Source organism: Mauremys mutica, chromosome 1, assembly GCF_020497125.1.
Source record: "Mauremys mutica isolate MM-2020 ecotype Southern chromosome 1, ASM2049712v1, whole genome shotgun sequence".
Lineage (NCBI taxonomy): Eukaryota > Metazoa > Chordata > Testudines > Geoemydidae > Mauremys > Mauremys mutica.
Genome location: NC_059072.1, coordinates 119,354,740 through 119,426,701, shown reverse-complemented (window position 1 = coordinate 119,426,701; position 71,962 = coordinate 119,354,740). Strand labels below are relative to the sequence as shown.

The window sequence follows — 71,962 nt, the reverse complement described above, 5'->3', positions numbered from 1 at the left end:
GTGCTTAGATAGGGGGTGGGGGTCCTGAGGGGCAATTGGGGCAGGGGTCTGGGGAGGGGGCAATCAGCGGCCCGGGGCTGGGATTCAACGGGCTCTGGGCTGCTGGCAGCCACGGGGAGCCCTGAGTCCTTTAAATCCCAGCCGCGGCCGGGAGTCAGAGGGCTCTGCGCTGCCCGCAGGCTTTGCGGCGGCGGCTGGGATTTAAAGGGCTCAGGGCTCCCCGCGGCGGCCAGCCGCCCAGAGCCCTTTGAATCCCAGCCCCTGGCAGCTGATTTCCCCCTCCCCAGACCCCTGCCCCAATTGCCCCTCAGGACCCCCATCCCCTATCTAAGCACCACTGGTCCTTGTCCCCCGATTACCCCCTCCCGAGACAACTGCCCCTTGGAACCCCAGCCCCTATCTAAGCCTCCCTTCCCCTTATCCCCAACTGCCCCCTCCTGAGACCCCACCCAACTTCCCCCCAGGACCCCACCCCCTACCTGTCCCCTGATAAGCCCCCTGGACTCCCATGCCTATCCAATTGCTGCCTGTCCCCTGACTGCCCCTCTGAACCTCTGCCCTATCCAACCCCCCCTGCTCCTTGTCCCTTGACTGCCCCCCGGAACCTCCTACCCCTTCTCCAACCCCCAAACCACTTACTGTGCCACTCAGACCAGCGTGTCTGGCTCCGTGCAGCTCCAGACAGTTGCTGCCATGCTCCCCCATGGAGCCCACAGCCCTCTCCCACCCCCAGCACCTGCCTTCCAGATTTGAACACCTCAAAATTCAGGAGTGCTCAAGCTCCGTTTGGGCAGCTTTTACTTCATTTCTCCCAAATCAAATATACTGATCCACTGTAACTTGCTGTAGAAAAAGTAGGATAAAATTGAGCAAGAAATGCTTATTAGCACTGGAATTGCTACTTTCAACAACCATTGCCTTTTTGTTTGTTTGAAAGGAAGACAGTGAGATTGCATTGGCAAATTCCCCATAGAAAGAAAGAGTGGAACAAAAGAATAATAAAGGCTCCTCAACTTTTCCTCATTTATGGAGGACAGTCTTATAATATGCATCCAGATAGCCTCCAATCACACAAGCTGAAAATTGTTCCACTTTACTGCAGCTCTGTAAGCATATGGGAACCAATCCTGTCTGTGTTTTGTGCATATCCAAAATTCCGGCTGAACGACCCACCCTGGGAGCGAATTACCAGTGACCCAGGGCTGGGGCGGAAGGAGGTGTGGGGGGGGGCACTGATGTGGGGAGCCCAGGGCTAGGGCAGCAGCAGGGTGGAGGGAGGGCACTGGTGGGGAGGAAAGGGGGAAGCCCAGCGCTGGGGTGACAGGGTGTGTGTGTGGGTGGGGGGAGAGCCCAGGACTGGGGCAGCAGGAGGGTACGGGGGGAGCCCAGGGCTGGGAAGGGGGACAGCAAAAAACCTAGAGCTGGCCCTGCCCACAACCCCCAGCTGTGTCCTTGTGTGTGTGTGTCTGTCTCCATCATCCCTGGCTGCAGGGCCGGCTTTAGGAAGTGTGGGGCCCAATTCGAACAGTTTTGACGGGGCCCCGGCAGGGATGACCAAAAAAAAAAAAACCCCATATGTAAAAAAAAAAAACCAACAAAAAAACCCAACAACACATGGGGCTTGTACTCACCGGGCGGTGCTCCGAGTCTTTGGCGGCACTTCGGCAGTGGGTCCTTCACTCGCTCTAGGTCTTCGGTGGCACTGAAGGACTCGCTGCTGAAGTGCCGCCGAAGAGCCAGAGCAAGTGAAGGACACACCACTGAAGTGCTGCTGAAGACCCAGAGCGTCGCTGGGTGAGTAAAAATTAAAAAGGCACCTCTAGCCCGGGAAGGGATTCTCACTGGGCGCGGGGCCCTCTTAGGCGCTGGGCCCAATTCGGGGGAATTGGTGGAATTGGCTTAAAGCCGGCCCTGCCTGGCTGTGTCTGTCTGTCCCACAACCCCCTGGCTGTGTCCGTGTGTGTGTCTGTCCCACAGCCCCGCCCCCCCCCCAAGCTGTGTCCGTGTGTCTGGCTGCCCCCACAGCTCACCGGCTGAGTCTGTCTGACAGGGACAGACCCGGCTGCTGCTCTGCCCAGGGCTGAGAGCCGCTGCCTGTGGCTCCCTCCCCCTCCCTGCTGTGGAGGCGTGGCCAGGCAGCTCCGGCACCGCCCCCGGCAGCTCCCATTGGCTGGGGTTCCCGGCCAATGGGCTGTGAGCCAAGTCAGCGCTGGGGCCTCTCCCGGGAGCTGCCGCTGAGGTGAGAGCGCCCGGCATTGCGACACGGGGACCCCCCAAAGCACAGGGCCTGGGGCCCAAACATTGGTGGAGCTGGGCCCACCTTTAGGATTATTGGTGAGGCCTGGGGCTCCACGGGCCCATAGAACTCGCCGCCTGCGCAGCTCCCTGAGTAGCTGAGGCACACCTTTCCCAGAGCTCCAACCTTGCAGGCAGTTTACAGTTTATCTCTTCAGGGACACAGTGCAAATAGACACAGGGATCACAGAAGGATTTCTAACACCATGACTTTTTTCTTTAGACAGCACAAAAGATGCATAGATTTAGGAAAATAAGACACACTTCCACATGAATCCCTGTCTTATTTCCTCACCACTCTTGAGATTTCTTTGGGATGTGAGTCAGTGTCCTTTCAGGATCCAAGGAGGTCTCTTCTGCTGGGCCATAATCCTCCAGTTCATGACTTCTCCTTCAAATCATAGAGTCCCTCTGACCTCTACAGTCCGTTTTCTTCAGCTTTGGCTGGGCCGACAGTCAACAGGTCCCCTCTCCCTCCTAAAGCCTATCTCTTTGTTCCTCTCTGTCTCTTTGAGTCTCTCTGTATTTTTAAAAGGCTGTACCAACACCTCAGTCTCTTTGTTCTCCCTCTAGGGAAATTCTACTGCTCCTCTCCCAACTCCCTGTAGACAAGTCATGTCCAACTGGATCTCCTAGACTTCAGCCATCACATTGTTTTAAGGTGCTCTCATTTGAATGTGAAGTATTCATGTTATTGACTCTCCATTGTCCCTGGTCTGGAAGGGATGTGACACCAACCCTGATAGTATATGACTGACTTAACATCCACTGAAGTATTCAATGATATAGCTGCTGCTGCTTCATCCCCTTATCCCATCAACCGGGGTTGAGTTATCATGCACGTATCAGCCATCTACATCTGTCTGAAGTGGCACTAAGGTCCAGCTGTTTACCATCTTCTTTGATGAAATCCACTCCAAAACTTGCTCAGCTTTCCTTGGGGTCTCTGTCCTACCTCCCTTTCCTCCCCTGATATCTTCACTAGGTCCCCTCCATTCATCCTCTGCATGTGTCCAAACCAATGAAGTTGCTGTCTTTTATGACATTGGGCTTCATTGCCTGTGCAGGTCACTGCTTTTTGTCTGACTCTTTGCTCTGACTGCTACTCCCCCTGACCCTTTAGAGGTCAGTTCAGATGCTGGGTGCCAGAAATCCTATTGGGCAGTGACTGCCAGAGTTAAGGCAGGTAAACTTCTGGTATAGACATGAAACACATTCCCACCAATAGCAGTAGTCCCTCGTGGAGAAGCATCCTGGCCAGCCTCACTCCTCATTATAACCAGTAGCTATTACAGCCCTTTGATAACTTGCCACAAAAAGAAGAAAACTGCTTGCACCAACCTAGTCATCTTGTGCCAGAGACTGTAGTGAGTTGGCTGAGGGCCTTTCCCCATTTAGACTAAGGACTTGCTCACTCTCTTCCCACCTTGTTGCCTTAGACCTGGTGGACTGTCAACAGGAGGTACTAGTGTTGCCTTTACCCAATAGCAAGTTTCAAAACATGGATGGGGTTTGAAATCAGAGTTTTCCTTCTCCTAGGTAGTCTGCCCACCCAGCTAAAGGACCTCACCTACCCTGAGCTCTCTGGTTATGTTAAAGGCACCAGATACTTGCTTTTCACACCCTCACTTTTAGTAAAAACATATGACGGGAAATCCGTGGCTACTGTAGACACCAGCCTTTTTTAGGCATTTTATAGATGCTGGGAGGTCATTGCCAACCCCAATCTGGCCAGAACAGCCCTTTTGGGAGGCACATTCAGTAATACAGCAATTTCATAAAAATCAACCAAAATTCATAAATCAGAGATAGACACTGTGACAGGTTGGATCACAGAAACCCCCTTGGGATCTGCCACCCGATGTGCAAAGACTACCCCTGCTCCTGTTTTCCCTGCCAGCTCAGGACTCCAGCACCCTGTCTTGCTGAGCCAGACACTCCCGACTGCTCCAACCCAGGGTCTGAATTATTTGCCCCAAAGCTGCAGGTTTACCTGAAAACAGCTCACAGAAGTGTGCTTGTCCTTAGCACTCAGATGCCCAACTCCCAATGGGGTCTAAACCCAAATAAATCTGTTTTACCCTGTATAAAGCTTATGCAGAGTAAATTCATAAATTGTTCGCCCTCTATAACACTGATAGAGAGATATGCACAGTTGTTTGCTCCCCCAGGTATTAATACATACTCTGGGTTAATTAATAAGTAAAAAGTGATTTTATTAAATACAGAAAATAGGATTTAAGTGGTTCTAAGTAGTAACAGGCAGAACAAAGTAAGTAACCAAGCAAAATAAAATAAAATATGCAAATTTATGTCTAATCAAACTGAATACAGATAAGATCCTCACCAGTTCCAGAATGGTCCCTTCTCAGGGCTGGCTCCAGACCCCAGCGCGCCAAACAGGCGCGTGGGGCGGCATTTTACCGGCAGGGCGGCATTTGGCTCCGGCAGACCTCCCGCAGTCATGCCTGCGGGAGGTCCACCGGAGCCCCGGGATGAGTGGATCTGCCGCAGGCATGACTGCGGAGGGTCCCCTCTTCCCGCGGCTCCGCTCGAGCTCCCGCAGGCATGACTGCGGCGGGTGCGCTGGTCCCGCGGCTCGGACGGAGCTCCCGCAGGCATGCCTGCAGATGATCCACCGGAGCCGCGGGACCACTGGACGGTCCGCAGGCACTTCTGCCCCGGCCGCAGGACCGGGGAAGGGCGGCGCGAGCGGCGCGGCGCACCGCCCTGCTTGGGGCGGCGGATTTTCTAGAGCCGCCCCTGTCCCTTCTTACAGGCTAATCTCCTTTTAGCCCAGGTCCAGCAATCACTCACACCCCCTGTAGTTACTGTCCTTTGTTCTAGTTTCCTTCAAGTATCCTCAGGGGGTGGAGAGGCTCCTTCTTTAGCCAGCTGAAGACACAATGGAGGGGTATCCCATGGGTTTAAATAGACTTTCTCTTGTGGGTGAAGACCCCCCTCCTCATTCCTATGCAAAGTCCAGCTCCAAGATGGAGTTCTGGAGTCACCTGGACAAGTCACATGTCCATGCATGACTCAGTCTTTACAGGCAGAAGCCATTGTCCACATGGTATCTTGTATGTCTCCAGGAAGACTTCTTATGTGGATTGGAGTATTCCAAGATGCATTGTTCCCTAAATGCCTCCTGATCGGGTCCTTAACCTTGCGAATTCCTTCCTAAAGAAGCTGACCAAATGCCTCACAAAGCTTACTTAGAAATCAAGCAAGTATACATAACTTTGAACAGATGAATGGTGCCTGCATACAACTAGGATGAACATAACCAGTAGATCATAACCTTTACATAGATATGTTACATGGCATATGTAGCAAAACCCTATTCCAGTTATATCATACATACATTTATAAGCACACCCCCCATAAAGCCTCATGGGGTACACTGTCACAGACACATCACCCCAAATCATCACAGGAGGATTAGTTAAAGTTGTTTGTACAGAGCCTTGAAGATGAAAAGTTCTCAGCATTTGTGTGTGATGTGACCAATGGGTACACCTAAGGAGGAAATAAAAAACAACACTTGTAAGGCTTGGTCTACCCTATATTGGCATAGCTATGTCAGTCTGGGGGTGTGAAAAATCAGACCCCTGATCAACCCAGCTAATGCTAACAAAACCCCCAGCATTGATGCAGCCATGGTGACAGAAGTATGCTTTTGTTGGCATAGAGAACATCGTCGGGGAGGTGGTGTTCCTACACCTGCAGAAAAACTCCTTCTGTTAGCATAGGCTGAGTCTACACCAGGGGGCTATGCCTGCATAAATATGCCAACACAGGCACTGTAGTGTAGAGGTAGCCTGAATTATATGTAATAAAAGGGCAAAATAGCCTTCCTTTTCCAATTGTACTGATGGCTGTGAAATAGCAAATTTTCCCATGTTTTTCCAATTTGTATCTGCCATGGTAAATGATAGAAGTCACTAATATAGCATGGTTTGTGGTTTTGCAGATTTTTATTAATTATTTTATGTCTCTCATATGGAAGATGCTATAGTGAAGATCAGGGGTAGTTCCAGGCCCTAGCACGCCAAGCGTGTGCTTGGGGCGGCATGCCGCGGGGGGTCGCTCTGCCAGTTGCAGGGAGGGCAGCAGGCGGCTCCGGTGGACCTCCCGCAGAGCTGGACTGGAGCAGTGTAGGAAGCGGGAGGAGGGGTATATAATATATCCAGTAATAGCAAGCACAGTTTTGTGTATTTCCCCCGACCTCCTAGGCATTATGCTTGCCTGAAGAATGGTGCCTGCTTGAGTTTCTTCATTGTTCTTATTACCTCAGGTTATTTGCTTAAAGCCACCATCCTGCGCTGTGGTAATTATATTCTTCCAAAGCTAGAGTTAAAATCTCTCACAAACATTTCTCTCCAGTCAGTTTGGTGCCAAGGTAACCTGGGAAACTTGAATAGATACAGGGCACTGAAGTCCCACAGTTGTGTGCAACAACAAAGCTTAGTTTGTTACCAGTTTCAAGGGAACACTGCCAAGGATTTCTGGACTATTTAACGCACTGTATTTTGAAATTGTACTAATCAGGTAGGAAAATCCTCAAAGTTTTCAATATGTATTCTTTTAGTTCATATGTTCACTCTGTTTTTAATCTACAAAATATGCTTCTCAGTTCATCTGATTCAGAATGTGGATGTTAGCAAAGGGACACCATAAACAGACATTTTGAAATCAATACCTGTCTATTTAATCTATCTATCTATTGAGAGGCAGGCATGAGAGAGAGAGAGACTGGTGTACAGGTATACAGGTTTTATCAGCATTACTTTGAGACGGGCACATTACTTGCAAGTGGCAAAACCGTACATGCATTATACGGGTGATCACAAATGACGGCAAATAAAACCTTAATAACATGTCACCCCATCATATGTCTGTATGTCCCATGTCTGTTACAGAAAACTTTTGTTTTTAGTATTGTTTCTAGAGATTAAAACATTTATTGAAACTATTTCTTGTATTTCTCCAACTATAAAGCCAGGTGACTCAGATTTTCATTTGAGTTTATAGGTGTTCGTTGGCTAATGACCTTGGGATACATCCAGCCTTCCAATAATAAAGAGGTTCATTCTGCTGTTTATTCTAATGTATTTCTAGTCTCCATTAATAATACCACCTCATAAAGTGCACCCAAACACCTTGTCTGGGATTTTCATAAGAGGCTAAGGGAGTGAGGTAGTGAACTTCTATTGAAAAATCAGTGGATTTTGGGTTCCTAAGTCCCAGCCTTAAGGAACAATCCAAATGATTCTGCATCATGGTGGAAAAGCCAGGTTTAGACACAGGGTAATATTTTTAAAAGCAAGGTAGTCCCATTTTCAAAAAATGACCTAGGCATTTAGGAGCCTAAGTCCTGTCCACTTTCAATGTAACTTGGTTTCCTATGTGCCTGCGTCACTTTTGACCATGGAATCTGAGCTCCTACGTCACTTAGAAGTGTTTGAAATTTTTGCAATGAACTTGTTTCAATTTGCCAGGCTGATAGTAGGCTAAGCATGACAAAGTTATGTGCCAAATATGCTATAGTCCTTGATAATTTACAGCTCCCCATGCCAGATCACATGTGTAAAGGGCTTTTATTAGTGCCGAGGGGAGCCAAGGCCCAGATCCTCAAATGTATTTAGGTGTCTAAATAGGCAAAAGTGCCTATTATCCAAGCTGGAGGTCATGTATCACATAATTATTGCCTCCAAAGACGGGTGTTTGGGAAATACAAAGGGAAAATGCCAGTGATGCAGGGCAGAAAGGTATGTATTGTGGGTGGGGAGTTATTTAATTCTTCAAGGTTGGGCAGTGTGACAGGAAAATCCTCATCTGGAGAACAGTGGGCCAAAAGCCCATTATGGGTGTGGGGAAGGGGAAGAGATTGAACTCAAAGACTATGTTTTATGTAAAATGTCTTGATCCCACTTGTGTGTGTTTTTAACAACTGGCCTGTTAACAGCGTTACCATTTAACTGGCTGCAAACAGACTTTGAAGCTAGACATCTCACCAAGATGAATGGTGAAGCAAAGCAGTACAGTTCATACTGTACCTTTCTGTAACTATTGTTTTGGGGCAGTTTTCTGGAAGGCTGGATAAACAGGCAACAGTAACTGCTAGCTGCAACGTGAAGGTTCTTTTAGATGGAAAAACAACCTGTAGAAACTTGACTCAATAAATTAAATAAAAATCTTGGGCTTCCACAGAAAACTTCAGAAATTGCTAAGAGTGCCCAATAGAGCATGATCTGTACGTTATTATTTTATTTGACATAGTTTGCCATGTCACATTGTATCATTGTTCTCAAAACACCTCTTAAATAATCTGGCTAGCAGGAAATTCAGCATCTTGCTGCTGCTACCTTATATTATAAAACCAGTACCCCCACTGATAACAGGTGTATCCAGGCAAATAACTGCTTAAGAACTGTATTAAACCTTGGTATTTTATTTATTTATTATAGGGACTACTAAGCACCAGTTGCAGGCAGTGGCAAATCCCACACTGAGTTCAATAGGATCATTAGTCCCAAAATTCTTTCCTTTTTTTTGTAATTATTTTTATTGGTTGTCATGTAAAAGGTTGGCCTCATAAAACCTTTTTCCAGAAACTAAAAAAAATGGAAGGTTGTAACACTGGAGAAAAGTCTCAGGTGAATTAGACCAGTGGTTCTCAACCTTTTTTTCATTTGCGGCCCCCTAAAAACTTTTGAATGAATGTTCAGACCCTTTGGAAATCTATTGTCTGTATATATAGTTGAATTCTGTTCAGTCAGTTTTCAGTCTAAGTCCTTCACGACCCCTTAGACATAGTCTGCAGACCTCCAGGGGTCCCCGGACCACAGGTTGAGAACCACTACCTTTTCTTGACATGTTTGCTAGTCGGAAGTGGCTTGAGCAGTGAAGGTTGGACGTGAGTATGAGCTTTCCCTACATTCAGAGATATTTGGGTCCATCTCAGGCTTGGCCATACTAATCAGTGGAGATATTTGTATTTAGAGAAGGGTTTACTTTTTCCCAGCACATCTTTTCTTCTTATTTGGCGATATCCTACTACTGAATTTGTGGCATCAGACATTTCCATGGCAACAGACTGTGATACCATTACCAAAGGATTATACCTTTACTAAAGGATTAGAGAGATGGAGAGTCTGGTACATGAGAGAGAACTCTTAGGTTTAAACATGGTTGGCTGAAATAATACTAACAGGAGCTCTGAAAATGGCTAGCACATTGCATTTTGTACTCTGTGTGTGTATATGTGTTGTAAGTTTTCTGCAGTATTACAGTTTGAAGGCTCTAAGGGAATTAATTCATAACCACATAGAAAGCTACTCCCTCTCCCCAGCATATTTCAGTTGGAGCTGATGTCTTTGGACTATAACCAGTGTATTCATTCAGTCCTTTTTCATATATCTGTCTTTTACTCTGTCTCCTGTCTTCGCTGTCTTCTTAAATGTTGTAATACATAAAGTCTGAGAAACTCCTTCATCATTCATTTTTCTTTGAAAGCAGATTCAGACTAAATACTTCTGCAAAACACTGAAAAAATTGGCATTTGTTTTATTGTGCATGGCTTCGAAAGCAGATTCTCTCTCTCACTGGTTTTGCATTTAATAATTTTTGCCCCCTACTTCCTCACCTCCTGCACAAAAGCAGAAAACCACAAGAAAAGCTGTAGTTGAGGCTCTCTGACAAAGCAATGCTTTTCAAGAGCTACAGTACTTTGTACCCTTTGAGTGTATTTTCACAAAGCAGGGGAACGTAAGGACTTTGAGTTCCTCATTCTTTACTATTCTTCTCACCCAGAGTGAAATCATAAGTGTTTGATCATTGCTTAAGAAATGCGACCCGTTAATCTTGTCTTTTAAGGGCTAAATTCTCTGCTAGTTAAAACTAGGTTCAACTTCCCTGAGGCTCGCATCAGTAACCCCAGTATAACCAGGGCCCATTGTACATGAGCACAGGGGAGCTGCACCAGTTTACACTAGCAGACAGCTTGTTCCCATGGTTTTAGGATATAGTCCCCATCGAGGTGAGATTAGGAACCAGCAGCCACTCCCACTCTGGCATTCTACCTGAAGCCAGCACAGTGCCTCCAGAAGTGCTGGAGGGGGGGGGGAGTATGCCCAAGGGGCCCCACTTACACCCTTTTACCTGTGGCACATTCACTTCCCCTGTGCCAGTCCAGCAACTTCATTAGGCCAATGTCCTCGGGCTTGTGCTTGGCCCCTATACAGAGATGCAAGGGGCAGTGGGAAGGAAAGGTTTCCTTGCCCCCCACCCTTTGCTTCTGCCTCACTCACCATTGTATGCCCATGCAGGAGTAGATACAGTCTAAACCCTTCATTTTTTGTTTTAATTCTCAGTGTTTCTGGACCACAGGCTCTTTCCAAGAAATATAACTAAATAATGTATCATGAAGTAAATAAATATTCTATAGAACCAGAACTTTCACTTAAAGTGGTATCAACTAAGGCACAGTCAAGACATGAAGAATGGGTCACCTGGCTAATACACTCAATACCTTATCATCGTTCAGCTCAGCCACAGGCTCCTTTAATTGTGCAGAAATGCTCCTTCAGAAAGATAGCATCTTGGTGATTTTAAGTCAGTTAAAAACATATTTATTTGACAGGATGTTCTCAGGTTATTCACACACAGTCCAATTTCTAAGCAAGCTTCTGTGTATAGAGGTAACTACTGAAACGTGGAGGGTTTGTTTACCTCATTAATATTGTGAAATCTGGCTCAGCACCCAAGAATGAAGAGAGTTGTTCCTTCTTGCCCTGTACCTTAGGCAGTTGTTTTCAGCAGTGGGTACAAAGCTCTACTATTCAGATTTAGTGACTGTCAGAGTCTACCCTCACTTGAAACTGGGCGGTTTCAAAGTGAGGACCCGCATGTCTTCCCCCCACCCCAAAATCCTAGGGTAGGTCTCCCCTTCGGCTGCCACCACCCGGTCAATTCCGTGGGCCGGGACACCCCTGTTTCCCCCCTTGGGAACACAGATCAATTCACAGAGGAGGAACCTCCCCCCTCTTCCCTCTCTCCAGCCTGCTCTGGAGACAGAGGTGCCTGGATTCAAACGCCTTGAATCTCACACACACAGGGAAGCAGCCCACTTCCCCCTCCCCTTCCCCTGAATTTCCCCAAGGGAAGGAATTAACCAAGTCCACAGAAAAGAAAAGAATTTATTAAAGAATAAAAAGAAAAATACAGAATCTCTATGAGCCCAAGCTGGACACTCATAGGGTATAACCTTATTAATCTCTGGAGAGAATCCCCTCTCCCTCTTTTCTCAGTAAAAGCAATATCAGCAGACAGGAATAAAGCATTTCCTTTAGCAAACACACAATTGCAAATGTAGAAATCAAAGCATAAGACTAATTCGCCTTTCTAATTAATGCTCACTATTAATTAGTAGAAACTACTCCAGGAGAACTTGGAGACATGACTGTCCTCTGTTAGGTCCAAAAACAGTTCTCACACAGACAAAGGCTTCCCTCCACAGAGATTTGAAATTATCTCGTCTGTGATTGGTCCTTTGGTCAGGTGGTCACCAGGTACTGCATGTTAACCCTTTACAGGTAAAACAGACCTTAACCCTTAACTATCTGTTTATGACACGCCCCCCAAATCGCCAACAGTGGGAACTACTGGTGGTGATTTCCTCCTAGAACTGTAAAATAAACAGATAAACAAAACACATGCACTATTACATATACTACTAAGTATGTAAACAACAAGATATTTGACATTGAAGAACACTTTGTATGCATTTGAGCGGACATACTTGGCAATGTCCTTGCCCATCCTTCCAGTGGAAGGACTTTTCCAACCTGTCTTTGGTTTGTTGACCCCAGAATGCCCACTGGGATGTCAGGGCCCAAGCTTAAGAGCTTGTCCCAGTACTTAGTTGGAGCTACCAACTGTCTTTGAGGATGCTGGCCTTCCTGGTGTTCACCAGAAAGAATATCCTTATATAAAAGTCCTTGTTTTACAACAAACTGGAATTGGGTAGAAGAGCTGAGAGGCGGTGGGTTGCTGCGTGCCGCCGCCCAAACTTTCTTAAGGCTGTCATCAGCTTCCTGGAACTGTTCCCTTGAGGCGGGAGACACCAGTTCCTCTGGGAGCGATGTAGGTGATGAGGTTGTTTCCGTTGACTGTGAACCGCTCTCCGCTGGTGCACAAGGTGATATTTTAGGCTCTGGCTGAGCCTCTTGGGTAGAGTTGTCTGCTGCTTCTGCCAGTTCAGGCCCGTTGGCGCCCCCTGGCGGTGGAGTTGCAAGCGCTGGCGTCAGTGCTGGCGCTGGTTCTGCCGCTGGTTGCTTTTCCAGTTCCGGTCCTGGGACTGGATGTACTATGGCTGCTGTAGTTGTTGGCATGAGATTTGGTTCCACCACCTCTGTCTGGGTCTCTGGTAACACAGACAGGGTCCTGGTGGATGGCTCAGGAACAGGGATGGGAGTGCCTGCTTGTTTGGCCTGGCCGCGGGTGACCACTCCCCCCCTCTTGGCCAGCTGCACATGGTTGGCCAAGTCTTCCCCCAGTAGCATGGGGATGGAATAAATGTTATAGCCAGCAAAAGTCCACTTTCCTGACCAGTCCTTGTACTGGTCTTCAGGGATGCTGTACCCATGGCAGGTTCTTTTAACCTTTTTGAAGAAGGCCTCAGTGTCCTCACCTGCCATGTAGGTGGGAAATTTCTTGGGATGGGGAACAGTGCCTTCTGGTGCTGGCCACACCCCTCTGCAGTCAGTGAATTTTATGTGTGGCTTGCTGGTGTTGCTTTTTGGTGCTGGTCACACCCCTTTGCAGTCAGGGAATTGGTTTCCCCAATTCCTAACCCTTTCTATTCCCGAGAGACTGAATAGAAAAAAAACAAAACCTTTTCATTTGCAAATGTGTAGTTGCTGTTTGCTGATATACTGAGAAGACCAAAAAAACTGGTTTGTCCTGTTTCTAGCACTTGCTAAGTACCTCACAGCGGGGGTCCTTTTTAACAAGCCTCCTAGAAAAACTTGCACCTCTTTCCTAGCTGTTTTTAAGCAGACAGAAAGAAAAAAAAAGGAGAAAAAAGAAAAGAAGAAGGAAAAAAATCCTTTTCTAACACAGCCTGTTAGAAACCTTATGCCTCAGCTAAACCCAGCTGAAAATCTGTTTCCAAAAAAACAATGTTCCTAATAAGCCCAGCTGATCGGCTGGTGCTACTTAGTACCTGCAGAAAAGTGTAGTAAATCCTCTCAGAGATTTGTATTCCCTGGCTCCAGAGGATTTGAAAAGACACAGGGAAAAAAAAATCTGGCTGGAGGGTTTCTGTCTCCCCCCCCCAAACCTGTTTTCCCTGTTGGATGGGAATGTACTTTGTCGAGCACTTCCCCCCACCTTAGGAATCCTGAGTGATACCTGATATCACAAAGGAAGGACACACCTCTAGGGAAGAGTTTTTCCTCAGCATAGCCAGCAGAGAAAAAAAACTCCTCCTAACCCTGAAAACTGCTTGAAACTGCCTCTTCCTGAAGCTGCCTGTCCAAGCAAACAGAAGAAAAAGTGCTTCCAACAAAGCCTGCTGGAAAACTAAATTCCCTTCAGCCAAACTGCTGAAACTGCTTCTAACAATACCAGTTAGAAAAAGGAATACTTGTAAACTACCTCTTGTCTCCCTCCGCTCTGAGTTGCTGTACTCAGCAGCCCAGCTGAAAGGCTGCTGCTAACAATACCCCTGAGAAAAATCTGGTTTATTTCCTCAGGGATCCGTGTTCTCCTGTCTCCTGATCCTTTCAAAAGACACAGGGAGAAAAAAAAAACCTGGCTGGAGGGTTTCTCTCTGCAACCCCCAAACCTGCTTTTCCTGTTGGATGGGAATGTACTTTGGCGAGCACTTTCCCCCACCTCAGGAATCCTGAGTGGTACCTCATAAAGCCCTGCAAAAAACTGAAAATACTTGTAACCCTGAAACTGCCTCAGAGTGCCTGTGGTAGAAAAGCCTTGCCTCTCTCTCTGGGTCCGAAACACCACTGCCACCATGTCAGAGTCTACCCTCACTTGAAACTGGGCGGTTTCAAAGTGAGGACCCGCATGTCTTCCCCCCACCCCAAAATCCTAGGGTAGGTCTCCCCTTCGGCTGCCACCACCCGGTCAATTCCGTGGGCCGGGACACCCCTGTTTCCCCCCTTGGGAACACAGATCAATTCACAGAGGAGGAACCTCCCCCCTCTTCCCTCTCTCCAGCCTGCTCTGGAGACAGAGGTGCCTGGATTCAAACGCCTTGAATCTCACACACACAGGGAAGCAGCCCACTTCCCCCTCCCCTTCCCCTGAATTTCCCCAAGGGAAGGAATTAACCAAGTCCACAGAAAAGAAAAGAATTTATTAAAGAATAAAAAGAAAAATACAGAATCTCTATGAGCCCAAGCTGGACACTCATAGGGTATAACCTTATTAATCTCTGGAAAGAATCCCCTCTCCCCCTTTTCTCAGTAAAAGCAATATCAGCAGACAGGAATAAAGCATTTCCTTTAGCAAACACACAATTGCAAATGTAGAAATCAAAGCATAAGACTAATTCGCCTTTCTAATTAATACTCACTATTAATTAGTAGAAACTACTCCAGGAGAACTTGGAGACATGACTGTCCTCTGTTAGGTCCAAAAACAGTTCTCACACAGACAAAGGCTTCCCTCCACAGAGATTTGAAATTATCTCGTCTGTGATTGGTCCTTTGGTCAGGTGGTCACCAGGTACTGCATGTTAACCCTTTACAGGTAAAACAGACCTTAACCCTTAACTATCTGTTTATGACAGTGACACTTACCCTGCTCGGTGTGTGGGTAAACAGAAAATCAGGCCCAAAGAAAGTATCACTTCAGATATAGCTACAGCCGAGTTACTTTACATCAGATTTTAGGCAGTTCATTATGTATTTTTTTAGAACTCACTGCAGTAAAATGGGCTGTAATTTTTGCTACATGCTTACCTCAGTGTATGTTACTATTGTTTAATATGATTTTTATGTACATATAGGCTACATCTGCACTACGAGCTAGGGGTGCGATTCACCTGCTCGTGTACCTTACTTGCACTAGCTCCCATCCAGCTAGCCTGAGCATGAATAGCAGTGTAGCCAGGGCAGCACAAGTAGCAGTGGCATGGCTGAGGCATGTTAGAATAATAGAATGACAGGGTTAGAAGGGCCGGCAAGGGGCATCTACCCTAACCCCTTGCCGAGATGCAGGATTTGTTATGTCTAAATCATCCAAGACAGATGGCTATCCAGCCTCCTTTTGAGAACTTCCAGTGAAGGAGCTTCCACAACCTCCCTAGCAGGGCCGGCTCCAGGATTTTTGCCACCCCAAGCATCAAAAAGAAGAAGAAAAAAAGCCGCGATCGCAATCTGCGGCACTATCGCCATTGCTTCAGTCTTCGGCGGCAGGTCCTTCGCGCTGAGACGGAGTGAGGGACCAGCTGCCGAATTTGCCGCCAAAGGCCCAGACGTGCCGCCCCTCTCCCTTGGCCGCCTCAAGCACCTGCTTGTTACGCTGGTGCCTGGAGCCAGCCCTGCTCCCTAGGCAGTTTGTTCCATTGTCCTACTGTTCTTACAGTCAAGAAGTTTTTCCCGAGATTTAATCTAAATCTGCCATGCTGTAGTTTGAACCTGTTGCCTCTTGTCCTGCCCTCTGTGGCAAGAAAAAACAACTTTTCTCCATCTTTTTTGAGCACATACTCACCAGTTTCAGGTGGGTTTGTACTTGGCCGGGCTCAGCTGTGACTCTGCTAGTCCTACCTCTGCTGCCGTAGCTCACTCTAGCATGATGAGAGCTAGCATGACTATGTGTGCACGAGCAGGGAAATCGCACTCCTAGCTCAAAGTGTAGCCATAGAGCGAGATATTCTATGATACAAACAGGAATTAGGCACCCAACTCCCAAAGCATTTTAAGGGCAGTTAGGCATCTAACTCACTCCTCTTTCTGCCTTTGAAAGTGTCCCCCATAATGTTTTGCTTGTTTGTGTGGGTATAACCTTTGCTTGTCTGTGTGAGCAGCAGGTCCACTTCTAAGAAATAGTTCTGTTGGCGAAATTAAGGCCCTGATTCAAGATACTTCAGTGTGTGTGTAGCTTTAAGCACGTGAGAAATCCCATTGACTTTAATGGGACTACACAAATGCTTGAAATGACACATGTGCTTAAGTATCTTGCTGAATTAAGATCTAAGACAACAAACCCACTTTTCTTGTGATAGCCACATTATTGAGTCCATTAAAATTAAATGGCCGTTTAGATATAAAGGTTGTGTGGGGAATAATCCTCAGGGTGAATAATTTTTTGCTGCAGAAATGCAGCCCCACCTGCTTTTCAAGGGAGCTATGAATAGTTGTCAGACTTTAATTTTTATTTCAAGAGACCATTCTCCATATAAGATGGGTGTCTGAGGGGACTGGGCCTGCCCATCTGCTGCAGTGTTTGATATGCACGTTTTTCTATCTTCATCTCTTATTATTTATCTCTACAATCCAGAGGTCTAGAGTAGCTTGAACTGTTAATATAATGTCACATGAGGGCTCAGAACAGCCACATCATCCCATCCCACCCCCGCCCCCCTCCACATTTACTGAGATGTAAAATCTCTGCCAGAAAAAAATACAACCCAGTAGTTGAGCATAAATAAGATAAACACAATTCACTATCCTAAAAGCTATTTGTGTCTTTCATTGCTCGTGGAAGTCAATGAGATCTTGCCATTGGAGTCAATGGGCATAGGATTAAGCTCTTATTCTCTTCTGCTTATTTCCTGAAAATTGTCCCTCCAGAATAGCGCTGGCATAGGAAAGCTGGCATTGTGGCTGCTTTGTTGCTCTACCTGCCCTCTAGTGCCCTCTAGATAAATAGAGGAGTTTGGTGTACAGGATGTGAACCAGTTTCAAGAGCACTTAAGTCACTAAAGGCATGAAACTATTAAATGAAACTTCAAAGCTCCATTGATTTCTTTTGATTGTGGATTTTGTCCATTTTTATCCATATGATTATAAAGTTCTGATTGGACATCTAAGTCTCATTTTCTGGGTTTTTCTCATCATAGGCACAGCTCCTACAATTGGATCCCTACCAGCAAAACCCTGCACTGGTCCACTGGCATGGACCTGATTGCAGGATGTGGGCCAAGGCTAACAAGGGGCTCATGACCATTTTTCCAAGTACTCCATAATATCCACATAGTTAAAACACTGCCCTAAAGGCAAGTGTTGGTCACATTACACATAACCCAAAATTAAGTCGCCGGAGAAGAGACTGTGATTTATTTTAAGTTATTTTGTGGGGAGAGCCCTAACATTTTAGAGAAGCTTTTGTTTTGTTTTGTTTTTTGCTTTGCTTTTTATAACTGAAGCATTAAGAACCATGCAAAGCTGGCTTTCTTTAATTAAACAAGCTTATGCACTGAAGGGACAAGAGGTCATTTTTTTGACACCTGCATCAGATTTCATATCCCTTAATCTGAATTCTTTTAAGAATGAGAAAGTTTCTGTGTTCAAATTCCTAATGCAGGCTAAAAAAATGGGCTAATTAAACTATAGGCCTATTATTAAAAGACTAACAGTGACCTGGTGACTAAAAGAAGTCTAAGTACAATTTACAAGTTTTGTTTATCTGCTTATACAGTAGCAAAAATGGGCTGTGATTTGATTTGCTCGCACAAACCAAATATCAGATCTCCTAACCCAGTGTACGTTAAATCACAGTGTACAAATGACCAATTCACTCAATTCATAGACTCCAAGGCTAGAAGGGAGCATTGTGATCATCTAGTCTGTATAATACAGGCCATAGTATTTCCCCAAATACTGTTGGCTTGCTTAGCCTAACCAAAAGAAGGCTGAGGGGAGATACGATTGCTCTCTTTAAATATATTAAAGGGATAAATAGCAGGGAGGAAGAGGACAAAACCCCAATTTTTTTTTATTGCCCCTGCTCCCTAAATGCCTCCCTCCACGATTGAACTCACAAGCCTGGCTTTAGCAAGTTAATGCTCAAATCACTGAGCTATCCCTCCCCCATGGAGAGTTTGGGACTGGTTTTGGGACCAATCTTATTTAATCTTTTTATTATTGACCTTGGCACAAAAAGTAGGAATGTGCTAATAAAGTTTGCGGAGGACACGAAGCTGGGAGATATTGCCAATACAGAGAGGGACCGTGATATCATGCAGGAAGATCTGGATGACCTTGTAAACTGGAATAATAGTAATAGGATGAAATTTAATAGTGAAAAGTGCAAGGTCATGCATTTAGGGATTAATAACAAGAATTTTTGTTATAAACTGGGGACTCATCACTTGGAAGTAACAGAGGAGGAGAAGGACCTCGGAGTATTGGTTGATCACAGGATGACTATGAGCCGCCAATGTGATATGGCTGCGAAAAAAGCTAATGCGGTCTTAGGATGCATCAGGTGAGGTATTTCCAGTAGAGATAAGGAGGTGTTAGGACCGTTATACAAGGCACTGGTGAGACCTCATCTGGAATATTGTGTGCAGTTCTGGTCTCTTATGTTTAAGACAGATAAATTCAAACTGGAACAGGTACAGAGAAGGGCTACTAGGATGATCCGGGGAATGGAAAACCTGTCTTTTGAAAGGAGACTCAAAGAGCTCGGCTTGTTTAGCCTAACCAAAAGAATTGTGAGGGGAGATATGATTGCTCTCTATAAATATATCAGAGGGATAGGAATTATTTAAGCTCAGTACCAATGTGGACACAAGAACAAATGGATATAAACTGGCCATCAGGAAGTTTAGACTTGAAATTAGACGAAGGTTTCTAACCATCAGAGGAGTGAAGTTCTGGAACAGCCTTCCAAGGGGAGTAGTGAGGGCAAAAGACATATCTGGCTTCAAGATTAAGCTTGATAAGTTTATGAAGGAGATGGTATAATGGGTTAGCCTAATTTTGGCAATTAATTGATCTTTGATTATTAGCGGTACGTATGCCCAATGGCTTGTGATGGGATGTTAGATGGGGTGGGATCTGAGTTACTACAGAGAATTCTTTCCTGGGTGCTGGCTGGTGACTCTTGCCCACATGCTCAGGGTTTACTGATCGCCATATTTGGGGTTGGGAAGGAATTTTCCTCCAGGGCAGATTGGCAGAAGCCCTGGGAGGTTTTTCACCTTCCTCTGCAGCGTGGGGCCCGGGTCACTTGCTGGAGGATTCTCTGCATCTTGAATTCTTTAAACCACGATTTGAGGACTTCAGTGGCTCAAACATAGGTTAGGGGTTTGTTGCGGGAGTGGGTGGGTGAGATTCTGCGGCCTGCATTGTGCAGGAGGTCAGACTAGATGATCATAATGTTCCCTTCTGACCTTAAAGTCTATGACTCCATGAGTCTAATTCCTAGAGCAGTTTTTTTTAGGGGAAAAAAACAATGATACTCTATCAAGCAAAGCAAATAATCAAATATAATAAGTAAAAGCATGATAGTATAATATGTAGTCTATTACCAACCAAAACGCAGTTACAGCTGTGAACATGACTGAATAGATTATTTGCACTTACTTACGAAGATTCTGATAAGAGGTGGTATTGAGTTGCTTAAAATGTCTTTTAGGTTACAATTTCATTTCGATTTCAGGATTAAAAAGTAAACTGTTTAATACGTTACTGAGTCAAATGAACCACTAGCAAACCTCTCAGCTGCTGACGTCCAATGTGTGTGAAGAAGGCTGATTATGCTTAGCATTCGAAGTGCCTGAGGAGATGCCTGCACTACAGCTGGGAATGTGCTTCCCTGAGCAGGTAGACAGATGTGCTAGCTCGAGTGGAGGTAGCATGCTAAAAATAGCAGAGTAAGTGAGGTAGTACAGGCAGCAGCTCGGGCTAGCTGTCCGAAAATGTGCCCGCCCGGACCCCTCAGATACATACTCGGTGGCTAACCCAAGTTGCCGCCTGTGCTACCCACAGCTATGCTGATATTGTTAGTGTGCTAGGCCAGCACAAGCCCAGCTAGCACTTGTCTGTCTATGCCTGCTAAAAAGCGCGCTGTCACAACTACCCTGTTTTAGTGTAGGGGTATAGACATTATGGGATAGGAAAACTCCTTTTATTCTACATTTACAGCATATTTAAAAATCATAGTTTCTAAATTGGAAATAAAATCAATTTTTGTGGTTCAATTTTCTCTCGCTTCTGACAAAAGTAAGCACCAGGCTGTTGCATGCCTTGTTAAAATTTTGTTTCCCTGATAGTCTTTTAGTAAGAGCTAGAATGGCTTCCAGCTCAGTATCTGTATTTGCATAGCACACACTTCCACTCAGAAGAAGCATGCTGATAGCTGGTTCAAAGAATGTATGAGCTCTGCTGGATTTGAGAGCTGACGTTCTAAACAGGGCAGGTGTGTGGGGTTTTGTGGGTGTGAGAGAGCCATATTAGCTATACATAATGGGATACATTCTTGTGTCTGGCTGAGCTGCAGTTAGCACAGAGGGCCTATCAGAGGACAAAGGGGAACCACCTTTGTGTTTCTTTGCATCCCCAATTTGGTCCCTGAAATAAGTTAGAGCAGCCTCAGAGCTGCTCTAACACTCACTTGTGACTGTTATGGTAGCCGGTAACTTCCTGAGTTACGGCCATGCCCTCTTTTCCAGTCACACTCCCTTTTCTTCAGCTCCCAATTAGGGCAACTTTACAGTCTCTTTGTGCCATTGGTGTGGCAAAAAGGGGCCGTACCAGGTACCAGGATCTCTAGATGTGAAGGGTTAGTTCAGTCACTAGAAATAATTCAGTCCTTGGCTTCTCTACTGAGACCCTCAGCAAGAGCATCAATTAATGCAAGTTGTAGTGTTTATAAAGTGATGTGGATACTCATTTAGAAACAGAGCTTTTACCCTCAAATTCCTTTCACACAGGCCACCAAACAGCTATCAGATTTTCAGTGTGAAAGGTTCTTAGTCCAGCTTTAGCATTTACTCTGTTAAAAAAAAATGAGGAAAACTTTTTTTTCCCCCTTCTTCTGGGAGAGGCTGGTACCAGCTGCTCTCTAGAAGGCAGAATGCCAAATTAGTGACTCTGCAAGAAATCTGCCTTTTTTTTGAAAACCTGTTGCCTCAGCTGCTTTGGAAAAGTTTTGAAATCACAGTAAAAAAGAACACGGAGGTTTAGGAATGTGGAGTATCCTCTACCTTTTAAAGAAGGCAGCCCTCCTGCCGTGACGTTACACTGGCATCCTGCCCAAAAGCTCTCCAGCACTGAGAAGAAAGGGTCTGACACAGAAGTGACACAAGTAAGTTCTCTTTCTCACTCTTTCTTTCTCAGTTTCTCTCCCACCCCACTTTTTTAATGATTAAATGCTACATATGGGGGGGAAAGAGGAAAACTATTTAGCACTAAGTAACACTGGGTTTGTTTGTTGGTTTTGCTTAAACATGGAAGAGACTATTTAAATCCACAAAAACATGGAAGAGACTATTTAAATCCACAAAATACAAAGGTAGAGTATAACTAAAGCCGAAATATACTTTTTTTTACAAAAGGACAATGATTGTGGACAGCTGGTATTTTCACAGATTTATTTTAAAAACTTGTTTACACAAGTGATTCAATAGTTTCTCAGGTTTCCTATTATTACACATTGCTCACTGAAAATATCACTAAGAAGAGCAGGAAAATGCTTACATAGAGTTTACTGTTTGTTATCATTTAAAGATGAATCCTTAGTCTAACAGTATAACACTAAACATTTAGAGAAGAAAATCCGGTCATGCAATTTAAATGATATTTATCTAAAGGAGTCAGATATTGTACACAGTTAATCGTCAGCAAAAGATAAGAGGGCACAAAGTTCATTTGCTTTAGAGAACTCCATTTTTCAGCTCAAGACTCATTAAGACTAGATTAGGCTTGAACACACAATACATTAATGATCTAAACTGTGAATGCTTATTGGATTTGATATCTAATTGTTAATGATTAGCACCTCTTCAATTGCCATTAAAACTAACATTTCCCAAAGCTAGTACTGCTGAAATTGGAGATTTGGGTGGCTCAGATGTGAATTTTGGCCTTTCTGGGCACTCCTGGAGTTTTCAGATAAGTCACCGCTGGGCTGGGAGACCAGAACAATGCAATGGAAGAGGGACATGGTTAAGGGGCTGGTCAGTCATCCTGAATTTTCAGAAGCCCCAAAATGATTACCAGGATCTGAAACAGGTGCTGCTGTTCTACTCATGGCAAGGGCATGACTAAGTTAGCAGGAGCAAGTTAATGCACCGATATCCTTCTCCCTTTGCCAGAGCAGGCCTGTGAACATCCTTATGACTGGAACAGCCTCCAAGGGCGCTTTTGAAAGAGCAGGCAAGAAGGAACATGGTGGAAATTGGCTAGGCCTCATGAAAGGGCCCAGTGGTGACTGGCCTGGATAACCCTGAGCAATGGCTGTTAGAGTGAAATATAAAGAACCTAGAAAAATTAAGGCTACGTATACAACACCAAGAAGTGACACCTTAGTTGAAAAAACACAAACCATCATGTTAATAATTTCAATACACAGAGAACAGATAGCATAGACTCTCATCGCAGGACATCCTGGTGAGCCACGCTCTGAGGTGGTCAGGGAGGGGTTCAGTAGGGTAGCTGCTAGGCTGTGATGACCTCCTGTGTGAGGGCACAGAAGGGCAAGGCAGGGAACAACCAATAGGTCTGATGGTGAGTGTGTGGCTCTCTGTGCAGGAGAGAGTCAGTGACACAGACTAGAGGAGAAACCAAACAGGAGCACACATATGCTAAAGACATTAGGCAATCCGCAACTGAAGAGAGTTCAGGGAGCAGGGCAGGGCAGTGATTGAAAGAGGGAACACACTACAGACTGTGCCCTACTAGCCAGGGATGGGTGCACTGGGCACTTAGAGGAACGGTGCCAGGGTAGTATGGCGTGGTGGACTGGGTGGAGCAAAAGGTTTTGGTAGAAATGCAGCAGCAAAGTGCTAATTAATCTGAGGTCCTAAAAGAGCAGATTTAGGGCAAGGCCCTCCCCTATCAGACACAACTCTAGTGGTTTCCAAATCAACCTATCACTGAGCTTCTCCCAATTTTCATGCCATTAATACTTCATGCCCTCAACATGCCTGTCGTATGCATGGACAGCAATGGTCTTGGTTTAGGATAAGACTTCAGCATTTATACAAGGGAAGCAGAAAATTATACGTGTGGGCAGCAGGGACCTAATGAGTTCTTTACCCATAAAATACATCCCTGTGTGCAACATCCATGATAACAATAATGATAGGAGATATACCTATCTCCTATAACTGGAAGGAACCTTGAAAAGTCATTGAGTCCAGCCCCCTGCCTTTGCTAGCAGGACCAAGTATTGATTTTTGCCCCACATCCCTAAGTGACCCTCTCAAGGATTAAGCTCACAACCCTGGGTTTAGCAGGCCAATGCTCAAACCACTGAGCTATCCCTCCCCCCCAGATAAGTTCCTCCCCAGACAGATAAGTGCTGTCATTCTTGCCCTCATTAAGCTAGAACTTCATCTCTCATCTTTCTTGGAGTTCTTATCCTCACTGGCATTACAATGTCCGGAATCACCTCCAGGATCCATGCAGAACTTTCTATGCTCAGTACTTCTGTTGAATCAGTCACGATGTGTGTGTGTTGGAGTGTTGAGCACCTTTCTGGAAATGTCCCTGATTTTCCCTTACACTATCCTGAGTGCACAAACTCTATTAGCATATGCTAATGAATCTTTTCCATATGACAATGAGGTGCTGGTGAATAGAGCAGGCAGATGGGCATTTTCAGGTAATTTGCATTTTGAAAATCCCTCTCTCTGTGGACCTGTGCCTTCCCCAAATGCCTTCTGCCATGCAGAATCCTGGTCCCCTTCCAAATCACAGACTTCCATTCTTCATAATTATCATTGTGCCTGTCTCTTATATCTGAAAATAGGTAGTTTTCACAATTGATACTCCTGCTGTCAATGAGACAGGCTGCATACCCATGTCAGCAATTGCATGATCGATTCCTTGGTACTTCCCACGAATGACTAAAAAGCAGGGGGCTGTGACTGCTGCTGCCCAAGAATATAAGCATAGTCCTCATGTAGTGTGTTAGATATGCACTGATTATCCTCCTGATTGTTGCCCAGATTGGGCTGCATGGCAAATTTGTGATGGATCCAGGCTGCCAGAGCAGCTAATCTGTAAATGGCATTATAATCATAATACTTAGCACTTACATAGTGTTTTTCATCCTTCGATTTTCAAATCACTTTTCAAGGGAAGTTAGTAGCATTATCCCCTTTTGGGGACACTGAGGCATAGAGAAGGAAAACATGACTTGTCCAAAGTCACCCAACAGGCCAGAGATAGGAATAGAACCCAGGTATCCATCCAGTGCTCTGTCCACTATCCCACACTGCCTCACCCCTGTGAACTCTGCCTACAGCAAAGTCTGAAAGTTCCATGTGACATTATGTAGCCAAAACTAAGCACTGAATTTCCTTACTGTGCCTGCAGTGGGCCACCTTTGAAAAATCCTCCTAATGAGAATGTAGCATCTCTGAAATCAGACCCTTGACCTGTGTATATTTAAGATACAGGAGATGGATAAAAGTGTCACGGGCCAAATGCTCTACTGGTACAAATTAGCACTGTTCAAAAGACTTCAGTGGTGTTACAGCAAAGAATTTGTCCCTAAACTCTGTTACTTGGTAAAATACTCATCAAACCCCAGGTTTGGCACCTGAGGCGGGAAGCTTAAATGACGCTCCCATAACCCCTCGCTTGGGCCAAAACTTTGAAAGGTCTCAATTCTGCCTTCTTCCTGTTCTACTCTCATGGCACTGCTCTGCTACCTACCCCAATAAAGGAGAACTAACAACTTAAAATGCCTTGTTCAAAAAATGTAAGTAACACTTAACTTTCAAACACCTGAACAGCAAATGTAACTTTTCTTGTCTGTAGAGTAAACACTGGCATTTTTATCTGTTTGAATAATCAAAGTGGTGCTTTCCGTGCCTTCTTGATTGCAAAGATTTGAACTGCTTCCTGAAAGTCCACAGTCTGGGCCAGCTCATGCTCTATTGAGATGGTTGCAAGGCCGACCAGCCTCTCCTGCGTCATTGTGGAGTGTAGATGTGTTTTTATTAACTTCAGCTTGGAGAAGCTGCGTTTTCCACTGGCAACTGTTACAGGAAGTGTTAGAAATATGCGCAGAACCACAAAAGCATTTGGAAAGAGCACAGTCATCTGATTTGTGCACATATATTCCATAACAGCCTTTGGAGTTGATCCTGCTGAAATGTATCTTGAAAGGGCTTTCAGTTCATTACCTAAATCACTCACATCAATATCACACATGTTGTGTGTCAACACTGTCTCTAGTGCCCTGCATTGCTGGTGTAGGTCTTCTTCAGATATAGTGAGGAGTTTTGGAATATCGTACAACAATATATAATATGTTGTGTGCCTTAAGCTGCATGAAATGTTCTTCAGCTGACTGTATTGCTCAATCTAGCACCTGGTTGAAGAATTCAACGTTGAATTGTTGTTTGGGGTCTCTTATGGGATTATCCTGTGCCTTGTAATCAAAATGTCGTCTTCTTCGATGACACTTGTATTCTTGCATGGGTGGGAAAATAGCTTCAGTGTGACATTCCTCTGCTAACTTCTGTGCACTCTTCAGAACGTTTTGAAATCCCTCATCTGACTGGTAAGACTGTAGGCATGACTTTGCTTTGTCCAGTTGTTCCATTGCTCCAGATAGACCAAGGTCAACACCTTGGAGTCTCTTGCTTACAACATTTATTTCAAACAGTATGTCATGCCACAACACTAAGCCACACAGAAATTTGAAGTTATGTATGTTTCTGGTGATTCCATTTCCCTATGCCACTGTTCTCCCATGAACAGTTCCTGTCATAGCATTATCCTCCATAATGGCAACTATGGCATCATGTATCCAGGGCCGGCTCCAGACCCCAGCACGCCAAGCGCGTGCTTGGGGCGGCATTTTCCCGGCAGGGCGGCAGCCGGCTCCGGCAGACCTTCCGCAGTCATACCTGCGGGAGGTCCCCCGGAGCCACGGACCGGCGACCGCCAGAGCGCGCCCGGCGGCGCGCCGCCCTGCTTGGGGCGGCGGGATTCCTAGAGCCGCCCCTGCATGTATCTTCCCAATTTGGTGTTTGATAGGCTTTATCGCCTTCACTTGACCTTCCCATTGTGTTGCACTCAGTGGTTTCAGTGTCAAAGAGGATGTTCCCAGGTGTTGCTTCAAAATTTGCCATTGATGAGTTGATGCAGAGGAAAATACATAGATGCTTTGAATTACATTAAAAAATTCTGCAGCCTCACTAGAAGCTGATGCTGCATCACTGACCACCAAGTTCAATGAATGAGAACTGCATGGGAGAAAGAAAGCTTGAGGGTTTAACTCTCGGATCCATGTCTGCACTCCTCTGTTCTTTCCTCTCATATTGGCACCATTATCGTAGCCCTGACTTCTCATGTCAGCTATCACAATTCCTGTATCTTCCAGCTTTTAAAGAAGCACATTTGTCATACCAGTCCCTGTAGTATCATCAATGTCAATACATTTTAGAAAATGCTCTCTGACAGTCACCATTGCAGGAACATTTTCACTAGGCTCTGTTGTTGTTACAAAATGCACCATTAAAGCCTTTTTTTTCCATATGGCTGATGTCAGGTGTACAGTCCAGAATAACAAAGTAATATCTTGCTGACTTCAGATCTGCCACAATCTTCTGTTTGACTTTTGTTGCCAGTAACTGTATGATCTCATTTTGAATTGTTTTTCCAAGGTAGTGGTGTGTGTACATTTCTTGGGTGGTGACTCTTTTTAGATGCTCCTGGAGTACAGCATCAAACTCAGCCATCAGCGTCACAATTTTAAGGAAGTTTCCACTGTTTGGCACATACAGCTGATCTGAAGTGCCACGCAGTGCTAGGTTTTGGGTAGCAAGCATTCTCACAATGGCAATGAGCCTTTTCAGAACATTTTTCCAGTAAAGAGACTCTGATGCAATCTTCTCTGGATGCTGATTATATATGGTGGCCTTTAACCGTAGTCTCATCTCAAGCTCTTTCCACCTATGGAATGCTCTCTGGTGATTTGCTGCCTTCTCATGGCATGCCAGATTTCTAGCCAGATTTTTCCAGTCCTTTGTTCCTGTAGGACTCAGTGTGGCTGGAACATTAGACTGGAAGAGTTTGCAACAAAAACAGTATGCAGCATTCTGAGTTTTTGAGTACATAAGCCATGGCCTCTCCACTTTGTCACCGTTGGGGATTTCGTGCCAGTAATGTGTTGGATGGAAACTTCTATTTGCATTGTCTTTGGGGAACATGAGGTTTTTGCACTTGCTGTGACCCATGCAGTACAAGGAAGTCCCTCAGGCTACTGCTCAAGTGGGTCCACAGTCCTGGATCATTTAGACTTCAGGAACTAAACTCAGCAGCAGGTGTTTCTTGCGCCTCCACCACTCTCTTCTCTGATCTACACTTTTCTTCAGGAATGTGCATGGCTACATCCATTTGAGATGGAGATATGGATGCTGCAATAGCTGCCAGGTCACCTGCACTCTGACTAACTGGAAGATCAGGCATCTCCTCACCACTCACATCCTCACTGGGGCCAGAAGGTTCACCGTGAACATTTGTGTCTATGTATCTCAGGAGAGCTCCTTCCTGCTTAGCTAGAAAAGCTTCCTTTGCTTGCTTTTTTTTCTGCATGCTGCCCCAGAGGGGCGTTTTCTTCTTTCACTCATGACTGCTGTTCTGTGCCAGCTGTAGTGGCTCTCAACACTCAGTTGAAGGGGACAAATAAGCAGGCTGGTAGCAGGGCCTGAGTGAGGGACGATATCAGTGTCTTAAGGGCCTAACTGGCTCCTACTACTTCAGCTGACTGCCTGTTCTCCTCAAGTTCAGGGTTCAGGGACGCAGCAGGAAATAGGAAGCTCCCTGAGAAGCTGGTGTTAATCAGTCTAGGCTCCTGGGGGTGCTAGAGAGGTACATAAGAATAAGAGGCGCCTCCTCCTCTCTCTCTGCAGCTCCTGCTGCTTTCTGTTATTCTCTCTCACCTTTTCTCCTGTCTGCCTGTTATGTCTCTTGTGCCCTCCTTCCTCCAGCACAGCACTCCACCATCTCTGTGCATCTAGAGCAGAGAGAATACATATGCACCAGCAGCAGACACAATTTTCTACACTCTGGGTCCTAGTGGCACCTCCCCACAGTCTGGCACCTGAGGCAGCCACCTCAGTTTGCCTCATGCTAAGGCCAGCCCTGTGAGACCCTATGATTCTATGATTTTGGGTCAGCATTTCCTTTCAGGTTCACTGTAGTTTCCCCTGATTTGGGTAGCTCAGACCATCCCATTTGGTGAAGAGCACCCTTCTATCTGAGTCTTTAAAAAAAAAGGTTTTACAGCAACATTAAAATAGGCTTCCAGGTATTAGCCTCACATGAATCATATTGTGAAAAATACTCCTTGAATAGCAGTGTGCTTTTTTCAATCTAGCTTGGGCATCGTTCACTATGGTATCTTATGATTGGGATATCAGTGCCCCTTGTTTTGTTGTCTCCTTTCCACCTCTGCTATTGTTTATAATTATCTGTCTAATTTTGGGCCTGATCCTGCAAACACTTATGCCCATGAGTAATTTTACTCACACAGGTAGTGCCACTGAAGTTAATAGACTAGCATTCATCATGTGCATACATTTTTGCAGGATAATGCCTTTAATCTGTATATACTACAGCTGTGCTGAGGACAAAAGTTCCATTGATGAAGAACTTTCAGATTTTGAAATTTGGCTATTTTCTGAATTGGAACAAAAACTGAAAATTTTCAAATTCTTTGAAAAAGAAAATTCCCCGCACCCCAGTTCCCCAAAGGTTTTGGATCAGTTGAAACATTTCATTTCAACAAAATCAAAATGTTTTGATTCAGTTTTGTTGATTTTTATTTTTTATTATATCATGATACATCAAATAATATAATTTTTTAAAAAAAGAAAACTAATATAAAAATCAAAACATTTTGTTCCAAAAATGTTGAAATGGAACATTCTGACATGGTTGGATCTTTTTTTCGGTCTTCTTCCCAAATTGAAGTAGTTTAATTTCAATGGAATTTCATATTTCGACAGAATATGGTTAGAAGTTTCTCTGAACAGCTTGAGTAAACATTTGGTGGCAGGGTAGTGTCATCTTACTTGTCTATAAAGCACCATGCATGCTTTTAATAATAGAATCCTAGAATCGTAGGACTGGAAGGGACCTCAAGAGGTCATCTAGTCTGTCCTCTGCACTCATGGCAGGACAAAGTATTATCTAGACCATTCCTGACGGGTGTTTGTCTAACCTGCTCTTAAAAATCTCCAATGACGGAGATTCCACAACCTCCCTAGGAAATTTATTCCAGTGCTTAACTACCCTGCCAGTTAGGACATTTTCCCTAATGTCTAACCTAAACCTCCCTTGCTGAATTTAAGCCTATTGCTTCTTGTCCTATCCTAAGAGGTTAACGAGAACAATTTACTTCCCTCCTCCTTGTAACAACCTTTCATGTACTTGAAAACTGTTATCATGTCCCCCTTCAGTCTTCTCTTCTCCAGACTAAACAAACCCAATTTTTTCAATCTTCCCTCATAGGTCATATTTTCTAAACCTTTAATCATTATTGTTGCTCCTCTCTGGACTTTCTCCAATTTGTTCATATCTTTCCTGAAAGGTGGCATGCAGAACTGGCCACAATACTCCAGTTTAGGCCTAATTAGGGCAGAGGAGAGTGGAAGAATTACTTCTTGTGTCTTGCTTACAACACTCCTGCTAATATATCTCAAAAAGATGTTTGCCTTTTTTGCAAACAGTGTTACACTGTTGACTCATATGTAGCTTGTGATCCGCTATGACCTCCAGATCCCTTTCTGCAGTACTCCTTCCTAGGCAGCCATTTCCCATTTTGTATGTGTGCAATTGATTGTTCTTTCCTAAGTGGAGTTCTTTGCATCTGTCCTTATTGAATTTCATCATATTTATTTCAGGCCATTTCTCCAGTTTGTCCAGATCATTTTGAATTTTACTCCTATCCTCCAAAGCACTTGCAACCCCTCCCAGCTTGGTATCATCCGCAAACTTTATAATTGTACTCTCTATGCCATTATCTAAATCATTGATGAAGATATTGAACAGTGTCGAAGAAAAACTCAGTTCTCGCTTTTTGTTTGGGTGCAGCAAAATCAAATTCTTTATTATTTCTCCAGTAATTACCATGGAGGGAGAGAGTGCCATAGGACACAGGGTCACCCCAGTCCTGGACAGGTCTCTCAACTGGTAAACAATTACATCAAGCCTTTATACCGTTGTTTCGGACAATTTCTAGCAATAATACAGACAGTAAAAAGCAACAAATACATTTTGTTTATACATAAGCTTTTCTGCTATCTCACTAGAAAAACAAGACTGCAAGACTGCATATTGCAAGGTCGTAATAACTTTCACACAATTCACTCTGTCTTACATTATCTTGCTTCCTCATGTCACCAGGGTCACAGTTAACCTAACTCATGCTAACTAACATTCATTAAGATCTCTTCAAAACCTTGTTAATTATTTACTGGCTTCCACACTCCCCCCTTTTGTACTTCTAGTACAACAAACAATTTCAACTCTCAATTCGCATGAAACCATGGACTTCAGATTCCACAGCAAACATGTCAACCGTCATGGGACGTAATGACAATGCATGATTAGCATGAACATGAAAGGTATTGCTATTCTTACGTTATTTACAACAACAACAACAATAATATAATCCTAAATTAACTAACAACACTACAAACAATAACAATCCTATAGGAATAATATAATGGGGCTGTTGTACAATCGTGAACACAAAGCACAAAACATCATACCTAGTACATAAAGTAAACACTCTATAAGCTGTATGAAAGGCATTCCTTCCATCTTGATATATATTCTAAAGCATGGGAATTTGCCCTTGCAATTCAGAGATTCTTTGAACCTTTGGTAACAATGAAAGCAAATTTTGAAACCGATCAGGCATTATTCTAGTCCAATCAAAATATACCTAAAATCTAAGAGCTACCTGCAACATTCTATCTGCATTCTATCTGCATTCTATCTGCAGGCCAGTAAATGATATAATTGCCTGCAGCAGTGGTAAGATCAATATGTATATCTTGTCAGGTGTTATTCTAGGGGTACTGTCTATAAATCAGGTAGGTATACCAGGTGGTCTAATTTCCCAGATGTCTCGGTAAATAATTCAGTTCCACATGCATCCTCCCCATGGACCCAGCAGGATTCGGTATGTGGGAGCCCACACCCCCTAACTGGTCCATATGCTTGGAAGGAGCACTGTGAATGTCCACACTTCCATCCAGAAAGTGTCCAAGTATGCCTTCATGACCACAGATCAGATGGTACTCCTGACGTGTCTGTAAGGGCAGTGGGCCAAGTCTGGTCCAGATCCCACTGCAATGCCTTCCCAGCCTCAGTGATATTCAATACCATCTCTGTCAGTCTCCTTCTGGGTCATAGAACTAAGGGTGGAAATGACATGTAACTCACCAACTTCAGCCTGTACTTAAGATAGCTGAGCTCCAAAAATAAGACTAGTGGCCTTTTCTAGTTGCCCCAATTTCTTATGTTCTTGGCCTTTAAGAATAGTCCAAATGGCTACTACACTATTGGCTCCAGCCCACAGGGATCTGGTCAATTCCCTTTTTGTCCAGAGGAAATAACCCATGCCTTTTATTGTGCTAATCTAATGGCAGCCCCTTGTGAGCAATCTGGGTATGTAGAAAACTGGATAAGGGCAATGTCAGTTAAAATCCAATTAGGGAGGGCAATACATACTGAAGGATTTATCCAGAACACAGGGCGCAGCCTGTAGAATAAACCCCAAAATCCAATTAATACCACAGTCCCAAGCATGGGTCCCACAAATTTCTTCCTGCCAGTATGTAATTCTTTGTTTCTTCACCAGGGTCAGTTCTCAATGTCCTTTTCAGTCAGGAATTCCTGGACTTTGGCAATGTCAGTGGAGTGAGTGCTTCTTCTTCTTTCCCAAAACAATCAAGGTTTAGCATCCTACAGGGGAGAGGTTTCCAGCACATATCACCCTGTAATAGCTGTGCTTTTTCTAGAAAAGTCTAAAGGCACAGTTGGTCTGTCAGTGGACAAGGGAGCTTTTTCCCTGCTGTCCAGAAGCACAGTAGAACTAGAAGAAAGAATAGGCTAATCATCAATAGGAAAATTCTTCTGATGTGGAGGGGTCTTTTTGCAGTGAGAATCCTGGGTCCAAGCAGTCAGTCTGTGGCACTTCACAGCGGTGTCGGTAGTCAGCAGGACTTGGAAAGGGCCTTTCCAGCATGGAGCCAAGGCAGTCTTTCGCTGATGGATCTTTATGTAGACCCAGGCTCCTGGTTCCAACGAGTGGCAAGGTTGCACAGGATCCTTTGGTAGTGCTTCCATCACCTGTGTATAAAAAGACTTAACACATTTCATTAGTGCCTGACAATATTTAAGCATTATGTTATCCAGCAAATGAATGTCCATCTGAGCTGGGGTTAGTGGGGGTGCAGTTGGTAGTCAGCATTGGGTGTTCTGTCAAATTTCATGAGGGCTGAGTCCAGTTGTTCGATTGGGAATGGCTCTCATACACATCAGTGCCAAAGGAAGGGCATCTGGCCACTTTAAGTGTGTCTCAGCATAAATCTTGGCCAGTTCATTTTTTTTTAAGTCCCGTTCCGGCGTTCCACTGTCCCAGCAGACTGTGGGTGGTGAGGGCAGTGAGTTGCACATAACTCCTTCACAATCTGTCCAGTAAAGTGAGTTCCACGACCACTGTTGATAGTCACAGGGATGCCAAAACGTGGTACAAAATCTGTAAGCAAAGACATCTACTGTCCTGCAGGGAAAAGCTTCAACCCAAGTGGTAAATACATCAACTAAAACTAATACATATTCATAACCACAACATTTAGACATTTAAATAAAATCAATCTGAATATTTACAAAAGGTCCCAAGGAGGAGAGTGGGCTGCACACCAATCTCGTGTAACTGCAGCAAGCATTCCCCCCCCCCCTTTTCTTGGTAGGCAGCCAAGCGGTGTCCTTGACTGGGGCCAGCGCATGTTAGCCATTCTCTACTTGGCTTTTTTAACCTACAAAGGAAACTTTTACTCTTCAATTATACACCTTTTTCATATCATGAACACATAAACAGTACTGTCATACAGTACAGAAGTATTATCATTCAATGTATGCCACATATACCCTTTCACTAAAATAACCTTATTACAGAACTTTGGAAGAACAAGCCAGGACAAGCACACCCACTTTGAGAAGTTCACTTAATATAACTTCTAGGCCAATAGCTATCCACCATCCCCAGCCCTCTGGCTAAAAGTCTGAGGTAGCCAGAAGGATCCCTTGTACAATATGGGGAGTGGGTCAACCTTTCATGTCCTCGCTTCCAAAGACTGTCAGTATGCAAATTTTAACAACAATTCTCAATTAAAAGATTTGGCCAATGTAGTTTCTTTCCCTTACTTAAGAAAATGTATTAGACTTTAGTATATCACATTTTCTGATGTAACCAAACACTTTGTATTCTAAATCGAACAAAACAAGTATCTGCATCTCAGTCCAACATTTCCGCCTGATATCAAATCAGACCATCTCATGAAAATATTAAACACAACAATTCTGGCCACGAAAAAAAACACAACAAGACAGAACATAGAACACACAACATAATTTTTTACTGTGCCAGTAAATCAAGGTACGTTGAATGCTGTGCAGCTGGCATTAGTTTTCTTTGATTATCTGAAAGACAAAAACAGAGGTCCACCCCGTCTGGGCAATTAAATACTTAAAATATACAAATACTCTTGTTGATTCTAGGCAAAACAGAGGAATTACCCCATATTTTCTCGTATGTGTTTCTTAGACAGCCTTGGTTTCAGCGGCCTTTACTTTATCAGTTAGTTAATTTGCAGTAACACAGATTATTTCTGGCTTGCTTTTTATTTCTTTTAACTCCTGCTTTTAAACACTGAAAGAAAACATCACCACTTATAGTGCCTGTAGAGCCTAATAAAATTCTCATTACATAGCACTGTATACATTCTTCAACTGATTTAACAAAATTGTTCATAGCCAAATGATTGCAATCTAATAAGTTCTTTGCCTGAATTTATTTACAAACATTTCATAGACACCAAAAACTGTTCTCTTAAAAATCACTTGCTTTTCCCTTCCAACAGCCACTTTTATCAACTCAAATCACCATTCCAAATATCCTCTTGAGTATTTGAAATCCTCATGCTTATATTCACTTACTCCTTCTTTCCACTACACCCTCAAAAGTTTCCAACCTGTTTTCCAAATCTCTTTGTCTGTTGCCTGTCCGCTTGGGCCCGATCCTTTTTTCCTCACTGAATCGTCCCGTCCATGGACACGAGCTTGTTCCACAACCAGTTCTTAGCTAGGAGGGTGGGCTACTCAACTAGCCCCCACCCTTCTGGTCTTTTCCCCAAAACATTTTTACTCACAAGACTACCTGAGTCCTCCCTAGTAAGGCTTGCCACCTGGGCAAAAATACATGGCCATTGCGTAAAGGCCATTTACTTAACACACAATCCAAACCCCTTTAGGGGTCTACCCAGAGACCCACCCATTTGTCTGCTGACACTTAAACAGAAAAGAAAATTACACAGAGAGCGAAGAAAATTACAGTCTAAGCCAGATTTTTCCTACTTCTATTACATTGTCCGCTACGGGGCGGGACTGTAAAAATCTCAGGACAACCTCAGAGCTTCATCGCACACATGGCTTCCACCCTGAGGAATTACGAACGAGAAGTTCAGTTCCGCTCACACACCTAACGCCCAAATGAACAGAGCAGAAAAACATCAGTAACCGGTTAAACAAAACAGAGCCAAAGCTAAATAGTGCACCAAAACCAAATAGTGTTTCCTTACTCTATTAGAGCTCACCTATAATCATGCTATTCTTAACACATAACAGCAACAGTACCAAACAAAGCAAACATAAACTAACAAGGGTAAAACAGATAGATGGTGTAAATTCTACAGTGCCCCCCATTCTTAATTGCTCACCAAACTGTGACAAATTCCTGTTACTAATTTATCCCTCATGTCAGGTGATCAGACCGACAGAGCATATAATCAAATTTTAAAGCTTCATTAAAAATAATAAAACAACAATGGAGAGTGTTGGGAATGCTCCCTCATCACTCGGGAAAAATATGAATGCTCCAAGCCTTAAACCACTTTAATACTCACACATGTCTCACTGGGAAGTTAAGCTTTGCAAATATAATTCCAATTCTGTAACATGTAGTGCCTCTATTTTCCATAAGCAGCTGGGGCTGAAAGCAGTTTTCTTGGCACTTAGCATAGTCCGCACTAATTCATGACCTTGAACACAAAACAACTTCTCCTTTATCTCAGGGCTAAGCCGAATTTCAAATTAACCCGTTCCTAGACAAATTGCTCACACTGTGTCAGAGGTTTTTCTCTATGATTAAAGCTCCACTGAGATATATGATCTTATCTAGATTGAAGGTACCTTCTAATGGGCATTGTTTAAATGAATTTTTTTTCACGCGTGTACAGATTCCAATCATTTAAATACCTGCAGGTTTTAGGACCATAATGTACGTACATGTAATATGCTGGGGCACCCTTAGGGGGTAAGGTGGAATATTTAGACTGTCCCTTACCCATTTTCCACTTACACACACAGAGAGGGTGTCCTGTCCGTGCTAGCGGCTCAAAAACCAAGAAGATGATCAGACTGTCAGTAGCCCACACGGAAGGGAAAGGGGAGGGAAGATGGGTTCACACACCCCTAGACCCAGGCAGCTTCCTCGCCGGACTATGCCAGGCTGAGTCAGCCCACCGTGGGTCGGATCTCCTAAAGATCCACTAGTTACCGGGCTAGCCCGGTAACAGCCACTCATACTGGTGTACACACACACACACCAAGGCCTCTTTTTCTTCCTTTTTTTTTTTTTTTTTTTTTAAACCCTTTTTTTAACCTTTTTATCTCTTTTTTTTTTTTTTTTTAACCATGATGCATCTTTACCTGGTCCGGACCAATACCATGAGGCGGTATGACAACCCCTCTTGAGGCGGTAAAAACCCCTCAGCACCGGTGCATTCTAATGCATTTACCTATGCATTTCCCTTGGCCAACTCAGCAGTTCCCAGTACTGCTATAAACTAACCTTATTGGGGCCTCTCCCCAATACCACTTTGCATCTGATCCTGCTGCACAGTCAATAAGTTCAGATGGCGTGAGCCCAACAGAGACAGACGTCCTCACGGAAAGTCCTCCTCCGATACCCCAATAGAGATTTCAAAAGGTCTCATACCTCTCATGTGGCGCCATGGGGTTCGAAGGGGAATGATCCGTAGTAGCCGTCTGTGGGTCCGTGGGCGTTGCCATCCCGGACGAGCCCCCAAATTGTCGAAGAAAAACTCAGTTCTCGCTTTTTGTTTGGGTGCAGCAAAATCAAATTCTTTATTATTTCTCCAGTAATTACCATGGAGGGAGAGAGTGCCATAGGACACAGGGTCACCCCAGTCCTGGACAGGTCTCTCAACTGGTAAACAATTACATCAAGCCTTTATACCGTTGTTTCGGACAATTTCTAGCAATAATACAGACAGTAAAAAGCAACAAATACATTTTGTTTATACATAAGCTTTTCTGCTATCTCACTAGAAAAACAAGACTGCAAGACTGCATATTGCAAGGTCGTAATAACTTTCACACAATTCACTCTGTCTTACATTATCTTGCTTCCTCATGTCACCAGGGTCACAGTTAACCTAACTCATGCTAACTAACATTCATTAAGATCTCTTCAAAACCTTGTTAATTATTTACTGGCTTCCACAACAGATATTATGTGATTGCCATATAAATAGTAACTCACAATTTTTTCCAAACAGGAAGACTTATATATCCAATCTAGAAGAGCAACACCATGGAAACAAGAATGATTCCTGACCAATCTAAAGACAATCCACCTTTCCTGGACAGAAGTATTGGGCCACTTCCTGTCAAGAGAATGTACCCTTATTTTTCAAAGTTAAAGGTATAAAGACCACAGCTCAACCTTTAATTGCTAAAAAACATTGAGAACTGTGGTTTGACTTTTTATCAATATTCACTGAGTTCAGTGTGCTAGTACTTCACACTATTTATTAAAGTTCGGGAAATGTTACTGCTTTATGGTCTGAGCCCAAACCCAATGAAGTCAATGGAAGTTTTCAGTGGGCTTTGGATCAGGCTGAATCTTGGAAATGAGTGTATTAGAAATATACAGAGTGGTAATAAGAACAGTAACTATGGTTACATTTATTATTATTATTGTATTTAAATAGCTTTACACAGGAAACCCTTGTCAGGAAAAGCAACAGCAAAGACTAAAATGTAGGCAGGGAATGCATTCCCCCCTGTGGCTAGCAGCCCTTCTCAGATTGCACATAGAAACAGTGGAGCTGAAGCTCAACATATTTCATTGCAAAACATGAGAGTTTGAAGGTCAGCCTAATTAGAAAGTAAAATCTGTTGACTGAAGGAAAACAACTGAAAGGAGGTTTTACCCAAACAACACATCTAGTGTCTGTATTTCGTTGCCAGTCCCCTGAGCCATCCAATCACTGAGGAAAGATGGTTCTTAATCAACTTCATTTCCTTTTCTTCAGATATTTCTTGGGGCACTAGCATTCTCCTTTTTTGCCAAAGGATTTTCTGGAAGCTACATGAAGAGTATGTCAACTCAAATTGAAAGGAGATTTGAAATTTCATCGTCAGTTGTCGGCATCATTGATGGCAGCTTTGAGATAGGTCTGTATATTTCCCTTTGGGAGTAAAAAGGATGAGCATTTTAATGGACAATTTGTTTAAAAGCAGCTATTCTCATAGGAGCTTTGTTTATATCTCTTCAGGTAACTTAATGGTGATGATACTGGTGAGCTATCTTGGGTCAAAGGTTCACCGGCCCAAAGTAATTGCTGCTGGATGTCTCATCATGTCATTTGGAACATTTTTATCAGTGATGCCTCATTTCCTAATGGGACGGTAAATATGGCTGATTATTACATTATGCACCATTTAGACTCCAACTTCTGAAGCATATTTTCTTCAGTACACTTGAGATAAAAGCTGAAGAACTGGTTTGACAAATTAAAGTTTCCCCTAAAGATTGGATGGTTTCAGTAGCAGGGTAGGGCATGATATTTTAGCATTCATTGACTCTCTGACTTACTGAAGGCTCTATTCTGAGCCTACCTGGTTCTGTGGTACAGGGGCAGCCAGAGCTCCATGTTCAGAGAATGTGACTTGGATCTAGAACTAGCCAACAGATCCTGATGGAACCGTCCTCTTTTTCAATGGTCACCGAATGCAGCTGCCAGAAATAACTAATTTCTGGGTGCTGTATGACCTTTCCCCACAATGCAAATGTAATAGCCAGAGGGAGGGTGGCCACAAGCCATGGACCATATTGTCTTTCATCACATTATTAGAAGCTACCACTGTACTATACTAACTCCCAGATGCTGTAAAAATAACAACCTGGCTGTCAGCATGTGGAAACCCTGAACACTCCAAACACCAACAACATCCCACTGTCTTTTCTTGACTTCTCTGAATGAAGTCTCTAGATAAAAACATACAGCTATTTGAATGTGCAGCCACTCCAGACACTGGAATGTGAGTGGTCACAACTGAATTTAAAATTCCTGTGTCCAGGGTTGGCTTAAGGGATGTGCAACCATTCACATCTCTTAGCAAGGGAACAGCATTACAGTCCCATATGAAGGTGCATCAACAGCTATCAATTCTCTTTGGAGAAGCACTAAGCTGTGACACACCCAAGCCACAGCTATTTATCTGTCAACTCTGCCTTCATATAATAGACAAAGTAATTCCATGAGCACCAATTTTATGTACAATTTTCATAAAAGATGAGTCATTTATATTTCAGCTACATCTTACACCATTATTTTCCAGTTATAATTATGAAAGAATACAACTTACAGAGGACAACTCTTCTACAAGTTTATCAGCATGCTCTCTAGTATTACCTTTACATCGTCCAACTTTAGATGCTATGGAAATGACTAGAGAGTTGAAAAATTCTGGTAAGCAAAAGCTCTGTGATTGGACTCGGTCTTGGTTAACTTCATTTTATATCTTCTCTTTTTATTGGGAAGTATAATATTAAAATGACTAAGAAGAAGCATATTCTCCAATCACCTCTTCCCTCCATCCCATCCCCCAAATTTAATGGAAGCCATGTATATATATTGTGGAGAAAATAGAAAGAGCTAAGTGTAGAACTCCTATTATCCAGATTCTAACCTCTTGTTATTTACATACATATTCAACCTTCTGTAATTCCACTAAAGTATGAGGCAGAAAATTCAGAGAAAACATACCCATTGTCCTGATTAAGCAAAGCACTTAAGTCAGTGCCCAAAGTTAAACATGTACTTAAGTGCCTTGACTTCAGTGAGATGACCTGTCTGAGTAAATGCTCACCAATGTGAGTAAGCATTGCACAATCAGGCCTGTTATTGGGACATCCTGCTTGCAAGATTACTGCTCCCTCCACATTTTTGTGGCCAGCAAAATGTCATCCCCTTGCAATCTAATGATAATTTTCATTGTATCACTGGATCCTGTCAAAATATTATGATATTGCATCAGAACACCCAAGATTTTCTTTTGAATGGCTGGCTATAAAATGGACCCCATGAGGTATAGCAGATTATGAAGAAAACAGACAGTAATTAAATCTATTATGGGTGTTTTTCTCCACATTGTTCAAAAGGCATCATTTCATTTCTGTTGCAAATAAGTTCTTCTGAAAGCTCTGTTTCCAAAAATGTAAATATGTATTCCCTACAGGATGTGAAAAAGCAGCAAGCTCCTATCTGTGGATCTTTGTACTGATGGGAAACCTTTTACGTGGAATTGGTGAAGCACCTATTATGCCACTGGGGGTGTCATATGTTGATGATTTTTCCAAAGAAGAAAACTCAGCATTTTACATAGGTAATTAATTAATATACAATATCTGTCAAGGTTCCTTCCCCACTCTGAACTCTAGGGTACAGATGTGGGGACCTGCATGAGAACCCCTATGCTTAACTACCAGCTTAGATCTGGTTTTGCTGCCACCACTCAAATTATTTATGAGTCATTTGGGAAACTCTGTTTACTTCCCCCACAGAATATCTCCCTCCCAAGTACTATAACCTTTCCCTGGGTAGCCTTGAGAGACTTCATAGAATCATAGAATTTCAGGGTTGGAAGGGACCTCAGGAGGTCATCTAGTCCAACCCCCTGCTCAAAGCAGGACCAAACCCAACTAAATCATCCCAGCCAGGGCTTTGTCAAGCCTGACCTTAAAAACCTCTAAGGAAGGAGATTCCACCACCTCCCTAGGTAACCCATTCCAGTTCTTCACCACCCTACTAGTGAAAAAGTTTTTCCTAATGTCCAACCTAAACCTCCCCCTCTGCAACTTGAGACCATTATTCCTTGTTCTGTCATCTTCTACCACTGAGAACAGTCTAGATCCATCCTCTTTGGAACCCCCTTTCAGGTAGTTGAAAGCAGCTATCAAATCCCACCTCATTCTTCTCTTCTGCAGACTAAACAATCCCAGTTCCCTCAGCCTCTCCTCATAAGTCATGTGCTCCAGCCCCCTAATCATTTTTGTTGCCCTCCGCTGGACTCTCTCCAATTTATCCACATCCTTCTTGTAGTGTGGGGCCCAAAACTGGACACAGTACTCCAAATGAGGCCTCACCAGTGCTGAATAGAGGGGAATGATCACATCCCTCGATCTGCTGGAAATGCCCCTACTTATACAACCCAAAATGCCATTAGCCTTCTTGGCAATAAGGGCACACTGTTGACTCATATTCAGCTTTTCGTCCACCGTAACCCCTAGGTCCTTTTCTGCAGAACTGCTGCCCAGCCATTCGGTCCCTAGTCTGTAGCAGTGCATGGGATTCTTCCACCCTAAGTGCAGGACTCTGCACTTGTCCTTGTTGAACCTCATCATATTTCTTTTGGCCCAATCCTCTAATTTGTCTAGGTCCCTCTGTATCCTATCCCTACCCTCCAGCGTATCAACCACTCCTCCCAGTTTAGTGTCATCTGCAAACTTGCTAAGGGTGCAGTCCACACCATCCTCCAGATCGTTAATGAAGATATTGAACAAAACCGGCCCCAGCACCGACCCTTGGGGCACTCCACTTGATACCGGCTGCCAACTAGACATGGAACCATTGATCACTACCTGTTGAGCCCGACCATCTAGCCAGTTTTCTATCCACCTTACCGTCCATTCATCCAGCCCATACTTCTTTAACTTGCTGGCAAGAATACTGTGGGAGACTGTATCAAAAGCTTTGCTAAAGTCCAGAAATAGCACATCCACTGCTTTCCCCTCATCCACAGAGCCGGTTATCTCATCATAGAAGGCAATTAGGTTAGTCAGGCATGACTTGCCCTTGGTGAATCCATGCTGACTGTTCCTGATCACTTTCCCCTCCTTTAAGTGGTTCAGAATTGATTCCTTGAGGACCTGTTCCATGATTTTTCCAGAGACTGAGGTGAGACTGACTGGCCTGTAGTTCCTTGGATCTTCCTTCTTCCCTTTTTTAAAGATGGGCACTACATTAGCTTTTTTCCAGTCATCCGGGACCTCCCCCTATCGCCATGATTTTTCAGAGATAATGGCCAATGGCTCTGCAATCTCATCGGCCAACTTCTCCACCAAGTTCCTGGTGAACACCGATCCAACCCCCTTGGATCTTAAAACAATGAAAAATCAATCAGGTTCTTAAAAAGAAGGCTTTTAATTAAAGAAAAAAGAGGTAAAAAATCATCTCTGTAAAATCAGGATGGAAAATAACTTTACAGGGTAATCAGATTCAAAGAGCCCAGAGAAATCCCCTCTAGCCTTAGGTTCAAAGTTACAGCAAACAGAGGTAAACCCTTTAGCAAAAGGAACATTTACAAGTTGAGAAAACAAAGATAAAACTAACACGCCTTGCCTGGCTGTTACTTACAGGTTTGAAATATGAGACTTGTTCAGAAAGGTTTGGAGAGCATGGATTGATGTCTGATCCCTCTTAGTCCCCAGAGCGAACAACCCCCAAAACAAAAAGCACACAAACAAAAGCCTTCCCCCCAACAAGATTTGAAAGTATCTTGTCCCCTTATTGGTCCTTTGGGTCAGGTGTCAGCCAGGTTACCTGAGCTTCTTAACCCTTTACAGATAAAAGGATTTTGGTGTCTCTGGCCAGGAGGGATTTTATAGTATTGTACACCGGAGGGCTGTTACCCTTCCCTTTATAGTTATGACAATATCAATTCCCAAATCAATCTTTTAAACATTTCTGCATCAAAACTAGAACACCACCAGCATTCAGTTTTCAATATTCTGCATTCTTTCCTCATCTAGCAAGGATAGAAAAGAGTTCCAAATACACCTTTTCCTCCCCCTCAGGGTATCTTGCAATATGGCTCAGTTTGTTGGCTGACAAAACAAGTGGAGCATAATCAGAGCTTTACCCTGAGAGTGGTACATGGGGGCCATGAAGAGCCGTGCGCGGCTCTAGACCCACAGACTGTCATTGCTTTAGAGAACAAATTCTTCCTAACCACCCTTCCCAAATAACTCGCTTTAATAATAATAGTTTAAACATTTTATTAAAAGCTTTCAGAAAACTTGCATTTGGCACTTTGAGTTTTGACACCTAGCACAACTGATGTAAAATCACCGGTGTCAGGCAGGGACATATTCAACCAGCTGCCAGGATGTCATTTCCAATCAATGGGCATTTCTTTGGAAACAGGATCGCTTGTTGACCAGCAGAGAAAGACTCCCAACTGTCTTAACTCATTCATAACCAGTTTAGTATCTTGAACTATTATACCAAACCCATAATCTGTGTAACTGATGCATGGCTAAGCAATTGCCCAGAATAAATTTGATGGCACATAAACTGGCCAAGGAAATATCAATATAATATACTAATCTCAGGAAGAATTTACTAGCTGATACTTCACCTAATGCCACTGAAAACAGTCTTCACTTGGGGATGAGGAAATAAAAATTGTAGATAGAAAGATGTGGAATATACAGAACGGGGCTGTAAAAACCCACTAATTTCCTACTTCAGTCTACCAAGATATTCATGATCACCTTAGAACTTTCTAATTAGGACTGGTACAAAAGTCCCACTACAGTCACTCAGGCACAGAGAAAGACCACGGTGCATCAGGGAAACGTAGGAGCAGGTCCCTTAGGGGCATGTGGGACCTGCAATTACAATGTCCTTGAGGCACTCTGGCAGCTCAGACAGACTCAGAGAGTAATATTGACTCAACCTGAAACTAAACATTTTCTTTTGGATCAATAAACTGAAACACATTTTTTGATGTGGGAATCCTGAAACGTTTCATTTCAACATTTCTGAGTTGAATATTTTCATAACTTTTCATTCCATTAAAAGTTTTGATACTTTGACATTTCATCCCAATTTGGGATTAAACCAAATGCTGAAATATTGGATTTCCTGCAGGATGTAAATTCCATTTATTGATTCCAGTATCTCATTCCAATACTCTTCTGCATATCTGATAAGCAAGACTCATCCATGCCATATTAGTGCCTAATAAGTATTGTCCTGTAATGGAAAAAATTCCACTCAAAGCTATCATTGAATTTTGACCACAAATCTGTGTGTGTGACCTTGGTCAAATAACTTCACCTCTGTGTGCTCACATTTCCACTTGCCCGTCTTTGTCTGGCTTGTCTACTAAGGGCAGGGCTACACTACAGGGGAAAGTCGATCTAAGCTACACAATTTGAGTTACATTAGTAGCGTAACTCAAATCGATGTAGATTAGATCTACTTACCATGGGGTTCACACTATGCTATGTTGACGGGAGACACTCTCCCATCAACTCCCCTTTCTCTTCTGATTCCGTTGGAGTACCGGAGTCGACGAGAGAGTGATCTGTGGTCGATTTAGTGGGACTTCACTAGACCTGCGAAATCAACCCACAGTGGATCGATCGCTACAGTGTTGATCCACCAGTAACTGGAGACAAGCCCTCATTAGAGTGTAAGTTCTTTGTGGGTAGGCCTAGTCTCTTACTATGTGTTTGCACACTGTGCCTAGAACAATGTAGCTCTGATCACCACTGGAGCCTTTTGGTGCTACAATAATACAAATTATAAATAATGATAACATCATCTGAAGTGTTATAGAATTTAAGGGAAAATGAAAGCCTTTCTGAAGCTTTTTAACCATCCAATAAAATTGAATAGAAAATTATATTCCTGCCATAGAATTCTATAAGATTTTTAAAAAAAAAAAACCCCATCGATAAGAGATCATTCTCTAATTAATTCCACAGAACCCTACTGGATTCATCTCATTCCATTTCATAGGACATTGCCACAAGGGAGTCCAAGAGGACAGAATTATTAGTGTTTGAATCTGTATAGAGTAGCTTTAAAATAAATGAAAGCAGCACAATCTTGACTGAAGTTCTGATTCTGCAAATGTTTATATACATAACATCTTTATTCATGTGATTTCAGTGGCACTACTCACGTGAGTATAATTATTCACATGCCTGCAGGATTCCTGAACTAGGAATCCAACACATTTGAATATATCAGATGGAATTAGTTTGTTTCCATTCATTCATTTTAAAAAAAATCAGGAAAACTCTAATACATTAGGCGCCATTGTAAAAATGAACCTTCACTGCATTTTTTTTTATTTCTGCGTACTTAGAACAAGAGGCTGGTCAGTGAATTTAAATACTATGACCCAAGTCCTGAAAACACTTAAGCAGGTGCATAAATTTTCTGGTATAAGCAGTCTCATTGAAGTCTATAGGACAGCTGGTATAAACTGTCATTGCTTCTGGGAGTAAATGTCCAGTTTTTAATGGCATCCACTATATGTAATAACTAATGATTCAGTTGTAACTTATCTGAAAAGTAGCAGAGTCAGGTTTATGTCATTTCCTTTACTTATATATAAATACAAAGTCTCATCATTATTATTATTACTACATATTTGTATTGTGGCTACTCCATAGTCAAAGATTATAGCTCCATTGCGTTAAGCAATGTAGGCATGAATAATGAAAAGACAAGAGATTTGCGGAGGGGTGTCTGTCCTAAAGAGCTTACAAGCCAAGGTTCTGCAAAGATGTATACACATGGTTAACTTTATGCTCTATGAATAGCCCTATTGACCCCATCAAACTTCTCATCGTGCACACAATTAAGTATGTGTTTTAATTTTTGCAGGATTGGGATTTAAGGCCCTGATCCTGCAATTCAAAGCACTCTGCTGCACCTGTCAATGGGGCTCCACGCAGGCTCAGGGATCTCCTCATGTAGGTTCATTTGCAGGATCTAGCCTTATGTGATGAGAGACCGCAGGTGGTTACAACAGAGACAGAGAGAGTAACAGTGAGAGCACTATGATGGTAGCAGTCACAGACTCTAAGCCACTGTCATGTGTTTTGTGGGCATCATGGCATAGGTGAATTTTCCTATTTTATTAATTCTCTGGTTTCATTACAGCCTTTAAGCTATGTAATTAAAATAGCTAATCACCAAATCATCCAAAGCCCAAGATTTGGTGGCGATGGGGGACTTCAACTATCCAGATATACGTTGGGAAAATAACACAGCGGGGCACAGACTATCCAACAAGTTCTTGGACTGCATTGCAGACAACTTTTTATTTCAGCAGGTGGAAAAAGCTACTGGGGGGAAGCTGTTCTACATTTGATTTTAACAAATAGGGAGGAACTCATTGAGAATTTGAAAGTGGAAGGCAGCTTGGGTGAAAGTGATCATGAAATCATAGAGTTCACAATTCTAAGGAAGGGTAGAAGGGAGTACAGCAAAATAGAGACAATGGATTTCAGGAAGGCAGATTTTGGTAAGCTCAGAGAGCTGATAGGTAAGGTCCCATGGGAATCAAGACTGAGGGGAAAAACAACTGAGGAGAGTTAGCAGTATTTCAAAGGGACACTATTAAGGGCCCAAAAGCAAGCTATTCCACTGGGTAGGAAAGACAGAAAATGTGGCAAAAGACCAGCTTGGCTTAGCCAAGAGATCTTGCATGATCTAAAAAATAAAAAGGAGTCATATAAAAATGGAAACTAGGACAAATTACAAAGGATGAATATAGGCAAACAACACAGGAATGCAGGGGCAAGATGAGAAAGGCAAAGGCACAAAATGAGCTCAAACTAGCTACAGGAATAAAGGGAAACAAGAAGACTTTTTATCAATATTAGAAGCAAGAGGAAGACCAAGGACAGGGCAGGCCCACTGCTCAGTGAGGAGGGAGAAACAGTACCAGGAAACTTGGAAATGGCAGAGATGCTCAATGACTTCTTTGTTTCGGTCTTCACCGAGAAGTCTGAAGGAATGCCTAACATAGTGAATGCTAATGGGAAGGGGGTAGGTTTGGAAGATAAAATAAATTGTGCCTGGAGGTGCTCGACCACTGGCTCTTCCCCAGGCCCCTCCCCCACTCCACCCCTTCCCTCATGGCCACACCCCTGCTCCTCCCCCACCCCACCTCTTCCCACGCCGTTCCAACCCCTCCCTCAAGCGTGCCATGTCCTCGCTCTTCCCCCCAACCTCCTGCATGCCATGAAACAGCTGATTGAGGTGTAGGGAGGGTGGGAGAGGCGCTGATGGAGGGGGCTGCCGGTGGGTGCCCAGCACCCACCATCTTTTCCCCATGGGTGCCCCAACCCCAGAGCTCCCATGGAGTTGGCATCTATGACTCAGCTGCCACTTGACCCTGTAGCTCCTAATCTTCCACCATCCTAAGTCCTGATGCCACCCCACAACTAACAAGCTGTTCAGAGCTGTAGCACAAGTGTGTGAAAGCACCAGTAGCCCCAAAGCAAGATTCTCTTCTCAAAGTATGTGTTCCCTTGCCTTCTTGTCAGCAGGGTCCAATCCTGGAGATGTTCTCAGAGCACACTTACAAGCTTGGGCCCCACACAAAAGATAGCTGTGTGGGTATATGTATCCAGGATACTCAGTAGTCCAGTGATTGGGGCACTCAGGTGGGATGTAAGAGAACAAGGTTTGAATTCCTATTCTGCTTGACTTAAACACCGGTTTCCCACATTTCAGGGGAGTACCCTAACCACTAGGCTACTGGCTCTTATGGGGTGAGTCTCTCTCTTGTTCTCCATGAGAAAGGGCTGATCTGGCTTCGGTGCCTCTAGGAGAGGGCTCACATCTGAGAATTTGGAGTGGAGGGAGGCACACACCTAAGGTCCAGATCAGTGAGGGTTAGGTGCTTAAATACCTTTGGGATCAGGGCCTAAGCCCTGCACCTTTCATTTGCATTCACTCTTGGCTAATTTAGGCAGCTTCCCAGTCAGTTTGCTGGTTTCTGATAATCCCTTCTTTAGATGACATACTTTCCATGTACAATGCAGGGGGAGCTTGAGCATCTAACTCAGGGCAGAGGATTCCACTGGCAGCAGGGCACCTAGGAGCCTGGCATTGCAACACTGAGCATTACAATATCTGTTTGGATCTAACCCTTAGGCCTTTTGACAATTTTACCCCCATTTTGTTCCTTACAACTAAAAACTCCACAGATCAGCACAAGCGAAAGGCAAATGCAGCCATCCATGTAGGAATTAGCTTTTTGGAACTTTTTATTTTTATTTTTTCTGTATAGCCATGATGTGTAGTGATAAATAAAATCAAATTGCGCTGCATTGCACAAATTAGACTATAAAACATTGTAACAAAATGCAGTATGGGCCTGACCAGTTTGTACTAAACTTTCCTGCTCATTCATTTGCTTCTTGTTGCATCTCATCCCCCTCCTTCATCTCTGATGTCTGTTTAGTTCGTAAGCAAAGACCTTGGGTGAAACGCTGGCCTCAGTGAAGTTAATAGCAAAACTCCCACTGACTTCAATAGAGCCAGGATTTTCCCCCTTGTCTCCTTGTTTCTCTACTAGCCTACTTTTGGAGCTGTATAAATAAATATTAACATAGCTTTTTTGTTGGTTTGCTAATTTTCTCATTCACTTGTATTTTGTAGACATTTTTATACTGAACTACACTTAAACACTGGCATATTAATTCAGCCTTTTGACTAATTGACATTTTCAGAGTATTCTATCTAAATTTCTACTTATTAACCTGCACTGCTACTTATCACTGTACTTTGGCTCTGAATGAAGAAAGTGCATAAGCACATGCTTAACTTTAAGCAGATGAGGCAAAGGAAATACCTCTCCTTAAAGTTAAATTCAGGGCTTATTTGAGTATACGGTACAGGGAAAGTCATGCATTCCACAGTCATGTAAACTGCTTGTGACCTGCAGTTGTAACCACAGTTGTGATCCCTGCAATAGTTATATGCTTCTTAGTAATTTCATTAACTGAATGATACAGTCACATAGAGCTGAAAGAAAAAATATTTTTAGATTAAAATCACTATAATACACTCTTTTTCCATATCGTCTCTTGACTCTGATCCTACGAGGTATAATATGTGTTAGCCCATACAAAACCACATTGACTTCTGTTGGGAGAAGGAATCTGCCTGAATATTGTAACAGGCAGGATCAGAGCCTTAAAATTTAAAGCAAAGTTTCTAAAACATATAATTAGAAATTCTCATGCACGATATGCATTTTTTGATGGTTGTTTTTCTGTATAAAGTATATTACTTACTGTATCATGATATCTTCCTTCTCTTACAGGTACCATAAGATCATGTGGAATGGTTGGGCCAACACTTGGATTTCTGCTCGGATCTTTCTGTGCTAATCTGTGGGTAGACATTGGAGTGGTAGATCTTGGTAAGACACAGATGACTTACTGAATGATAATACTGAAATATCAGTGACTCAGATGTTCTGTATGTGTTCAGAAACTGTTTGTCAGTTAGCCTTTTCAGAAAGAGAGCTCTCCAATGGGTGTTACTAGTTCAATAGCTAACATTATTACATGTTAGATGGGAAGCTGGATCTGCACAAATGAAAAGAACAATGGGGAGACTATGTTAAATGAACATTGAGGGCCTTCCAAAGAGCTGGTTCTGCTCCAAGTCAAGGAAAGGGCAAAGCTTCATGTGGAGGGTACTTTCATCATCTAAATCACTTTGCCCATCTCTAATCCTGGGTAGAGTTTTAGGTCCCATAAAGGGAGAATGTTGCATTTTTATGGGTTTTCTTAGAAAAGCATTGCAATGGCAGACTGCAGCAAGGAAGGGACATCAAGGAATGCTAAGGAACATGGTGGCCCCGGAATAAGTGACTAGTATTTCCTATTCTTGGATGCTTGGTAACGATCTGCCAACAAAATAGTTTTTAAATTTCTGTATCAAATATGGCTAATCTTAAATGTTTAAATATTGGATACAAATGTTCTTATAAGTTTAAATTGCTCTGTGTACTGAAATATATTATATGTCAGTTAATCAAGAAACAAAAACCTGGCACTTAATTTGGAATCTCTCTCACTCTCTTTTTAGAGAGTTTAACCATAAATCCTAAGGATACTCGTTGGGTTGGCGCCTGGTGGCTTGGATTGGTGATATGTGGAGCAGTCAGTTTTCTGGCTTCATTGCCTTTCTGGTTCCTTCCTTACTCCTTACCAAAAGAAGGAGAAGAAAGAAATTTGAAGAAGCTGAGTGAATCATCTGTAACTATTCAAGAAGATCACTGTAAAATAGAACCCCCAAGTCAACCGCAGCTAAAATTCTCAGAAGCAGTAAAAGGTAAGAGCATATTGGATGATCTATTTCACATTGTTGTCCTTCAGGTTTTCATTCAGGGCTGCTTATATGTTTGTACAGCACCTAACACAATCAGGCTGCATCCCTGGATGTTACTGCAATGCAAGTAGTAAATCATCATCATCCTATGTAGTGCTGGTATAACCCCCTGGTGAGAATGTGTTACAGGTCCCCCTCTGTGCCACTCCACAGAGAATATGAGGTGATAAAACTCCCACCACCATCTACGGAGCTTTAGCTAAAGCTGTAACAGTTCGTGCTTTTACGTGTGGCAGTCCCCAGTTTAATGTCTCGGTGTGTTAACCATCACACTGGCATGGCATGTTACATGCATAAACATAAGGTAAGAGGTATTGAGCAGGGAAGATAATGCAGAATCAGGTTTCCTGCACTAATGAGTCCTTCATTCCTCTGAAGTTACTTCCCTCTATTGATAAGATCAAAGTAAAAGAGGGAAATACCAAGCACAGTATTGCCAACACCTACAATTCTCATGCTATTCAGTGTTTTTCTTAAAGCCCCAGCTCTCGAAGTCACATGATTATGAGAGACTCTTATCTTTCTTTTTTTTAAAGTAAGCGTCTAGCCCTCATGATTGAAGAGGAAAACTTGAAGATGCAAACCCTAAATGCTCACCTGCAGAAGAGCTCTGTGTAGCTCAAAAGCTTGTCTCTTTCACCAACAAAGGTTGGTCCAACAAAAAAAGATATTACCTCATCCACCTCATCTCACCAAAAAAAAAAAGGCAAATAAAATGAACCCTAAAAATATTTAAAATATCATTATTTTTGGGACCCCACACATGAGTTTGAACTCCTAGGGTTGGCAATACTTTAAATAACTTGCAACCACTGACATTATTATTAGTAGTAGTAGTAGTAGTCCAGTGCTAATTAGAGCCCCCAATCAAGATTTTGACTAAGCACTGTACAAGCACATAAGAGACAGTCCTTGCCCCAAAGACTTTACAATCCAAGTAGGCCACTGACAGAATCAGGGATATAAACCAGGTCTCTGGATTCTCAATCTAGCACACTATCCACTAGACTGCACCTCCTCCTCATGTACTAATATCTCTCTAAGTCAAGTATGGAAGAAGAGGAAAGTCCTCACTGTTATAAGGATGCCCGTTGATAGTGTTTAGCATAAGCGGGAGAAAAATAAATTAAACTTTCTAACACAGCCAGTAACTAAATCAGTGTCTGGTTCATCAGCTGAATAAGGACCAAGCTTTCCATATGGCTATTTCATGTTTAGCAGAGAATAAGACACTCAACTTTCCTTTCCAGATTTCCTACCAACTTTGAAGAAACTTCTTGGGAACCCAGTCTTTCTGGTGTACTTGTTCCTCACTATTCTGCAGTATAATTCTATGGTTGGGTTGATAACTTTTGAGACAAAGTTTATGGAACAGCAATTTAACGTATCCGTGTCAAGAGCCATCTTTCTAATTGGTACGTGTTCCTTTTTTTTCCACCCTACTATGAAAAATTGACACGTGTTACTTCATCTTCTATCTTAGGACCAAATCCTTGTTCCACTAATTTCCGAGAGAGTTTTGACCCTCGCTTCAGTGGAGTTGAATTTGGCCCTTAGATATAACATGAGTATAAAGGATTCCTTTATGGGTGAGGGTTAAATTTTAAATTGAGACTTCTTATTTACCTATAGTATTTTTGAAATATTTAGTTCTAGTGATCATTTTCCTGTGTTTTTTCATATAGTAAACTGGCTGATAATATATCTCAGACTATGCTTTTTTCTACTATTGATGGGATAATGTCATCTGAACCCTTTGGGATTTTTGAGAATATTGAGGCACTTAGATTCAGATCCCTGAATCTGAACCAATCCCTACTGTTTTCATTATAGGTTGGATGGATCCAAACTGAAAGGGACTTATTCTGGTCCTGGTTTGGATGCATCCAAAATCTCACGAAAGAAGAATGGCTAAAATCTCACAATAACTGCTTGTAAGATTTCTGAAGTTTGGGGTCAAAATTTCAGGAAGACAGTTTGTGAGGTTTCAACATCATTGAATCTGAGCCCAAACCTTAGCCAGGATTCAGGCTCCAACCTACAAATGGAATCCCAACTCAAGCTCAGCCCAAAATCCAAACACTGCTTCCTTTCACCATCTTTGTTAGCCACCTATGGCCAGACCTCAAAAGGTTTGGAGGCTCATGTCAGCTGAGTAAGTGCCTATAAAGTGAGATTTTTACCTGAATTGTCCGAACTTCTAGCACTTGCAAACCTGTGCTGGAAATCACTTACAAAAAGGCAAGGAATATAATGAAAACAGTCTTTTTCTAAGGGCATTACGGGCATAAGGAGAAAATGAAGCATCAAGCAAAAATGAAACAGAACTTTATTGAACTTCAAAAGCTCAATCTGAAGACTAGGGCGAGGTCTGGATTAGTGTCTATTTCAGCTAACCTGAATTTTACATATTCATGGTTAAGAAACTAAAAAAGACAATGAAAACCACAAACTAGCATCAGACTTTTATTTGAATAGAATGCTGTTTCCATAAATGTAAACATCCTTCTGTTCCCTTTTGTTTGCAGGTGTGATACTTTTACCCATTACAATTCTGGGGATGTTTCTGGGAGGCTTTATCATTAAAAAGTTCAAGTTACACATAACTGGAATGGCAAAATTTGGATGTGCCACCTTTATAGCTGCATACCTGTTAAACCTCTTGTACTTCATATGTGATTGTGAGGTGCTCCAGGTGGCTGGTTTAACAGTCTCCTACCCTGGGTTTGTATTCTCTCTGGGTTTGTATTCTTGTCTTCATCGTTCAGAAACACACTTTCCATATCCTTGAATTCTTCTCATGAGAGCTACATTTCAAGATGCCCCCAAAGTAGAATGCTAGGAAGCTGTTCAGATCTGAATTTAGATCTAAACTCTGTGACCCTTGTTTGCATACTATAATTTACTGGTATATAACTTTATACACAAATATACTATAACTATTTGTTTGTTTTAAAGTATAAAGTTTATAGTGTTTAGTTAAAGAGAAAAATAACGGGACCACATCCTCAGCTGATGTAAATCAGCTCAATTCTACAGAGGTGAGTGGTGCGATATTGATTTGTGCCAGCTTTGCTGCTTGAGCCGGTACTGACAGTGCACACTAGAGTGTTATTAATCAGAGGAGATGCTTCAGGATATTCATATGCTCAGGGTTAGAGATGTATGGAACTTGGTGGTGTCAGTTCGCAAATGGCTCTGCAGACCTTGCTTCACTTTCAGCTCATGGCAATTTGCACACTCCACATCAGATTCATCATTGCTTTGCACTTTGTATAGACATTTATCCCTGGGCGTAGTAGGTGCAAAGCACTATCATTGACAGACATCAATGGAGATATTGGAATTGATAACATTTTATACCCAATTTACAGAGGTGTAAATGTCTACCTGAGCTGCAAGGCAATGGAGATTCAAACTCCCAGGATTATATGTTGAGTTCAGTCTAATTCAAAGCAGACATTCAAAAGGAAATTAATCTGAATCCTCTAGTAAAGTTGGGCAAATAACATAATTTTTGGTTCAGTGGCAGTTTCAAAAAGTTGAAAAAAATGCTTCGGGTCAGATTGAAAACCAACATTTTCATAATTTTCAGTGAATTGAAAGTTAAAAAAAATTGGGTCAAATGAAATGTTTTGTTTTGATTTTTGGCTATTTAAAAATAAAATTAAAGAAAAGCTTGAAATGAAAAGTTGTTTCAAGCTGAAGAATTAAAATGTTTTGTTTGAAAAATGTCAAAACAAAATGTTTTCATTTTTTTTCCAGAATTTTTTGTTTTCCCCAAACAAACAATTCAGCTAAATAAACGTGATTTAGGAGAAAGTTTCACTGTCACTGAATTTGCATTTTCCCTCTACCCTCCCCCCAAAACATTTTGTGTGAAAGATTTCACCCAGCTCTACCCACTAGGCTTTGCCTGGTTTCCAGCCCAGGTTTAATCAAAACTCAGTCCATTACTCTTGAACCAGCCTACGCTCACCTAAACATTTCCAACCCTTTTGTCAAACCGTTCATCAATGTTCTCTGTAACCAGGCCAGCATGACTTGGAGTTTAGTTACAATAGGATCTCAGAGTTTTGTTCAGTGGAGACTACTGTGGCCAAGTTCAGTCCCTGGCAATCAGGCAGCCTGTGGAATTAGAGATGATGTAGGAGGATTAAAATGACAGATTTTGATTGCTCCCAAAATTAGGGGTTCCTCAAAGATGAATAAGTAGGTCAAGTAATTGCTTCTCCATACCCCAACAACTCACTAATGGGGGATTTACCACATCACGGGACCTTTCTGCTGAAGTGAAAGAGAGACCTTGTGCTTCACAGATTATTTCGGCCATCTCGGCACTCTGCAGCCACATTAATATCCATAACTGTGAGATGAGCAATACCACAACTCAGGGGAAAACACAACTAAAATACTTTTCATTTGAAAAATTCAGGGGGTGGGAAGGTAGGTGGGGGGAAGTGATTGTTTTCCTTCAATGGCATGGTTTTAAATTGGGCACCCAGGCCAAGATTTTCAAAAGCAATTTGTGGTTTTGGATGCCTGAATCTTTGGGTATCCAGTGTCAGACACCTTAAAAGAATCCGATTTTCAGAGGATGGGAGCACAACACTTTTGGAAAATGTGTTCATGCATCTCAAGTTGGACACCAAAAGCAAACCAGACACCCCCAATCACTAGTCATTTATGAAAATCTTGGTTCTCATCAGCAAGAGCTTAAAGTAGTCCCTTGATCTCACTTGCACCAGCATAAATCAGAAGTAACCCCACGGAGGTCAATGGTGTTATTCTGGGGTGAAACCAATGTGAGATCTGAATAAGGCAACAGGTGTCCAGCCTGACCAGTTTTGCAGGGTTGCTGCCGAGTAGAAGACTTCAGATGAGAGCAGTTCTCATGAGTCAGTGCTTGTTTACACTTAACAGTACAGCAGCACAGCTGTGCCACTGCAGCTGCCCTGCTGGAGAGCTTTAGAGTAGACACTACCTATGCTGAATGGAGGGATTCACCTATTGGCGTAGGTAATCCACCTCCCTGAGAGGTAGTAGCTAGCTTGATGGAAGAATTCTTGCATTGACCTAGCTCTGTCTACATAGGGACTTAAGTCAGTTTAACGACGCTGGTCAGAGGTATGGATTTTTCACACCCCTGACTGACGTAGTTAAACCCACCTAATTTTCTAGTGTAAACCAGGCCTCGCACACATGTATCCAACAGACCAAGGAGCAGCATTGCTACTGCTACTCTGACCAAACAACTGGAGCTATAACAATCATGTAGGGGGTTATACCACTACCTTGCATTGGTAGGGGCAGTCGGAGGGAGGAAGGATAGAGTTAGTCTGAAGATGGCAGTGATTTCATGTTTGATTCCCCCCGCCACCGGGGCTGAATCTTTCACTACATCTGTTAGGAATCCCATTTTGTGTCTGTTAATGTCATCCTTGTCACTGATGATCCCACCAAAGATAGCTAGTCAGAAATGGTTTGCTATTTGAAGCTACAATCCAGCAAAATTCTTAATGCTTTATGGTAAAACCAAGAGAACCTTGGCTTAGATCAATTTAGCTGACATTCTACATGCAATTACTATCTATCAGTTTTTCATGCTCCACCGAATGCAGGCTGCCCACGGAGACTGCTTTACTCCACCTCATTTCTCTGTGCTTGGTCATTCATGTGTTGTCGATGTTTATTTTTCTAATAAGGAATTGTTTTATTTGATCAGTTAAGATTCTACTTGTAATCTCTCCAGAGTAAAACAATCTTCCTTCCCAAAAAACAACTTAATTGCCAGCTGCAATTCTGACTGCAGCTGTGTATTGAATCAATGGGATCCTGTATGTGGGGACAATGGAATCACTTATATGACCGCATGCTTTGCTGGGTGTAAATCATCTATCGGGACTGGAAAGAATATGGTAAGTCAGTAGATAGATATAAAAGCATTTCTGTTGCTCATTTTTAATTCATTTTATTTTATGCTTAAGCAACGATGTAGCGATAGATACCCATTCTCTACCAATATACCTCTGAACTAGTGAATGGATAAAGCACAAAAGCATCCAGCTGGGAATTTCAAGGGAGCTAAATGCCTCGCTCCACTTTCAGGGGAACCCAGGGGAGTTAGGCACCCAACTCCCATTGGAATTCAATAACCTAGATTCACTCTTAGATTTACTTTGCTTTAAAGTTTTTTTTTAACTTAGAGTTGTTTTTTTTAATTTTTTTAAACAATGTTTTCTTACTCAGGAATGTGACTGTAAATATATATTTCTCAGCAAATATGTTACTCAGATGTAGGCGGATAGAATGCTGAATACTTCAGTGACAAAAATAAATTTTTACTGCCTTTGTTCCTGTTAGCTCACGGGGCAACACTGAGTAAGAGGATTTGTGCATTATTAGCAGAATTGTTAGCTGTATTCCAATCAGTCATACCAGTGCAAATACATAAAAGACAACGAATTTCCTCAAATGCTTATGATGGTTTAATTTGGCTTGCTGAATCTTTATTACTGAGGACAATGTGTGAGATAGAAAGATCCTAGTTTAAGGTCTGATATTCATTTGCACTTAGGGAAAGCTAAGGTGCGAGTCTAAATCTGTTCAATTAAATTGGGTAGAAAAAGATATGTACATGCTCCATTTTAGTTCAGTTTAGTTTACATCAATTAGGAAGCAATTTAAGTTAAACCAAACTAATACACAAAACTGAAATAAGAGTGTCTACACAAGTGTTTGTATCAGTTTAAAAGCAATTTGAGATACACCTGTGCAAATTTCAAGAAGGCCCTTGTACATCACACTGGTACAGTTGGCATATATTGCCTCAGGTGAAGAATGAAGTTTACATCTTGGAAAAGTTGCATGTCTATATTAGCATTTACAAAGGAGCTTGCCAATTAATCCCCAGTTATCTATCTGTTAACTCAGATTACAATAAGGCCACAAACCTGAGTCCTACCTTTTATGAGTATGGTCAACATAATTGTGAAATAAGCAATGTAAGGTTAGGTGCTTGAAAGAAAATGTATGGCTAGGATTTTCAAAGCAGTGCAGGAGATTTAACTCAGCATCACCATTGAAATTATATCCCTGTATTGCTCTGAAAATCTCATCTGGGAAGTGGTGAATGCGAGAAGAAAATTTCAAATCTAATCTGTGATAAACTCAGAGTTTCTATGATATCACCTAACAATTATAAAATATAAGGCAATACTTTCCAACTTGGCATCATCTAATTCATATTCCTAGGCACCTAAATAATAGTGCTGGGTTTCAGAGGTGTTGATCATCCAAAACGTCTACTGACTTCAATAGCCACCTATAATTGAGTGTCCACCCCACTCAAGGTAGAGTAAGTTAAGCGAGGTCCATTAATACGATAGGCTGCACCCGGGAAAGAACCAGGGATTGAAAAGTTAGTCTAGCTGAGAAGAATAGATGGGGCTGGTAAAGGCCAGAATCTGTAGTCACTGTCTGGGAAAAGGGAGTGTGTTAAGTAATCTGCTGACATTCCCTGGGAGGAAGGAATTTGTTTTGATAAACCCAGCCAGGGGACAAGTCAGAAGATAAAAGCAGAAAAGTAGGAAGGAGTCCAGGGGAAACAGCAATAGGGTTTGGGTGTAAGCACACCACTGTCGCTGGACATAGGGTCTCAGGACTGGAGCCCGGAGTATTGGGTGGGCCTGGGTTCCCCTACCAGCCACTGAGCAAAGTGGCTTAGACTGGGCAGTGGAGACAGAGACTTCATGGGACAGTTTTCTAGGGGGGACTTTGATATCCAGGAAGAGGAAAACTATAGTGACCTGGCTGGAGAGAGGACCGTGAGTCCCAGAAAGAGAGGGAAGGGCCATGGTGTGAGGAAAGAGATGTCAGACCTGGAAGGAGCTAATCCCTAAACATCCAGGAGGATGCTCCCTAGTGCTGAGTAAAACCTGTTACATCACCACACAGGCCACTTTTATTTAGGTCCCTAATATAAATTTAGGTACCCACATTTGAATATTTAGGCCCTTAGTAATCTATACTTACTTATGTACTTTAGATGGCCCCCAAAACTTATATATGAACAACCTAGAACTTTAACCCATATTTAACCTAAACACAGAATTTCATACTCCAGTACAGTAATAGCATGGATGCCTAAACTGGATTCACAGCTGGTTTATGTCACTGGAGCAATGCAAAACAGCTGACACATACAGGGTAAGCTGGCCCGCAGTCTTCAAAGTATTTGGGGGTCCTCTATTCCCATATGAAATACACTGTATTTTTAACTATCATCAGAAGTCTAGATGCTTGGAAATCTATGAGTGCTCATGAAGTAAGTGAGTCATCTCATCTTTCTCTTTCAGGTGTTTCACAACTGCAGCTGTGTGCAAGTTGAAGGGTTTGAGAGTGGCAATTTCTCTGCAGTTCTGGGACAGTGCCAAAGAGAAGGCTGTACTAAAACATTTCCCTATTTTTTGGCATTACTGAGCACATGTGCACTTATTTTAGCTTTAGGAGGCACTCCTACATACATGATTATGTTTAGGTAAAATACTTTACCTTGACCTTGACCATAAAGTTTTGGGCAAACAGAAAAAAAGTATTAATGTACCATTCTATCACTTCATTTCTGCTTTGAAGAATGAAATTCTAATCTCAGAGAGACAGTGGGTGTTTCTGCTCTTCCTACAAAATCCACCCCTGTGCAAAGGGCCAGCAAAAGGCCAAGCCATCATTTGTCTCACTTAAACTCTATTTGGGACTTATGTGATGGATTGGATAGGCCTTGTTCTGACAACCCTCTCCACTTAATTATGGCCGGGGGCGGGGAGGTTGGGGAGAAGGAAGGGAGTATTAGTCAGTAGTCAGAGCAATGGATTCTTTTTCTGACTCTGTGCATGACCTTAGCAAAGTCACTTAATTTCTCTGTACCCAAGTTAACCCATTTGTAAAATGGATATAATACCTACTTCACATAGGGATTTCTGAGAAAGAGCTCACCTTTATAAAGTGGTTTACACAAGGCAAAGTGCTGTGCATCTGAGATTAGAATGGTCTGTATTGCTCTTTTACAGTTATATTTGTGGTTTTTGGTTTACTTGAATTACTTCAATACACACCCTGAAATATCATATCTCCTATTTTATCTCAAGTTGGAACAAAATGAGTAGTTCCAGCACCAATGAAAATTGACTGGTACAAAAAACCAAAAACTCAAATACCAGTGCTCTTTAAACATAAAAGTAAAACTAAAACTGTTTCCCTTACTTACCAAAGTCTGTTTCTGTTCATTCATAAACATAGATTATAATCTTAAATTATTGGTGCACAGCACCACTTATTGCTGCTTCATTTGTGGTGATTTTAAATGCCACAGTTCTCACCACCTGTGTGGATTAGAATCTGTTACAGCTAAACTGCTGTAATTATGATGTATTCCACTAGCTCCCCATTCATTTTAGGAACCAGTTTGAAACTGCCTTCTTTTCTCTGTTGACTTGCTTTAATTCACCTGATGGATTGGCTATGATGTCACTGCCTAAAAAGGTACGTTTTTACACTGAGATAGCTAACTCAAACTAATTATTTCACTGTAAAATCCTAGTGTAGTCGAGACACAGGTAGGTTTTCCCTTGATGTAGCTGTGACAGTTCACGGCAACTGCATCTGTATTCCCCCAGCATGGTCCAGATAGGGTATTCACTCTAGGCTCCCAGCTCCTCAGCTGTCATCTATCTTGGGCAGCAACCCATGTCTCTCTCCTATCTGACTGGAATTCTTCTAGACTTCACAGTTCCCTGCCTAAACTGAGTTCCTCAGCAGGCCAGACTGCCTAAACTGGTCTGCATTTGTGTTTTGCTCTCTCCTCAGAGGTTATCAAGAATTGTAATTGCCTACAGTTATAAGTTGCCACATAGCTCTTTCTAAGCAAGCACATTTATTCTTAAGGTGAAAGCATTACAGAGAAAACATATTTAAAACAATAAAAATCCCTACATGCTAATCAGCTTACTAGAGATCACCCCCAACTCCAAAAAGGGCTCTGGTAGGTGGTCAGTTCTTCAAATCCCACCAATGCATTTTTGTGTGGTTACAAGTTAATAACAGCTTTAGCTCAGAACAAGCACCACCTTCCTTTTCTACAGCTTGAGCCTTTGATCTTGTCCTCACGTAACACGTGATCAGCAGACAGTGGTTCTCTTCTTCAGGCATAGCTTCAAAAGGTTGAGTCCGGAGGTGAGAATTTGCATTCACCTTCCCCCAGGGATTTCCTAGGAAATTCTCTTAACTTTGTTTATCCCAACTTTTACATTGGCCACATCTCCCCATTAGAGAAGTTACATAAAATCCCACCATAACACATAAACTTTGCATTCAATACAATGGACTCCAAAGAAACTTAAGCCTAATGCAAGAAGATATTTTGCAAGGATATTACAGGAAATTGCCCTGTTGGTCACAGTAGCTAACTGAGGTCCCCCACCTGTGATTTACTGTGACTAGCTAGTTAGTTAGCGAGTTAGTTATCTCACTGTTTAAAATGCATCTTTTATGGAAATGGTCCTGTGCAGAGTGTTGCATGTATAAGCTAGGGTAAAAAGTTATTGGCAGAACAGGGAGTGCAGCAGGATCCAGTCATTTGCATGCTACACAGTCATTAAATTACTCCTGCCTAGCAGCAAGAGGAAGGCAAAAGGCAGCAGTATGTGATCAAGAGCCTCATTTGCATGCTGAAGATCACATTGAAGCCCATGTCTCCTCATATGCATCCAGGCCTTTCACCATTTGAGAGTAAGGGAACTGGCCCTTAAAGGGTGTGAGATTTAATACTTTTGAGTGCAAAAGACTTGATACTTAAACTTACTTGGGCCTAACTCCCAGTTACACTAAAGCCATCTTACATTGTTTGGGTAAACACCACCGTAAGGCCACTGCACCAATATACAGTAGTTAAAGTGGTACAGTGCTTCCCAGAGAGGAAAAGGAGTAAGCTATAGTGCTGTAAGGCACTTTCATACCAATATAACTGCGTCTGCACCAAGGGGTGCACCGTATAACTATCGGTAAAAATAATCACATACCCCGAACTGACATTTATACCACTACAAAAACTGTAAATGAGAATTGGTCCCATTTATTTCTGCACTTGTGCTGGAATGCAACACCATTGTACTCATTGCTCCATGCCCTGTTAGAATTAAAGGCTTTGTGTCTATTCCCTTCCCTATTTCTTCCAATTTGCACCTGCCTACAATCTTGCCACTTTCCGCTGTGATGTTCGCCACAGTTACGGTCATCTCAAAAGACCTTCCTGTGTCTGCCTCAGCAACTTTCCACCCCCTTTAAGTGTCATCTGAAACACTCTCTCCATACCCTTGCTATGCCTCATACGTTTGCTGTGCCTCAGGCCCTGAGACAGTAACACCTGTTAACTTTAACCACATGAGTTGTCCCATTGAATTCAATGGAAGGACTCAGGGCTAAGTGTCTGGCTGGATCAGCTCCTTACTAGTATTATGAGAGAATGTTTACTTTTCTTTCCTGATGCGATGTCTTCACGTATATTTTTACACCATACACTTGATTGTCTGAAAGCCTGCTCCTACTCCTATCTAGATCAATGCTGCTTCTGCACTCATCTCATATGAAACCTTTGAGCAGTGTTTTCCATTATAGCTTGTATGCAGTACGGTATATAAAAAAGTTGTGTGGCACTCATTACAATGGAGCATATATGTACATGCACAGTGTAGATGCTGGCAAAACTGCGTTATCTTAAGTGCTTTTCCTATGAATAGAAAATTAATGTGATCTTGTCCTCCTACTTTTTAGATCTGTTTCACCAGATTTGAAATCATTTGCTGTTGGCATTGATGCTTTGTGTGGAAGAATACTAGGTAAATTTTGTTTTGTTTTTTGTTCATCTTTATTCCTCTTGGAATTTAAATAGAACGCAATAGAGAACACCAAGTTGTCTTAGGTCCATATGTCCTTGTTCTATGTCAGAACCAAAAAAAACCACCCAAACCCTTCCAAAAATGTGATTTCATGAAATTTGTAGAACGTATTGAGAAATTTGTAGAGTGTATTGAATATGTCCCACCTCAATATGCTTCATAGGTATGTCCTAGCACATGATGATGTAATATGTATGTCTGTTTAAACAATCTATGTAATGAAAGAGTCAGGGAAAAGGAGGGGATTGAACTGCAGTGTTTTTTTGTTTTATTCATGTAGGCAGGCACCTGAGGATTATGATTTGGTGTTTCAGACTTTAAAATGGGATAAGATTACGCAGCCCTAAAGGAGCTGGATCTCCAAGTACTCTCTCCCCTACAACCATGTCCCCACAGCTTTCATGTGCTCTGTCTACCTGCTCCTCCCCGTTACTGTCACAAGGATCTCCCTCTGCTCCCATCCCTGCCTTATCTGACAGTTGAAGGAACTCATTTCCAAATGAGCTCTCACCGGGCTATTTTCATATTTTTTTTAAAGAAATTTTCCTTACAAAGCTGAATGCAGATCATTGTAAATTGTGATTGATTTTTGCTTTGAAAATGGAAGTGTTTGGCAGTCAGTCAAGAAATGGTTTAAGCCCCAGTTCAGCAAAGTACATGCATAAGTGCCTGAAGTCAATGGGTATGTCTACACCGCAAAAAAATCAAACAAACAAAAAAACCCAATGCTGAGTCTCAGAATGGAGGTCAATTGGGGCTTGGCTTGCAGGGCTAAAAATTGCAGTGTAGACCTTCTCACTTGAGTTAAAGCCTGGGCTCTGAAACCTGGTGAGAGGGGAGGGTCTTGGAACCTGGGCTCTAGCCCAACCCAGAATGTCTGCACTGCTGATTTTAGCTTTTCAGCCACAAACCCATGCACCAAGTCAATTGGTCTGGGCTCTGAGACTCAGTACCATGGGTTTTTCTTCACAGTGTAGGCATACCCAATGAGACTTAAGCACATGCTTAAAGTTAAGTATGTACTTAAGTGTTTTGCTCAACTGAGTTCTAGCACTGATCTATTTTAATTACATAGCTTTAATAGATACAGTGATGTACATGGGTTGTGGTGAATTGTGACACACAAATGAAAACCAGGAACAGACTGATGCTCGAGAGAATGTGAAGAAGAGGACCTTAAAACTCTTTTTGAGAGAGAGGCAAAAAAACTGACAAAGTGGAACCATTACTTTCTTTTCTTATTTGGGAGTGTGAGATGGTTGGGACTCACCACCACAGCGCCTCTCGCTGGTTACCTTCAGGAATTAGCTCAGTTCATGGGGAGCGCCCTCTGCTGATGGTGTCCTATCCATCATCTGTTCCTCACTGGTGTCTGGACCCGCATTGCTTCCCAATCAGCAGCATCCTCTTCAGGACATTGCCCTCTGGCAGTGCCCACTGCTCTGGTCCCACCCCCTTCCAGGGGTCTGGTGTTATCTGCAGTCCTTCTTTGTGCCCCAGCCACCGTGGTCAATCACACCCCCAAAGTCTAACTCCTAGTGTCAGGGGTATGGTGCAGTCTACTATCACCAAATCCACTGGCTAGGTATTCGTGCAAGAGGGAAGTGGGGGGCCCAGGCCCACCCTCTACACTGGGTCCCAACCCAGGGACCCTTCCGTGGCAGCCTTCCTGCCCTCCTTCTCTCCCCTTGTAAGCCTCTCTCCCTGGGCCACTTCCCCTTTGGCCCCTTTGCACTAGCTAGGCCCTTCCCTCAGGGCCTGGCAGGTAGCAGGCTAGAGCTCCCTTCTGCTTCCCTGAGCCTGCGCTGTGCTATCCCAGGTGCTGGTCTCCTCACTCAGGAGACAGACCTTTCCCTCTGAAGGTCTGGGAGAGACTCCTTGCTGTGCTTCTGGGCAGCCTTTATATAGGGCCTAGCCTAACCCTGATTGGCTGGATCTAATGTTGGCCTTGATTGGCTCTCAGTAAGCCCTTTTCTAATTGGCTGCTGGCCTGCGCAGCCTCTCTGCCCTACTCTAGCCCCTTCTCACATGGGGGCGGGACAGCTGCCCCACCATTGGGAGTAATAATAATGCTTGTCCAATCTACAGAACCCTCCATCCAAGGAATTCAAACCAGTTTACATGCATTAATTAAGTTAATAACAAGGCTGGGAAGTAGGAAATCACCATTTTACAGCTAGGCAAACATGGAGGCTGATCAACTTGTGTAAGGTCATGCAGCTAGCAGAGTTGGGAACAGAATCCAGGAGTCCTGAGTTTACATGCTCCTGCTCTAACCATTTGTTAAGGGGCTCCTTCCTCCACTATGAACTAAGCTCTGTTATTGTTGTAACGTTACACTCATTCTACTAATGTATTTTCGTTGCAGGTGGACTTCCAGCTCCTATTTATTTTGGAGCTTTGATAGATCAGACCTGCTTGAAATGGGGAACAAAGAGGTGTGGAGGATCAGGGTCTTGTAGAGTGTATGACACGAAAGCATTCAGGTGAGATAAAATTAAGAATAAAGGCTAAAAACAACAGGGGAAAGAATTTGGCTTAGCAAGCAGTGTTGACTTTAGAGTATTCAGAATAGCTCCTGTCTCCTGTTCTTCAATCAACTGCAGCTTCAGAGTTTATACTAAGTTTTCTACTAGTTATACTAAATTTTTTGTTGATTTGTTTTTTGGAGGGAGGGGGATGGACAACTGGGTTTTTGATTAAACAAAAATGCTCATGAAAATCATTTGTACCATCTTTGAAAATTTTCAAATTTGTGTCAGAAAACAAACCATTACAAAATAAATGTTTTCAGCCCCAAACTATATGTTGGGCTGTTCCTATCAATTTTTAGCCAAATATATTTTGGGTTTTGGCTGAAAACCTCAACTTCTAGCTTTTGAATTTTACTTTTTTGATGAAAAGTCAAACCTTTATTCAGAACAAAAACCATTTCCCAAACACCGCTATTTCTCAGGGGGAAACAAGAAAGTCACAAAATTGAATGGACAATCTCAAAGCATCTAAACTTTGGCTGGGCCTTAAGAACAACGTTCTTTTGATTAGCTCTAACATGAAATTGCAGAAGGTCTCTTCTTTACTCCTAAAGGTCATATTACCAAAGGTTGCATTTTTAATAGCTGTTAATTTAATCCTTAGAGCACTGAGGAACACTGATATTATGGCAATGGGAAATTGAGTTCAGTGGAGTCCTTTGTGTGTTAGGGGTTGGAGAAATGTGTCTATCACATACAATTTAGCTTAACCACCCAACTGTGCCTTGGACCGGTTAAACAGCTAACACTTTTCTAAGGTGGCTGTTTCTATACAAGTAGAGTAAACGCTCCCTGGATAAACCATTCTTTTCTAACTTGGCTTTTTAGTGTGGCAGTGAAGTGGTTTGGCTCAGATATAGAAAACAGGACTGAAGAACAGAGCGGGCATTTTCAGGTTGATTCTGTCCTGTGCCAAAAACGCACTCAGTCCAGGAGAAAGGGGAGCATGGCAGTGCTGCCTGCAGTCCCTATGCCAGGCAGCTCCAAGTTGTGCCATTGATGGACACTATGGCAATAGAAGATAGGCCTAGCAGAACTAAGATGTGTGACTGATGTATGATCTATTAACAACCCTGCATCAGTAGAGGATTGGCACTGCAGATAGAGCTCTGCTCTGTTACACCCTCTCCCTGCCCCGACATACTCCCCAGGCTGGTTGGAGGGTGCCAAATGCAGCACCTTAACCCCCAGCAGGGAGCCCTTTCTCTGATGGAAATTATCAGACAGTTTATGGCCTCTTTGCACCACCTGAACTGTGCAGAGCGGGAGTCCTAACACATCCCAGATCCTAGCCCTTAGTGTTGTGTTTGTGATTTAGCAGGATGCAGAGTGTCTCAGCAGTTTTTCATAAATGCATATTTCACATTTTACACTCCAATTCCAGTAAGGCCTGGTAAGTATTGACATTTTAGGGATCACCCAGACCCGTAAGAGGTTCTGTCACTACCTGTCATGTGACCATGGCTACCTTACTGCTCTGCTGCTATAGCTCAGAGCCCTGAAACCGGTAACCAGATCACAAGAATAAGGTCTCACCCTGGCTTCCACCTGCCCTTCTGGTCCCAAGTCTTCCCAAATCTGTCGCCACAAGTTTTTAACTATCAAACACTTGGATTTTTCCCCTCTGGTTCATCACTCCCAAATATGTGAAACCAGACCACCACCTCGTCCCCCAGATACCAGCTTTCTTTGGCCTCCACACAGCTTGCTCAACAGAGACCTGTTTGAGGTAAAAAATAAACAAAAGATTTATTTAATAGAAAAACCACAGATTCAAAGAAGGGGAAGCAAACACATACAAGTTACACAGAAAATAAACATAATGGTCCAACCTCAGGCTTTACACTTACATATTAGATAAATTCCCTTTTCTGATACAAGAAACCCATTGTCTTTGAACAGTTTCCCAGCATTACCGTCTCCCCCCCCATTCTCTCTTTAGGGAGGTGTTTGGACCCTGACTCTGTCTCAAGTCTCAATGATAGAAACATTCACGTTTTCATTTTTTTTTCTAGAAACGTCTATCTTGGACTCATTGCAGGACTGAGGGCAGGATGTTGTTTCTTATATATAACGCTCTTCATTTTAATAATAAAACGATTCCGACCAGAAAGCAATGAGCTGATAGATTTGAAAAGTACAGACGTATCATCCCGGAAGGGATCAACTAGTGTCAGTAAAAATGAAACTTTTCCTTGTGCAAAAGCTTTGGAGGCAAATGAAGAAACATGTCTGTGAAAAGAACACAGGCATTTTCTAACTCTGAATGCTCATGTGGAGGTTTTACAAGTACAGCGTAGGGCCAAATACTGACGTCGACAGCTTTTTGGAATTGTGATGAAAAATTTTCACGTTTTAACCCCTCACCTCCCCCCTAAAAAGCAGGAAAAATGATGATTTTATTTTTGTGTTTTTTAAACAATTGTAAGGCTGGTTGAAATGTTTCCAATGTCAAAATTTTAATTAAAAAACAGGTGGGAAATTTAAAATAAAAAAATGCACAACTCCTCTCCTGTTTTTCAACCCGATCTATAGAAGTTCTAGCCCTGGGTCTGATCCTGAAATCCTTATTAAATCATATAATCCTTATATATTCAGTTGTTCTTCCTGAGTTCAATAGGCACACTCATACAAATGAGGATTACTAACATCAGTAAAGGTTATAGAGGTGGTCCCTCAGTCATCATTCAGGCAAAAGCCACCTTGACCTCAAACACTTCATGACACCTTCAGGATTTGGCTCAAACATTAACCCGTCAAAATAGACTGCAGAAGAAAGACTATACTGTATTAGTTTTGAAGTACCTTTCAGTATTGAATCAAACCTTTTCTCATCATTAGTGTAATTATTCTGATCCTGTGCAATGAGGTGGCAGATACTGGAGTTACATTTCTTTGATTTTTTTTAAATTTTTTTTTTTAGAATTTTATCAATGTAAGTTTGTAATAATTGAAAGACTGCAGTATATATATTCGTCATCCCCCAATAAAGTGCCAAAAAAGGCCATTAAATAAAGTGCTAAAAGCTCTCAAATAGAACTTCGGTGACATGCCAGAGAAGAGAGAACCTTAATAACAAACGCGCCTATCATTTATTACTAAAATATCTCTTTAAAAAAAATCATCACTACGTGAAGTGTGATGTCCCCCTGACACAGACTGCTCTGTGACTTTTCAAAGGGAATGAATATCACTAATAAGAACAATTGGGGTAATTTGTCACCGCTGTTGCAGCATGTTGTGTCAAATGCTTAGGGGTTGTCTATACTCCAGAGCCTTTGCTGACAGAGCCCCCTAATGGAGATGCAGCATAGGCTGACAGGAGTTCTTCTACTGGCATAGTTATCCCACCTCCCCGAACAACATTAGCTAAGCCAGAAGCAGCATTCTTCTGTTGGAGTACTCACGTCTACAGCAGGTGTCTTCTGAGCCACCATAGCTATGCTGGCAAAACTTTGTACTGTAGACCAAATCTTGCTCTATTTTAGGGTTAAATCCTACTCTCCCCAGGCTCTATGCCCAGCTCGAGGAGCCGGGAGAACCATGCATGACTGGATTGGAATAAACTTCTCCATACCTTGGGCTATAGTTTATAGAAAATGAAAGGAAGCTCAACACGTCTAAAAATGAGCTCTTTCTGTTTCCCCTACGTGGGAGAAATAATGCGTGGCACCCCATACTCAAAGAGCCTTTGGTCCTGTGCTTCCACCAATGCCCCCACCAATCTGGCTGTAAACAAAAGCACAGCAAGCACCCATGACATGGCACACATGCTGGTCACCTGTGTGAGATCTCCTCACATTTTGGTCCTGGGCAGAAGAATTGCCCCAGTTTTGCTGCTCACAGAATTAAACCAACATGTTCAGACTTTGGGATTCTTTTATAAAGAGACGTTTGACTTCAGGTTACAATCAGATAAAAGAAAACAGGCTGTTTCGTGTGTTGGAATATAAACACTACATTAGCACAAACTATATCAGCATTAGAGATGGACCTGAATCAAAATCCCAGATTCAAACACCCTTGAACTTTCAGGGATTCAAAATCAGTGGGCCTCATTCTCCTCACGCTTACATTGGTGCAATTGCATTGACTTCTCTCGAGTTACCCCTGATTTACACTCTGCAAAGGAGAAGCATCTTAGGCCCTGTTACATGAACCTGAACATAGTGGCTTGAACTGAGCTTGGTCTACATGCAATTCATTTTAATTTTTGGGGTGATAAATTAAAATATGTTGATTCCTGGTGATCAGTGAATGTATGCGGCACGATGTTTTGTTTATATATTAATAAAGTATTTTTGACAAAACAAGAACACTGTTGGCACACTCTTATTTTACTTTTCGCGGTAGGGTCTGTTTTGTTGAAGATAAAGCACTAGGTCAGGCTAGGCGTGGGGTTTGGGTCAGACGTGGAGATCCAAGACTAAATCTGAACATTTAGATGTTTCCATGTTCTGATTGCCATGTGATATGTCTGCCAGGAAGTTTTAAAAACAAATGCAGCTCCCGAGACCATGATCCAAAAATAGTTCCCACAATAATGGATGCTTGAGTCACTCTGGTAGAACTCCCTCCACAAAGCCAAATAAAAATCTTTAATAGTTACACTTCATAATGTAAAATATAGTTTTCTTCTCTAATTCTTAACAGCATTAATGTGTTCACATTACACATATTATGCTTGTTTTCAGGTGTCACAAAGTTCACCTGGATAGCGTAACCCTAAGCCACTCTTGTTGCTCTCTTCCATTTTCCATCGGCTTTTATTACCCCTTTCATTTCCTGACTGTGCAGGAGGGTGCGGATTGCACAATATTCTGATGTGCAGAAGCCAATAATGTTCTTTCCTATGCTGATTTAAATCAAGTGTAATTCCACTGAAGTTACCTCAGTGTAAATTAGATTAGACTCAGACCAACTCTCTCAAAACTTGATTTTCCAAAGTGGTAGCAGGTCTGGCCCTGATCCAGCGAAAGCACTTATGCACGTTCACAACTTTAAAGCACATGAATATAGTAGTGCAGTCACAGACAAACAGAGTTTACCCACTTCGCCTTTGGACTGTATGGGGTTTAGTTGAAGCATTTACTCACTTTTGGTTTTTTAAACACCACTCCACCATTGCATAAACAGTCCCATCGAGTTCAGTGGGACTACTCACGCCCTGACAGTGAAGCATACATCTAAGTGCTTTGCTGGATTGTGGCTAGAGTGCTCAACACCGCACATGATCACACCTTGATTAGTACAAGGTGGAATTATGCTTCTTTTCTAAAGATAGGTTTCTTTCTACACATCAGAGGAATCTGCAAAGCAGTCATTGCTCTTTGAGATAACATCGATATTCATAGCTCCTCCTTTCTGTCCCCCATTTTCTATGGGGCTGCAATCTCCTATGTGATAATATATCTTCACCATCATAAAAACAGGCAAGCTAAGAAATAGAAAGATGCCCTTATATGTGCAGCCAGGCCTCTGTAGGTATACCTGGGAACAGAGATCAGAAACAAAAGACTGTCCACACATCTTTCTTTATAGCACAGATTCCTTGCTGATGTACATCAGAGTAGTCCCACTGAAGTCAATGGAGTTATGCTGCTTTGCAGCAACTGAGAAGCTGGTTGAACTGTGGTATTCTTATCAGCCAGAGGTAAATTTAGGACCTGAATCTTGGGTTTGGCAGAACTATGCTCAGCACAGGAGGTGGGCGATGGAACAGGTGGAAATGTGGCTTTACACCAATTTGGTGCCCAGTGTATGTTAGAAGACCCAGAAGGCTGCTCTAGCTTAAGCCCAGATACCCTTAGTTACCAGGTGGCTGTTCTGGCAGCTGAGAATTGCCAACATGGAGACATGCTCCAGCCATGCCCTTGTTCACCTGTCCACGCTTCCTATGCAGAGGGCCAGTAGCTGAGTGGCCAGGTATATGCCAAAGCATGAGTCCATAATATCGCCTTTAATTGTTATTATCAAGGCCCTCTGAAAATAGCCATGGAAGAGAGGAACTTACTCCAATAGATAATGCAGCCTTCACTTTGGAATTTCTTGACTTTTAAATGTGTAAGAAAAGCAGCTGTAATGACCTATGACTATTAATACGTATCTTCATGTGAAATTTCCAAGATGTTTGCGAAAAAGAGAAAAAGCCCACACATTAGAATCATCCTACAAGCTCCTCGACCCCCACAGATTTTGCTTCCCTATTTTAAGCAAGTTCTGTCTACCAAAGCACAAAAATAAACCAGGGCTGGAATTCCAGCTGTAGCGAAACAAGCAACAAACGTGTCAAGATGTCAAATTAAATTTCAAAAGCACTAGTACAAAAATAGCAGAGTGAAAGTATTCGAACAGGTTCAGTCTGTTGGAGTTTGAAATACATCAAATGTTGCAAGAAAGTTCTTTTGCTTAGCTATGGTTTGGAGCATGCTCAAAGTTCTCTCTAATCTAGATTATTAAGAAAAATTCTGTGTCACACATTTTAGTTTAATTGAGTAATTAACTGAATATATAATTGTGACATTCCCCTCTGGTGTTGTCTGGACCATAGATGGAGGTGGAAGAGAGAGGAAGAGCATGGCAAATGTCTCTTCCTTTTATCATGTCCTTTCCTCCCTCTTGAGCAACCTTGAGCAATTCCCCTGGTGTGGCCTCATGCAGGTGAGTCATTGCATTGTAGCTCCCTTGCTAGACAATGGCTGTTGATGGGTTGTTTGACACTCCTCCCGGGCACTGGTTACTTTCCCTGCTGTTGCCCCTGGGGAGCTAATATCTGGCTGATTCCCCCAGTTTACAGCATGTTTTAGTGACAACCATACTACACAATTCTCATAACTTCATATGCATTAATGATACACAGATATGGATAGAGAAATGACTTTCATCAGATCATAACCTTTTCCCTGATACCTTACAAAGCATGCTTTATACATACGATCATGATTATATGAAGATGAGGAATATGGGGGTTACAGCGCGCTCCACCAAGGTATAGAATGTTACAATTATATATATGTAACATTAAAATAGTTAATTCTTGTATCCTTACCCATTAAATCATAAAATAATTATAACTCAAAATCATTAAAATCCTCTTCTATCATTCAAAAACCCTGGCTCATATTCATGCTCATGCACATTTTGAGGCACAACCGAAACCCCTATATAGAAGGCCTCACATCAGGAAAGTTTCCCTAGTAAGG

At 42.7% G+C, this 71,962-nt stretch overlaps 1 protein-coding gene across 1 annotated transcript; it reads left to right on the top strand.

Annotated features, from left to right (window-relative positions):
- The first annotated feature begins 21,437 nt into the window (after positions 1 to 21,437).
- On the top strand, positions 21,438 to 69,076 carry LOC123352671 (solute carrier organic anion transporter family member 1C1-like). Its single transcript, XM_044993109.1, has 15 exons — positions 21,438 to 21,576; positions 37,328 to 37,473; positions 38,087 to 38,228; positions 38,330 to 38,462; positions 39,396 to 39,526; positions 40,296 to 40,442; positions 49,200 to 49,298; positions 49,973 to 50,218; positions 51,526 to 51,690; positions 52,804 to 52,999; positions 56,028 to 56,193; positions 58,633 to 58,814; positions 62,102 to 62,166; positions 64,595 to 64,712; positions 66,776 to 69,076. Exons 2-15 carry the CDS (start codon positions 37,363 to 37,365, stop codon positions 66,996 to 66,998), a joined length of 2,124 nt encoding a protein of 707 aa, XP_044849044.1. The 5' UTR covers positions 21,438 to 21,576; positions 37,328 to 37,362; the 3' UTR covers positions 66,999 to 69,076.
- Positions 69,077 to 71,962: the final 2,886 nt, after the last annotated feature.

What these genes read in the sequence shown, in the direction of transcription:
- LOC123352671 (XM_044993109.1), top strand. Translation starts at nt 37,363, where the DNA reads ATGGAAACAAGAATGATTCCTGACCAATCTAAAGACAATCCACCTTTC. An exon ending in ATTCTCAGAAGCAGTAAAAG is followed by an intron (nt 50,219 to 51,525) that starts GTAAGAGCATAT and finishes TTTCCTTTCCAG; the next exon opens with ATTTCCTACCAACTTTGAAG. An exon ending in TCGGGACTGGAAAGAATATG is followed by an intron (nt 56,194 to 58,632) that starts GTAAGTCAGTAG and finishes TTTCTCTTTCAG; the next exon opens with GTGTTTCACAACTGCAGCTG.